The sequence below is a fragment of the Gossypium arboreum genome, chromosome 8, assembly GCF_025698485.1.
Source record: "Gossypium arboreum isolate Shixiya-1 chromosome 8, ASM2569848v2, whole genome shotgun sequence".
Classification (NCBI taxonomy): domain Eukaryota; kingdom Viridiplantae; phylum Streptophyta; class Magnoliopsida; order Malvales; family Malvaceae; genus Gossypium; species Gossypium arboreum.
Genome location: NC_069077.1, coordinates 14,433,836 through 14,505,924, shown reverse-complemented (window position 1 = coordinate 14,505,924; position 72,089 = coordinate 14,433,836). Strand labels below are relative to the sequence as shown.

The following is a 72,089-nucleotide window of genomic DNA, read 5'->3' as shown; positions in this document are numbered from 1 at the left end:
ACTCGACTTAAAGGGTGATATTTAGTTAGAGAGAAATTTTCTTCATATGTCTTCATGTTATTAAATTTATTTCCTTCAGCAAATTTATTGTTAATTTGTATTACTATTTAACTACGGCATTGTACTTTTTCCTTGTCATAAATCCCAAGGCTAAGCTGAGTTATTGTCAGTTAAAACTCAATCTCACAATCTAATCTTTAATATAACTTAACAAGACTTATATCATACAGTGCAATAACAAGGAAAATTTTCAAACCTGGAAAGTTTTGAATTTGACTGTTGCGTGATCTCTTCATAGTTACGAAGTTATTTGATGCAATGGCATTTGGTCCTCTAGCATTCATAGATCCTTGAATACGATTACATTTCTGCAGCAAAATAAATGCTACCATATTGAGTAGTCCAATGGGCAAAATATGTTCATGCCAAGATGTCACTAGTCGAGAAACCAATTGATACCTTAAGTGTCTGACGGCGTTCCACCCAATGGGATTTTGTTAAGTTGAATAATGCAAGTCTTTTCAATGTCTTACAATCTTCAACTTTCACCCCTGGTACAGATACACTAAAGACCCCTTCTTCAAGCAGTTGCTGAAAGTAACATAAGTTCTCCTTGAATTGAGGGCTTTCAAACATGCTTTCGAGGCTGCAGATACGAAGACAACTATCAGTGATTCCACATCATGTTTCAACTATCAGCCATCTCTTTAAGCAACTGATAGTCATTGCTGGTTTTTCCCTTTCTCTTTTCCTCAACTATTTATTTTCCGATGTGCATCAAATACTTTGAAATAAAAACTTAACTATTACAAGAAAATGCATTCCATTGCGCATAAAAGACAGACTAGAAAGATGTTACTTTCGACCTCTTGATAATAGAGTGAAAAAGATACCTATCGGGGAGGTTGGCAACGTCAAGTGGAGGCAGATACTGCAGTAACTGTTGCTGCTCCTCATTTGTTAAATATTTCACAAATTCCTCATAGTTGAGAATATCCTGCACGACACAAAAACATCAACAAATAGTGAAGAATGAACATGCTATGAATTGAATTGCTCATGGTAACTCTTTAACTTTTGCTAAATATGGAGGAATTATCTCAAAGATTTATGGAACATTCAGTCATTAAATGTATACAAAATTACAGGTATGATGATATAGCAGCTGTACAATTGAGTTCTAAATGCTTTTCCCTAGAAATTTGAAGAAAGAATACAGACACAAGGGAACTTACATTTAAATCTATGTTGCACAGTGGAGAATTATGACTTTCCATCAGTAGTGATTTTTCATGCTGAGATTTGTCCCTGTCAAATGTCAAAAAGGAAAATTAGTCAACATGATAGCATCATTCCCCAAGTTCTCCTCCCATTGCATAGCAGCCTATGAGCTTTATCTTAAGGCTCATGATTCATGAGTAATGATGACATTAGATACCGAAAGTTTTCCCTAAAAACGGAGACATTACTACTAGGAAGCTTTTGAGATTAATGTCATGCCTTACATAGAAGAAATGTACCTTCTCTTAACCTTTCTAAGCGGCATTGTCAAATTTCATAATATATTCAGTAAAAGCACATGGTCCACTCAATTCTATTTTCATAACTGGTAGATTCTGCTGCAACTTAAATGTTATTGTGAAATGATTTACCTATTAAGTTGTTCATGCTGCATGCCTTGCCCAGCAGAGTTCTTATCCCTTTCAATTCCATGACCTAAAAACTTGATGCCCTTGCTATCATTGTATGCAGGGAAGCTTGAAGAATATGAATAAGCCTCATTCCTTGAGTATTGTCTGTTTTCAACTGAGAGGGAACTAGCTTCTGATTCCTCTTCCCGAGCTATTGAGCTTGGATGTCTAATTAAAACACTTCCATGTCCAATCTCAACAGAAACCATGGGTGTCTCACTCTCAAGAAGCAAATCCTCCTCAGAAGATCCAGAGAAATATGAAGACTGTTGTTCATGTAAAATAGTATATAAATCTTTTGTAAGTTTCTCGACCGAAGATGGCTTTGGACGATTTACGCAGGTTCTTTTCTTAGACGGTACCATTGAGTCCCACACATTGGATTGGGCAGGGCCTGCAGAAAGATAAAAAGAAGACAACATGAGCATCAGTCTGGATCAAGTTAGTGATGAAGATATAATCTAAGGATGCAGATTAAAACATCAAGATTAACCACTAAAACAGAGAAAGGTAAAATCTGTATTACATTGTTAAACAGTTTCTGCTTACAGCTACAGTTAACTTTAGTAATGTCAAAGATATGATAAACCTTTCAGCCTCAGTGGCGCATTCAGAGAAACCATTGGAAAACCAGAGTACTTGTATTTTTAGGAATATCCAAAACCATTTTCCATAATTATTTTCAATTATGCCAAAGATGGTACTCATGAATCTCCAATGACTTCGTATGGATTGGGATATTTCATTGAACTTAGTATATGATCCGCTAGGTCTCTTTCCTTTTGAATTTTATTGACAAAACAAATGCAATATACTCTCATACGGTCAAAACAGTGATGAGGAACACTGATGGCATTGTGTCCAACCTGTCAAGTCACCAGCATCAGCACAGCCAAATTGGGCACAGCTTTCTGAATTAGATATGGCTGATCCAGAACTTGATCTATTACTCGTATCATCATCCACAAACTTACGGTTCCCCTGGTTGTAATCAGGGACAACAATTGCTTTATCATGATTTGATTTTCTTTTCAGCAGTTTTACTTCTTTGTTCTCATTTATAGATATGATCTTCAATCTGGAGGCCCTATGATCCTCATAATCTTCAGGTTCAACCCTGGCATGAAGTGGGGTATAATTTGTAAGTGTCCCTTTAGTCCTCCACCTTGATCCACATGCATTGCACAATACTGGCTTCTCGGGAGGTCCATTGCGCCAAAGAGGAGTGCCTATCACAATGCATTGTTATTAGTAAGTATAAGCTAATTGAGGACAAAGAAAGTTTATAACTGAGATATGTTTATATAAGAGTCATTAGCCAGATTTTATAGAGACTTAGGGTCAATAAGACAGACATTAGATAAGAACCAAATTCATTTGATAGACAACATTAGATGATTCTTCTTCAAATTATGGATAATACATTATCAAGGACAAACTTGAGTAAGAACCAAACGGAAGAGGGACTGGCACTTGTTCTCATAAGTTCCTTAATGTTGGAAGCAATTCCTAAAACAATCTAGGATCAATGCTCTTGCTTTCACCAAGGTAACAAGGATAAATGGAGCTTCCATTAACACCTCTACTTGACAGAAATTTAACATTCATTCAGTGACCATAAAAAATAGAATACAGCTGAAATGAGTTGAGTTGCAACTATTGGTGAAAGGTTTAAGAGGCAAACATTAGAATTTTCGATGGAGGTCGACTATTCTTATCATTGGATTTTAAACAATAGCTTATTAAGAAAATGAGCAAGAATCCATCAATAACTCAATGGAAGTGCATCCATATAGGAGTGAAAACAATGATGTTCGAAGAAAAAAATTCCTTTTAATTGAATCCAAGAGGACTGAGGTTTGACTTGAAATCCAGGCTTATAAACATGTATGGAGCAATGGGAAAGCAATGCCAATTTAATGTTGAATCTGCTACTGGTCAACAATCAACAACACAGACTCTGCAATTCCCTTGTATCCAATAGAATTCAATCTCACATTCCTTTATGAGATATGTTGGAACTTTGAACATGAGTCAAAGAAGACCAACCCCAAGAGATATAATGAAAAGAAGGAAGGAATGAGGTCGAAAGAAACAACTGAATTAAATAACAAACTCAAGTTTGAAGCTTTACATGGATTGAGAAAAAAAGGACACATGTTATTCTAAATTCATATGCAAAAAGACTAACACAAAGAACAGCATATATTCTAAAACTTATTATCTTTGTCCATGTAATCTGTTCATTTTCTGCATACAGTTATTCCCAAATTCCAATTATAGAATTATTTATCCAAGCATACAAAATCACACACCACAAACACTAATTTATAAGAGGGGGGGGGGAGGAAGGTTGAAAATTTACATATATCCAAGGACTCAATTTCTTTTTCTTTTTTTCTTCTATTTTTAGACTTAATATTCGAAAAGTTAATTGGAGAAACAAGAACTCACTTGTAACTCCACAGTGATAGCAAGGCCCTTGCTTGCCCATGTCTTTCTCTTTTGCTCAAGGGAAGAAAAACAAATTAAAAAGGATAAAAATCGAAAACAATTTAAGAAAAAAATAAGAAATTTCTATTATTGACAAAAACTCTGATTGGTTTCTTCAAGCTTTATATGACATATTAAACTGAGTGTTAAAGGCTTTTCTTCAAAAACCCAGAAATCTCTAGTTTAGTTTGCAGAACAAAACTGAAGTCATATAAATGAAAAAATACCCAGAAGTGTTCTATGTCCTTCTTATCAGTCTAATAAACATAAATTTAAAAAAAAAATCCAAAATTCAGGAAGAACTGAAGGATTATAGAAATGGGTATTTGAGCTTGGAATCTAAACAATCCAATGGAGAGGATAAAAAAAATAGAGAGAGAGCAAAAGGAAAGACTAAATGAGAGGAGGAATCTAATAAATGGCTGTGAAAAGAGGAAGGTGAAATGAGAAGAAAAGGCAAGGGAGAATAGTAATCTGTTTACATGACATTTCTCTTTGTAATTTTTATTATAAAATATTGTTTCAATTTCTTTTGCGTTATAAATTTATTGATAAATTATTGTGTGAAAAGATTAAAAAGAAAATTGTTCAAAGAAGGATAAGGAATTTTATATTTTTATTGCATATATACTGTTGACTAGACTTTTTCAGCTTTGTTTTGATGTCTATAAAATATAATTCCCACAAAAATAGAAATTTGAAAATAAATTATTATTAGAAAAAGAAGAAGAGGAAAATGAAATAAATTTTAGTTTGGGTTTTTTCCTACTAAGTAATATTTTATTTAAAGAAACTATTTAAAATTCTAGAAACAAATTAGATATACATTCCAAAATAAGTAATTAAAAATAAATATACATTACTTTATTTGTTAATTAATAATTTTGTTTTGTGTGTGATGAGATGATGTTGATTATTTTTGTTTAGTGGGTCTTTGTTCTTAAAAAGAATGAACCTAATTTCCACCGTCTCGCGTGATGATCTCTGTCACGATTCAATATGCGCCATCCGATTTAATTAAAAGCGTTGTCAAATTGGGTCCCACTTAATGAATTTCTCCCCCTTTTTTTTTTTTTTATTTATTAGGGCTTTAGGTAGATCTAATGGAGGCTCTCACTCCTTGTAAAAACATGGACTGCTACGGAATTATGTTCCAAATCTGAGGGCTGGGAATTGGCAAAAAGTCATCCCGGACGAACCATGACCTTAACAGTAATTTAATTTGGTTGAAAGTATTTTTATTTAAACATACATTATTGTTTTTTAATGTGCGTCATAATCATGTGCCCTACCTCTACATTACAAACTTGTTTGGATCTCATCTCATCAAAACCTTTGATTTGGTCACTTTTTCCCATACAAAATTGCTTCTCCTATTTTATTAATTAAATCACACAGTTCAGCAAAATGATGCCATGTTTTGACGCTCACCAAGCCATTAAGCTTCGAGGTAGAAGAGGCCGTCCAATTCGTGTTGATGTAATAATTTATTATTCTTTTTTAAATAAATGGGGGTCAGTCAATTAATTCATCTCTAAGTAATAAGGAGTATTAATTATATAAATTTAGAAAACTTATTGCTTAATACTAAAATTGTCCAAGTAGTATAAAAATCAATTTCAATAGATTTATAAGAACAAAGGAGAAAGGAAGGTCCCAAAAGAGTAATAATATAAAATAAGTGAAAATAGTATAGTCCTGGGTCATGAGGAACTATATGCTGTAACCGCTCATACTTGTAACATTTATTTTATTACTATTTTTAACTATTATCAAGTTAATATTTTGCTGTAAATTATCTCTTTTTAGGAAAAGAAAAAACATAATTATAGTGAGCATGTAACACGATTTTTATTCCAGAATTAGATAATAATAAATAACACAAATCTATTTGTAAAGAGCCTTTTAACCATATATGGGTATAAAATTTGAAGGAATAAATTATTTTATTTGATATTGTGATTATATTTAATTTCTTTTATTATTGTTATTAAATTTATATCACTTCATTAATAATATTAAATTCATTTAGACACTTCATAAAGAAATAATATTAATTTTATCGGATTTAATTTTCTATTCATTTTTACAAAGGAAAAACAAATCAGTATATGCACATTGATAAATCTGGTCCATCCCCAAATACAAGGTAATTTAGTATAAAATATTGTAAGATGAGCATTATATATAGTTTACCAAGAAAAAATTAATTTAATTTTACTAAATAATATTCGTTGAAAACAACATGAAATTTTCAATTAAATCAAAAAAAAATTTGTTTGAACATCATATATATTATAGCAATTTAAACTTACAAAAACAATATGACGTAGTACGATAGTAATCATCACGCGTAATCATTAATTATATTTAAAAAATAATTTAAGATAAACTTTTGTAAAAATATAGCAATAAATTTAGAATAAAAAGTTGTATATATTGTGTTAATATCTAAATAAAAGAATATTACAATTACAATTTGGTTTCAATATTTATATATACAATCTAAATGAAAATTATATAAATTTTAATAATTATAATAGTATGAGATAACATGATATCACCCATACATGTTGCTTAATTAATTTTATTTTCAATATATTATTATTCGTTATATTTTGTTGAATACAATCAATAATTTTTATATGTATAGTATTTTATTTTTACATCAATATTTGTCTTGTGATATTTAGCTTAAATAATATGCATGGATGTATTAAATATACATTAAAAATATAAAATTAAAATTAATTATAGTTCTATCGATAATTAGGTTAAATAAATTATAGGAAATACTAGAAAGCAAATTGAAACAAATATATCTACTAAAATTTTAAACTTGAAATATATTTTTAAAATTAACTTTTAATTTTGACAATATTAAAATTATTTTACAATAAAAATTTTTTATATAATTTTGTAATAGGAGAATAGGTATCTGGCTTGAACCCGTACAAGCAGTGTGACTGACAAGAACTTTAATCACCACTTTATAAAATAAAAATACAATATTTTTAATAACATTGATTAAAGTATATATATATATATATATATATATATATATTCAAATCATTAATTGATTTAAATAAAGAGTGATTATTTGGTAAACTAGCATTGCATATTTTTCAACTTCACAATCGAGTTATAAATTTGTCATATCTCTAATTTTTTATATATTTATTTTTAATTTTTACTATAATCTGTATACACTTATCATCACCCTTATCTTAGTTGTGAAATTTTAAAATTTCAATAGTGTACCAAATATTTTTCCTTAAATATTATAATAAACCAATTCTTATCATTGTAAATAGGATTATAATAATAGTAGTACAAAATTAGAGACAATTCCCATGTTCCATTACCCCAAAAATCTAGACTCTATTTTTGTTTTCTTTTTACATTTATTGCATTTAGATCTTTTATGAAAAGAAATTAGGAAGGTGAGGTATATGAGGCCAAAAACTATATAGTATATGGCTAGATACATCTAACCACCTAATGTATAGACTTTCTTTGTTTAAAACATATTAAACATTCAATAATTACACTCTATTAATGTCTTACAGGATAATGTAAGTTTAAATGTATTAAAGTATATTATTCTTATATTTAAATATTAGGAAAGGACTATAATTAGTTCAGGCATTGTGTCAAAAAACATATATGACTGGACTTATAATAAAATTATTAAAAAATTAATTCAAATAAATTCTATTTTAGAAAATAGAAATTCAATTCGATAATGCAATTTTCAATGGGGACACTGACCTTTGCTGTACCAATAAATATTAGTATTCGTTTTCACGAAATAGTTCTTTAGCACTTTTAAAGGGTCAAAATAAATAAGTAATTTTTATGAAATAAATTATTTTATTTGAAAAATAAAATCCACACCCAATGCTAATCCCAGTATTGAGAGTATTGTGAGTGGCGAGCATTAGGCCAAGCCAGCCATACGGCTATGTCACCCCACACCTCAGCTTGAACAGGCCAAAACCTTCCGTTGCAATATTCTCTTTTGCTTCATTAAATTTGTCATATTTTAATTTATAATGATATTTTTCAATTTTTACTTTTTATTGTTTAAAATTTATTATATATAATTTAAGAAATATGTTATTAAAAGTTATAATTAAATATTTTTAATCTTAAATGTTAAAAAATTATCGTAAAATAATTAAAAATCAATTCAACTCTTAATAAAAATCACACTTAACTTAGGTTTTAATTAAAAGTTAAGCTCTTAAAATTAATTTTTTTAAGTCATTAACGGTTGATTAAAGTGATGACATGACCGTTAACGTGAAAAATGATAATGTAGCGGATGATATGTTAGGAATTTAATTTACTTTTTAATTATTTTACAATGATTTTTAAATATTTTAAATAAAAATAGAAAAGAAAATATAAGAAATTTAAAAATTCTTAAAAATGCTAAAAGGTTCTAAACTTGTTGACAGATTCTGAAAATTATAAATAAATAAATAAATATATATATATATATATATAACATAAAAATTTCAGGCTGCACAAGAAAATTAAAAATATATATATAAAATATGAAAAATCTTTAAAAGAAACCCTTTTTTAGTAAAAAGCTAATTTTTAAAGAAATAAAAAAATCAATCACTACATTTTTAACTCACATTTTCCTAAATCTCTTTATACAACAATTTGCTTTTTTTTTTTTTGGTGAAACAACAATTTGCTCTTTCAACTATTCTTTATACAACAAATTACTGTTTCAATTATTGCATTAAAAAAACATAATTGTTTTAGTAGTACCGTAACCATGACCCAAGACCAAAACATGTTAAAGTTTTTTTCAAGTTTTATGTAAGAAAACAAATTAAAACATGTTTAAAAGAATTAGAGTCTTTCTTAATTCTTATCCTATTTAGAGTTTTATAACTTTTAATTAAAATGTTAAAAAGCCATTGTAAAATAAAAATTTTATTATATTATTAATCAAAAATTACATTCATATGTCACGTCAATTACCACACCACTTGTTACATTTTTACTTAATAGACTTTCAGTGGTTTTGGTAGAAATAATTCATTTTAATTATTTAATTAATTGCTAACTTTTAATTAAGATTTAATTTGAGTTTAATTTTAATTATAGACTTAATTATTATTGTTAATTATTTTACAATGGATATCTATTATGAATGTATTTCTTGATTGAAGTTTCTTACCTTGTCAAAGAAAGACGTGAAGTAATTTATATATATATATATATATATATATATTGAAAATTTAAGGCTTTTAAAATTTTTAAATAGTTTGAATTTTTTATATTTTAACATTTTTGAGTTTGATGATTTTTTATAAGGGATAAATTTTAAATTATATATAAATTTTAATTTCATGCGTAATTGTATACATGAATTTTAATATGGTGCAATTATACATGTAAAATTTTAATTATGATTCAAATGTATACTTCAAACTTTAATTTTGATTTAATCATGCACATTTAAAGAAATAAATACATCAATTTATTTTTATATTGGATAAATATAAGTATTTAAATATGCAATATACAAACATAAAATGATGTTATATCAATAATTGTGTTAATAATTTACAAGATTTGGATCAAATAAAAATTTCATGTATAAAATTACACAAAATCAAGTTCATGTATACAATTGCACATTAAACTATAATTCATGTACATTTTTGGGATTTATCTATTTTATAATTTAATGAATTTTTAATATTTTTCTAATTTGTTGAATTTTAAATAAATTTTTTATTTATAATGTATAACTTTTGATTATTTAATAAATTTGAAGTGTTTTTTAATGTTCTTTTTACTATTTCAATAAATTTTATTTCTTTATAAGTTTTTAATACTTTTTGGATTTTTGGTAATAATATTTTAATAATTTTACATTTTATACTTTTTAATACTTTACAATATATATATATATATATATATATATATATATATTTATTTTGCTAACTCAAGAGTATGTCATGTTAACAAAATAACAGCCAAGTCAATCTCATTAATAACCTCGTCAGCATAATAATCATCAAAATGATTTTCATAAGTCAAAAGGTTTAAATTTAATGATTCAATTAGGTGTATTATTAGCAAAAATACTTAATTGGTTTTAAAAAAAAAAAGAGTGTTAGAGGTTTTTTTAATAAAAAACCCTTAAGCCAAAATAAATATAATAAATATTATAAAAAAACATTACGTGGTAATTTTTGAAATTATTTGTAAAGTTAAAATATTCAGTAAGAGTGAATTAAAATACAATATAGATGTATTTGGATGAATACGAACAAGCAATTGAAAGTTCAAGGAAAGGAGAGGTTGGTTTGGGATGCAATCCAAACATGTCCTTATTATTAGTTTTAAGACAATATTTGTCAGTACTATAAAGTGGTATGTTTGTTTATGGTGATTAGGGAGCTCGGACAGCGTAGATAGGGTTTTATTTCTGGAAAGCTATTTTTGCATTTGGATGTACGTTAAACAACAAAACCTTTTATCTTTCTTTCTACTAACTTGTCCTTTTAATTAACTCTTGTGTCCCAATATTCTCTTCACTATTAGATTTTAGGTTAAATTTTTCTGTTACTCCCTATACTTTATAAATTTTATGGATTTACTTTAATTTGATCAATATTATCCCTGTACCTTTTGAACTGATCAATTTTAATTCTTATACTTTTCAAATTTTGAAATTTTAGTCTTGACTTAAACGATATTATTTAAGTTTGTTTGGTTAAATTTAATTACTAATCCTATATGCTAAGGAAGCTAGCAAAGGCCTTGACCCCTCCTAAAATATAAAAGCTCATTTTTGGCCCTTTAAGTTTTTACTAGATATTAACTTAGTAAAAGTTAAAGTTACACTTTGCCCCCTTAAAAATGGTAAAATTTTGATTGTCCTTTAAATATTATAAAGATATAAGTTGCTTCGGCATTTCAATTCTCAAAAAAATATATAACTTAATTCCGACCTCTCAGAAATATTTTCTAGATTTTTCCCTCCCTATACTATGCATACAGTTGTAGATTTAATCCATATTCTCTAATTGGATCATTCTGAGTCTATATACTTTTCGAATTTTGAAATTTCAATATTGACTCAAACAACAATCTTAATCTATCAACTGAATTTTTAGTAAGTAATATGTGAAAATAACAAGTGACATTACATTACACATATAATAATATATTTGTCACATTGGATTTTTGAAAATAAAAAAACTTAATGAATTTAACAATTATCTTTTGGTGAGGGCTAAAATTTAAAAATTAAAAAAGTATAAGAACTAAAATGACCAAATTAAAGTACAATGACTAAAATCATAACTTTTGTAAACTACAATGACTAATAGCAGAACTTAACCTAGATTTTATTAGTTGTATGAATTATAAATTACTCAATATAATGATTAGCGGTGTTGATTATTCAGTTTTAATCAAATTAATTAATTGACATTTAATTTGATTCAATTAAGCAATTATTCATAAAAAATCCATTCAATTAATAAAAGAGATTTTAAGAAATTTATCTGAATTAGTAAAATTTGATATTTAATAACACATTTTGTTTATTAATTAAGCTTAATCTTATTAAATTTTATGCTTTCTTTTTATTTGCGTTATACTTTTATATATATTTGATATGGGATACTTCTTAATTTCTTTTTTTCTTTTTGCTTATTTTGATATTTTGGTTGAATATATAAATTTATCTATTAAAAAAATTAAAATGTTATTGTTCTTATAAAACTAAAACCAACTAAAATTATATTTATATATGTATTATTTATTATTATAACAATTAAGTTACACAATGTGTTGGGGTTGACTATAGTGGTGGTTCATACCATGTGTGGTGCAAATGGTCACTAAGGATAGAAGTTTAGGATAACATTTTAGTAGAGTGATGGTTAATGGTTGATTTATTGTATTATGTGTCATTTGTTCTCTGTCTTCATATCCCTTTTAATCTTGACGAGGGGATAGTTATAGGAGAAGAAGAGTTTGGAATGGAACCCTCATTTCATGATTGTCTCTTTACTAGAGTTTAATTTAGTCCTAGGTAGTCGTATGGCCTAGATGTATCCCTAGTTAGGCTGGTGAGCTTGGAAATTCGGGAGTACTAATGAGTTTGGGAATGATGTGATGGTTGTTCTTGATGGCATCGTGGAGATGTTTTCTTCATGACGTGAGAATGCTAAGGCATGGGGTATAAAAATTGCCTCCAATCGAAGAGTAGTTTATAAATCAAGCTTTTTTGAGATTACATTTTTTGGGGGATGGCATGCCCTGTTTTAAGGAGAATGTGAAGTTTTTGTCATTTTGGACTACGCCAATTGTTATAAAAATTAAGTTATATAAAGTATTGGGGTCTATTATGGTGGTGATTCATATTGTGTGTGGTGAGGAAAATTACTAAATATAGAGGTTTAGGGCGATGTTTTAGTAAAGTGATGGTTAATGGTTGATTTCTTATATTTTGTGTTGTCTTTTTTTCTATTTTCATGTCCTTTTGATCTTTGAAAAGGGAATATTTATTGGAGAATGAAGATTTGGGATGTGTCTCTCATATCATGATTGTTTCGTTACTAAAGTTCAATTTATAAATAGGTTAGGATGGGGTTAATAAGTTTGAAAAGTTGGGAGTGGTAATACTCTTTCCATAGCACGAGGATGTTCAAGTGTGAGTATAACAATTATAATTATAATTATATATTTATTAAAAATTCTACCTCAAAGGCTTAGTAATATTCAATGCCATTACCTACTTTATTAAATAAAAAAACACGAAAAAGGCTAAAACAGTGATGGGGTAAATCAACATAAATCTATTGAACTAAGTAGAAAATGACTAAGGCAAGAATTTGGTATCCAACATTTTTGCACCATTTAATTACTGTCCAAGCTTACAAATTGATTGTTTCCTATCTGATTATATGTAAAATCTCAAGCGATCAAAACAATAGGCGTCTTTGTAACGAGGTAATTCCGGAACCAAGAAAAGCCAAAGGGTGACAAAACTAAAGCACTTCGATTTGGACTTTATTTCCTCACAACTTTTTTACTTTATGATAATACAAAGAAGAAGAAGGTTTATGATTGAATGTTGAATACATATATTTCTTTTACCAAAAAAACCCTTTGAAATGTGAACAAGAATGCGCAATTGAACCTTCAATCCACATGGTTTTTCATTGAATTTTGGTGTACGCAAGGGTATCTAAATTGAAGCAAAATAAGTAAAATAGTTGAATAAGTTAAAAGTGGTAAAAGACAACACTAATCCAACCACCCAATTAAGCCTAAATGAGTGTGATTACAAGTCAAGAAAGAGAAGGTTTGGTTTATGATTCCAAAGCAAAAGGTGAGTAAAAAAGAGCAACCAAACATAGGAGAGGTGGGCTCTGATCAGGATTGCAATTGATAACATTGAATTACTATGGGACCAAAGAATAAGTTAGGACTCAATATCTTTTTTTTTCCTCCTAAAGATATCCCTATATTTGGCTTTTAAGATCGTTTGTCTTTATTTATTTATTTATTTATGAAATTGGAGAACTCGTGGATTTCATAATCATAGACATAGAAGAAATTAGAGAGTGTTAAAAAATAAAAGGTAAATTATAATGTCGGTAAACTATTAGTTTCGTGGTTTAATTTTAAAAAATTCATAATTGAATTATTTTAATATTTTTATTTAAGTTATTGAGCTATTCGGAAGTTTTTATTTAAGTTATTGGGCTGCTAATTTTTTTTATTTTTTAAGTCTGGCTAGTGAGCTCTAAGCGACAATTTGATGATCGGTATGATAGATCAATATCCATCGATCAGTCAAAAACATACTTTAGATCCAAGTCGATCTGACGGTCAATGTCAGAGATTAGAGAAGAAATTTGATTAGATTTTGGATCATATATTCGTGACGTTCAAAGCTGTTTTATGAAGAAAAAAAATAAATAGTAGGAGAGAATGAGAAGGAACGCTTTCTATTGGTCCAAACGGTGTAAATAATGAAGGTCATATAATAATGATCTTAACAGTCCGATAACTTAAATAAAATTTTTTAAATATTTTAATAATTATTTTATAAAATTTTAAAATTAAACAATCAAAACATAAATTTATTAATAATTTAATAATTGATTTTTTCTTTATTTGATGTGAATTGAGTGAGTGCATGCTTTGTTAGGACTGACATGTGTCTCACAAGTTAAAAAGTTCCAAAAAAATGTATGGAATAACAAAGATGATGCACTAATGAAGTAATTAGGCATGTTTCGGGGGCTTACCCCAATTGTGGTGGAAGGCAACTCTTATTTTTTTATCATTTAAACTATGAAAATGAAAGCAATTTTTAATTATTTTTTGTGGGGTTCATAGTGCTACAAAACAAAGACATTAGAAATCAGATTACAAAAGTAAAATTGCCAAACCAGAAATCCTTCCTTCCTTCCAAAGGAAGATAAGTGGATGGATTCCCTCTGGATAATGGCATTATCTTGCTGCTGTTACTCCTTTTTGACTTACAGAGGGTTGGTTATCCAAGTAAAATCTATGGGCGATCATCAAATGCCTATTTTAACAACCAAGGCTGGGCCGCTAACCTTTACTCATAAGTTAAAATTTGTTAAATTCTAATATTAGTTTCTATAATTTAATTTCATCAATTTTAATCATTGTGTTTGTTCGAATTTTAAAATTTTTGTCTTGACTCAAACATTACAATTCAATTCATTTGGTTAAATTCAATTATTATTCCTACACTATATTTACAGTTGTAAATTTAGTCCATATTCTCCAATTGAATCATTCTAAGTTTCTATACTTTTCGAATTTTAAAATTTCGGACTTGACGAAAACAACAATAATGAATCTATTAATTAAATTTTTAGCAAGTAATATGTGAAAATAACAACCTAACAAGGCATTACACTTGTTATACCCTAATTGTTCAGACCGAGCAATAAGCCCACAAACAATGTAGACAAACTCCTTGAAAAAGACTCTCTCAGCCAACAACTAAGCGAGCCCCCACTCAATAATTGCATACTAGACTCCTATCACAACATCCCATCCAAGGTAACATAGGGCAAATCATAGTGCCACTCTACCTATGCCTATACCATTAGACTATTGGGTCACTTGATTTTGACCTGCCAATAACTTGCCACATGGCACTTAAAGATACAAAATGAGGGTATATAAAGCCTAGAGTGGCCATATAGTGGGGACTATAACATCCCGCCCGACACACCCCTCGTGTCCGAACATGCTTAGGACACAGAGTGACCCCTGTGTAAGAATGGGATTGGAAAACAATTAAGTATGGAAATCTTCTAAAACTCTCGCGAGTCTCTAAGTATTTTGACGGGCGGAGTGGTATTCGCCCAAGCATCCCTATGGTGTAAAGTCGTGTGCTCAAGATGAAGAGAGTTATGCGTCATACTAGCCCAACTTGCTAAAGGAGTATAAGAATGGGCCAATTAGTATCATACAGGTTAAGTTACAAGGTAAGTTGGTTGGGAACCAACCAAACGAGAATCAAAATAGTCAAGGAGAAGGGAAGTACTCGATTAGTTTTCTTGGAAGTTGTAAATATTTGATAAGACAAGTCAGTGGTGATGTGACTTTCACCAAGTCCCAATGAAGGCATGAGTTTTTTTTATAGGCCTTCAAATCTGAATAGGGGGAGCTCTCTTCTTTTCTTTTCTTCTTTTAGATATCTAAATTTGAAACTAAGAGAGAACGAAAGTATCCTCTTATGCTGGGTTTGAAACCCTGAATCTCACCAAAAATTTCTCCATGTCAAGGTAAGTTCTACAGCTAGAAGTATATCTATATGAGCAAGCAATAATGTAAGGCCCTATTTTTGGAAGGGGCTATTTGGGTTTGAAATAAAGGTAAAAGGATCTTTAAACAGACTTTTAATAATGGCCTTCTCTTTTATAAGCAGTGGTTGTTGCAATACATAAGAATATCTTAAATCTATGTCATAAGCCACAGTTCAAAGATGATCAGGTGAGTACTTCGGACTCCTTATGAGCACTTTGAGTGTTTCTATTTATCTGTTGCATGTATGCTTATATGTTTATTTCATCTATGATAAATGGCCTTCTGTGCAATAGAAATGTGAATGATGCATGTGTAATATGCTAATCTCTGTGAAAGATCAAAGCTTGAATGGGCTCAAATGTGATACCTAAGTAACAATACGCCTCTGAAATGGAAAGAAAGTATGAAAATAACAAATGAGTCTGAAAGCATGTTTGTGTACGCCATAAGTAAATCTCTGCATGAAAAAGTTTACGTATGATGGTACAAGTTACGTGATAAGTGCATATGTGTGGTTGAAGTCTGTTACAGTAAGTCTGTTAAGTATGAGTCTACATAATGAGTTTGCTTGTATGTGAGTCCGTCGGGACAATAAACATGAATTCTAATATGGAAGTCCATGGCTATGGCAAGAAGACAATATAGTGTAAGACCTAATTTGGGATTATGGCATCATATAGGGATACGAAGACCACATAGCGTAAGACTTAGTCTAGGATTATGACATCATGTGGGGAAAAAGATAAATGATGGTTGGGCGAGTACTAGTCGATGAGGGGCAAACCTCAAGACATTGAGTTTAGGCAAATCCCTATCGCCGAAAACGTCATTTATCAAAATGTGGAAGCTTTTGTGGTTGTTCTCTGACAAGTGGAAGCCTTTTTAGCCTTCTCTATTATGTGGAGCCTTAATGGTCGACTCTATGAATGCGCCTTCTTGGTGAAGTATGTTAAAGTGGATGCCTGTGGCTGAATACGTTATTTAGGAGCCTTTGTGGCTAAATTTGGATGCCTTTGTGGCTATCTTGCTCATAGATGCCTTCATGGCTATCTAGTGTTTATAACCATCTCTGTGGCCATCTATTTCAAAGGGAAAATTCTCAGGAGTTGTTGTCAACGAAGTACACCTTCATGGCGCAGTTTGTAGAATAGACCTCGAGATAACATTTTGAAGAAAATGCCGATTAGGCGGACTCTGAGGAAGAAAAGTTGGGATGTGAATACAAGTAAAAAAGGGGATAGTCTCACTAAGTTCTATTGAACTTACCCCTTTGTGTTTTATGTTTCAGGTATGAAGGATGCTATGATGGATGACATCAGGGCTGCGCCGGAAAAAGGGCGCAGTAGGGCACTTATGTATATAGAGCGGAATTGTGCGGGCATGATCGAAGTTTAGGAGTCACTAAATTAACCTAAGGAAACTATTGTGCGAGTCCTCGTTGTATGCATAGAATTGGTTAACCACATAAAAGTAGTTATCGTCTTAGCCCCGAGCAATATAAAAAGTCATGTCAAATGGTTTTATTTGTATATAAGTAATTCTCTTGTAAGACTCCACCAATTGTAAGGCGTGATATGCATTCTTAAGTTATGTTATACTTAGACTTAAGTCAATTTGTATTAAATAAAAGAAAAGATACAATTCGGTATAAAATGTATTAGTAAATGTCAAATGGTACAACTTTGAAATTTTAGTAGTAACACCCAAGATTTGGATCCGGTCCATCGGGTTGGGTTGAGGGCATTACAGGGATTCTGTCTCTTTCTCTGATAATCGACTACTACTTTCTTGCTCTTTTCTCATCTTTCTTCTTCACCATCTCCTACCACCTCAGTCGGCGGCTTTTTGCCTTGTATCAACGACGTGAACCATATACCTTCACCATTAGACTTGATCATGAATCAAGCCGAGATTGGGGTGGGCCAATGTAGACTTTTAGGCTTGCTTTCTAGGTTTGGGCTTAGCCCGATCTAAAAAACAGGCTTAAAATTTTGTCCAAGCCTGACCCATATTAAAAATGCTAAACCCGAGCTCGACCCAATTTAACCTTAATAACCTTTTTTTATTTTTTTATAAAAAAATAAAAAAAATAAAATACATAAAATACAGTAAAAAATTAAAATAATTTTTTCCCAACAAATTGAAAATACAAAAAAAAGGCATGTGATTCGGGCCGGGCGAGGTCGGGCTCAACCCAAAGAAATTTTGCTTGAGTCCAAATTCATTTAGAAAATGGTCCTTATTTTTTCCAAGCCCATTTTTGTGCCTATATTTTTACCCAAACCCTCACACTTTTTAGGCGGACATTCAGGCCTAGGTGGGTGACTTGACCCATGATCAGGTCTACTTACCACCTTTTCCGCCTGAAAAATGAGCCTAAAATTTCATCCAAGGCCAACCATATAAAAAATGATAAATCCAAGCTCGATTTGACTCTATCGTAATAATTTTTTTAGATTATTTTTTATATAAAAACAAATTTTAAAAATATAATACATCAAATGCACTAAAAATATTAAAATAATTGTTTCCTAACAAATTGAAAATACAAAAAAAGCATAGGCATGCGATTCTGGCCAACCTTGGGCTAAAAACATTCTACTCGAGGCTTAGCTCATTTTTTATATTTTGTTCAAGCCTAGTTTTTGGGCCTATATTTTTACCCAAACCCTCTCACTTTTCGGACAAGCCTTTGGGACTGAGCGAGTGACTTGACTCATGATCAGGTATACTCACCACCTTCTTCACCCTACCCAACCTACGCTTCAACCTTCCCAACTATTTGTTGGAATTCTCCAACTCCTTATCCTTCAACAAAAACTTTTCCTTCTCCCGAGTAGCTAATTACTCCTTTTATTCTTTCTCGTTCCCTTTATAATGAACTAGTTTCCAGTTGTATCGAAAAAAGAGGTTTTGAGACCCCATTTTTGTAAATCGAGTACGTAAATATATAATAAAGATATTTATGGGTTATCATACTAATGAATTGAAATTTGATTAAGTGATTTAACCAAAATTATGAGAAATTATGGCTAAGAGACTAAATTGTAAAAGTTTAATCACTATAGATTTGTACTTAGGAAATGACTTGGGGACTTAAATAGCAATTAACCAAAGGATTAAAATTGAAAATAAACCTAATTAAAATGGATGTTAGTGGATGACTATGTAATATGTCATTATTTTAGTTAATTAGAGGATTATGTTTAATTAATCATAATTAAATTAATTAATCAAGTTTAATTAACAACTAAACTAAGTATATATATGTTGTGTTAGTGGAAAAAGATGATAAATATCATCTTCTTCAACCCTTTTTGCATCGTCTACCACTGAAGAACCCTTGAAAACCTAGCTTTAACTTTTGGCCAACATTACAAGTAAGTCCCTAGCCATTTTTACAATTTAGTCCTTTCATATACAAAGTTTTTGAAAGTTTATATTGTTGATAATTGCATGAAATTGGTGTGAAATTATTAGAAATTAAGCTTAGTATATAAAAGGACTAAATTGTAAAGATTAATTGTTAGTTTCGTACACTAGGTACCAAATTGATAAAATAAAAAAATTGTCATAAATTATTGGTAGGAATATAAAATAGAGGGACCCTAATGAATTTTTATGAAAAATAATATTAATTCAAAGCCCTTAATTGAAAGTTATGCTTGTCTCGGTTTTAAGGACTAAATTGAATAAATTGCAAAATATGTGAAATTTGGTATTTGATTCTGATTTGGCTTGAATTTTATAATTTGATGCATTTTATGATTATTTGTAGCTAAAAACAACATCAAATCCTTGAGAGGGAAAGGAAAATCGAAAATCGTTGACGAGTGACGCGCGAAATCTCGGTTTGTACATGTATGATTTAAGGCCATTTTAATTATTTTCATTTTCATGTTATCTACATATGGGAATGTGAAGTTGAGTTTGTAGTGATAAATTGAACTATTGAATTGAGTTGAGTATGAATTGCCAAAATAGAGGACTAAAGTGAATAGAATGTGAAATAGTATGAATTGTTTGAAATATGTTATGAGTTATATGTGTCAGAGATTGTGAGATTATACAAAGTTTCGACATCTATTATTTCTAATTGTGATCCAAGGTTTACATCGAGATTTTGGAGTAAACTTCACGAGGCTTTGGGCACCAAACTCAATTTCAGTACGGCGCTTTATCCTCAGACAGATAGGCAATCGGAATGAGTAAAACAAATTCTGGAAGATATGCTGCGATGTTGTATACTTGAGTCTGAAGGTAGCTGGGAAAAGTATTTGCCATTAGCTGAATTCGCTTATAACAACAGTTATCAGTCCAGTATAAAAATGGCACCGTTTGAAGCTTTATACATAAGAAAATGTAAAACACCATTGTATTACTCTGAATTGAGTGAACCAAAAATGATGGGAGTTGATTTGATTCGAGAAACTGAAGACAATGTTTGAATTATTTGAGATTGTTTGAAAGCTGCATTTAATTGTCAGAAATCATACGCTAACTTGAAAAGAAAAGATATAGAATTTTCTGTTGGTGATTGAGTATTTCTAAAAGTTTTTCCATGGAAGAAAGTGTTATGTTTTGGCAGAAAAAGAAAGCTAAGTCCGAGATTTATTGGAATGTACAAGATTGTTGAAAGAATCGGCCCTGTAGCCTACAGATTAGCTTTTCCCTCTTAACTTGAGAAAATTCATAATGTATTCCACATTTCAATGTTGAGATGGTACGGATCTGATCCTTCACATGTGATTCCTCATAGTGAGATTGAATTGCAGCGAGATTTGACATACTCCGAGGAACTAGTGAAAATTTTGGCTTGGGAAGTTAAAGAACTGCAGAATAAATAGGTACCGTTAGTAACAGAAGAAGCTACCTGGGAAACTGGGGAATCGATGAAACTACAGTATTCAAATCTATTCTCAGGTAACAATTTCGAGGACAAAATTTCCTAAAGGGGGGAGAGTTGTAATAACCTATTTTTTAGTGGTGACGGAACAGTGGCTCTGGGACCACAAATTTCTATTATGTCGACTCATAAATGTTATTTTTAGAATATTTATATAGTCATTAGGGTCGTATTAAAATTTGGTTAAGAAATTTTAACGTTTAGATAGTTAATTAAAGAAAATGGACTAACTTGTAATAAGTGAAAAACTTGTTAATTATTACATTTTGGTGATTTAATGGCTTAACTAATAAACGTGGGAGGAACAATAAGGTAATTAAACCTTATTGATAAATAGTGGATGGTCTAGTGTAGTTTTAATGAAATTTTAATTGATTTTAAAGGGTAAAAAGGTAATTAATAAACAATTAAACATAAACAAAACATGAAATAGTCTCCATCTTCTTTAATTTTCTTGTTGAAAACTGAATGGCCATGTTATTTCAAGCTTGAAGAATTGGCTAGTTTCAAGCATTGCATGTGAGTGATTTCTATACCCGTTTCTTGTAATTTTTATTTTTTTGAGATCGTTGCAACTAGGTCCAGTTATCCCGTACCTTTATTTTTGAATCTGTTAAAAATTTTAGAAGTTGCCATTGATGAATCTAGAATTTTTTTTTATGATAATTATGTATTTGAAGCTTTGATTGTGTTATTTGGTGATTTTATGAAGTGATTTTTGTTAGATTTTGATTTAGGGATTAAATTGTGGAAATATTAAAATTTTAGGGTTTGATAGTGAATTTGATGTTTAATAGGGACTTTTTAAGGGCCTAGTATATTTGGAAAAAAATGTTGACTTGAGAAAAATGGTTAATTTGATGATTTTCGGGTTAAAGGACTAAATTGTAAAAATTATAAAAGTTAGGGGTAATTGTGTAAATTTAAAAATAAAATGGTATATAATGTAAGCTAATAATTGAGTAATTTTACATTTTATATCAATACCCTATTTGTGGAAAAGAAAAAATCACGGATTAGACCTTAAACTTCTGCAACTATTACAATTAAGACTAGGTAAGTTCATACAGTTTAAAATTTAGCTTCTATATGAAATGTTGGATGATATAAAATGATATAGTAGATATACTTGCTTATAAATGATGTAAGGTTGTTTGAGAAATATTATTGAATTTCAATATTTCGATCGGATTGAAAGCGTGATATAGTACAATCGAGATATGGTGTGTATTGGGGGATTGAAGTGGAGACTATTCTAGAGTATATATATATATATATATATATATATATATATATATATATGTTTTCTTGAGTAGACCAAGGTTCAAAATTTGTTGCGAACTCTCGTATTATACTTCTTATTTTGGTGTGATTCGGTTGGATTATCTTTTCGGAGCCATTTGTGTGTTATTGGGTGGACTGGCTCGTATGAGCATCTAATGTGTATCAGTTGGACTAGCTCTCATAAGCATCTGGTGTGTTTTAGTTGGAATATCGATGTATCATATCCGTACATCATTTATCAGATTGTAAATCTCAAAAAGCTAATTTGTTTAGTAATTTTGATGGTTTTGTCATGTATTTGAGTTCTGAATCGAATTTTACAATTCACCGGTTGAGATTGTAGATTACGGGGAACATATATGGTTGTATTATTATTATTTGGCTTGTTGTACTTATTTCGATAAGATTTATCATTTTAGTACATCGAACTTACTAAGCTTCAATTAGCTTACTTGTGTTATTTTTTGTTCTTGTAGATACTTTGAAGGTTGGACGGTCGGATCGGCGTTCGAGTCACACTGTCCACTTTTTTTCGGTAGTTTTTGAAATGTTAACTCTGGATTATATGGCATGTAGTAGGCTTGTATGTCATTACTATTTTTTTGGTATGTAAAATCTTAAAATATGATTTTAAGTGCAAATAGTCAACTTATATGATATATATGAATGAGGTATGATGTTTAAATGCAAGCTTAAAGTAAGCATGTTTGGCATATTGGTTGAATGTTGGATGTTGTGATTTAAAGTGCTTTGAATGATAGTTCATTTTGTATATAATTGTGTGTATTTGTGGTACCAATGAGGGTACATTGGTTAGGCACTTAGGATGGTTGATTTAGCATGTTTTTAGCTTGTTTAATGTCACTTTGAATAGGTCTTTTGGCTGGTAAATGGATTACTTAAAGTCCAAGTAAGCTTGAATTGGTAAACTTGTTGTTTAAGGTTCATTTTGGGTCCACACGGCCTAGGACACGGGCATGTGACACAGCTGTGTGAGACACACGGCCTGGTGACACAGCAGTGTGTCATTTGATGAATTATTTAATATGCAAGTCAGTGAGTTACAAGGCCTAACACACAGCCTGACACACGAGCGTGTGACACGGCCGTGTGACCCTACTTAGAGAGTTACACAAGTGGGAACACGGGCTTGGACACGGTTGTGTGTCCCTAGTTCGATTGTTACACGGCTGAGAAATGAACATGTGTCTCAGCCATGTGACCCCTATTTTGTAGATTTTGTATATTTTTCCTAACCTGATTCAAATTGGTCTCAAATTGTTTCTAGGTTATTTTTAGGGTCTTGAGGGCTCGATTCAAGGTTCATATGCATGTGTATAAATAGTTTATGATGTGATTATAATACTGAATGTTATAGGGTTCAAATGTTCTGAATGTTAGTAATACTCCGTAACTCTAATCCGACAACGAAGACGGGTTAGGGGTGTTACAGTATGGGATTATGGGCTTACGCGCTAGGATGCACTTCGTGTGCCAATATGTGTTTCGTGTGCCAGTATGCACTTACTTTCCAGTTAACTCTATTTCAATTTATCTGGTGATGCACTTTGATACCAGTTTGGTGTGTTAGTTGGACGATTCGAGCATGCGTCTGAGTCTGAATCATGTTAATAGGGGTTACAAATCACAAATTAGTAAATAATCTAGATACGTAAATATTTAATATCATTAAGCGAAACTTGTAGCTATGTGAATTTAAATGATGAATATTTATAGTTATATGGTGATTGTAACACCCTTTACCTGAGACTGTCGCCGGAGTCGAGCACGAGGTATTACTAGACTTATCTTACTTGCTCGAGGCATAATTTTTTTTTACTTTTAAAATTTAATTCGCTCCCATTCATCAAATAAATCTCTAAAAAGGGCCTTTGAGGCCCTAAAACGTGAAATTGGAACGGTTCGGGACCAAACCGGGAACATTAAAAATTTTCTAATTACTTACACAAATCAAAACAATTTATTTCACTATTCATAATAAAACTGTCCATCTGCATAATAGTCACTTAATTAATTATAACTCGAGTTAAGGAACTTGAAATTTAAATCCGTAAATTTTTCCTGAAACTAGACTCATATATCTTCTTACCATAATTTTTCCAAAATTTTTGGTTTGGCCATTTAGTACAGTTTATTCATTAAATGTTCCCCTATTTTGCAGTTCAGCAGACCTGACCTCTCTTCACTGAAAATTGATTATCTCATTATACAGAATTCGGATAATGTTTCTGTTTATTTCTAATGAAAATAAACTCACTAAGGAATCTATAAATATAAACTATGACTTATAATTATTTTTGTAAAATTTCTAGTGATTTTCCAAATTTGGAACAGGGGATCACGAAGTCACTCTGAACCAGTCTTACAAAAATTTAAATATCTCAGAATATAGACTTCCTTTGCTTTCTATGTTTCCTTCTTATGAAAATAGACTCAATAAGCTTTAATTCTGTATATCATTCACTATTTAGTTCCATTTATAAAAATTTTAGTGATTTTTCAAAACCACATCACTGCTGTTATTTCCTAACTATTCTATGGCCAACTCTTACTCCATAATTTCTTTGCATCAAACCTCATTTAGGCATACATAATACCAAAACATGTAGCTATATCATAAGCTAATCATTACCAAGTATTCACATTCCATTCTTTAATCATATCATAAGGACATACACACAAAATAGCCAAGTCCCTATACATGCCATAACTTAAAGTATTTCTAGTCACAAAATACCGAGATAGCTTGTTGATAGTGTGAGGTGATCTCCGACATCCTTACGATTTTCTGAGTTGGCTTTACGATACTATAAAAAAGAGAGAAAAGAAAGGGAGTAAGCATAAAGCTTAGTAAGTTTGCATGTAAATAAATAACAACATTCTAAATGAATTATCAAGATAACCTGAACCTTTAGAACATGGACTTATCTTACCTTCCCTTTGGTACACTCTTTAAATTTTCCATTGAACCACTTGGAATACTAAAGATACACGGGTACCTTTCCTTTTTAAACTTACCATTGCCATGTCTTGACATGGTCTTACGTGGTTTCATTGCCTTATGAACTCACCATTGCCATGCCTTGGCATGGTCATGCATGGGATCTTTGCCTTATCATAGTTTATCAATGCCATGTCTTGACATGGTCTTACATGTTTTCCTTGTCTTGTAAAACTTACCAATGCCATGCCTTGGCATGGTCTTACTTGGTATCCTTAAACACTAATGTCATGACATTTGTATCCTACACATTCCTAAGGTTCAACCGAGACTTTTAAGTATCATTTCTCTGTCTATTCTTGCTTGAATCATCAAAGAATAAATTTACAAAATAAATATATAGATGCTGAAAAATAACATCAATAATTATAAATAATAAAACATTGCATTTATTTACCGTAAACTTACTTCAATACAAAATACGAGCAAATATTTTGATTTAGTCCTCAACTTTTTTCTTTCCTCGGTCTAACCCTGAATTTTGTTCTTCTTGATCTATAATAGAAAATTTAAATTATTTAATATTCACATTTATCAAAATTTCCTTAACTCTAACTTTGGAAAAATTAAGATTTTGCCCCTAAATTTTTACATATTTACACTTTTTCCCCAAGTCTCAAAATGAAACTTTATCCATAATTATTATGTTTTATGACATGCTGATCATTTATTTACCTATGGCAACATCAAATTCCCACTCTAACATGTACTTATGACTATTAGGTATTTTTACCGATTATGTCGTTTTACTCTTTTTCGCTTAAAATCGCTTAGCTCAAGTCGTTTAACATAATTTCAAGCTTCATATTCTACCATAAAACATCAAAATAAATACATTTCACCTATGGGTATTTTTCCAAATATGAACCCTAGGTTAAATTATTGCTAGAATAAGCTAAATCAAGTTACAAGGACTTCAAAAACGTAAAGAACATTAAAAATGGGACTTGGAATCACTTACTATAAAGCTTGGAAGCTTGAAAAAACCCAAGCTATGAAGAACCCTTGAAATTTCGGCCTAATGAAGAAGATGGGAACATTTTGCCATCTTTTTCCCTTTTTTAATCTTTTAATTATCAAATGACTTAAATACCCTTCATTAAAACTTTAGTTATTTTTATCTATGTATGTCCATTTTTGTCCATGAAAACCTAATGGTATAATTACCATTTAAGGACCTCTACTTCAATTATACTATTCAATTTAATCCTTTAGCATCTAAAACTCATATTTATCAACTTTTGCAATTAAGCCCTAGTAGGTAAATTAAGCATGCTATCTATAAAATTTTCCATCGATACTCTAACACATGCATCTAATCACTCGGTAAATTATAAAAATTAATCAAAACAAACTTTTCTATCTTATATTCGTGGTTTCGCAACCACTATTCCATTTAGGCCCTATTTTGGGATGTTACAGTGATTTAGCTGAAAACGAGCCCTAGGGGCCAAAATGAATACGAATGAGTTGTTAGACTCCAAATTCGATCCAAATGTTATAAAGACTAATTCCAAATATATGGATGTCTTGGTACACGAATGATATGATTCTACTAGCATATTGTATAATGCACAAATGAGTGTTTGATCATGGAATGGTATAAAATTAGTATGAATTGAATCAGTGCTAATGGGTAAATAAGTTTAAGCTAGTTATGTATGATGAAATGTTGGTAGGGTTGTGTTGGACTTGATATAAGTTTGTTACATATGTAAGTTGATGGTTAAAAATTGCTTGTCACCTTGTCATGAGTTGCTTGATTATTGTATGCATATAAGCATGTTTTCTCTTGAAATGTATTGTTAATGTTTGTTATCTATACCTTGAATCATAAATGCACCACTAAACCCTATTGCTCATTGTACAGTTTTTTTCTCTGTCCGTAGGTTTAGGTACTTCTTGAAGCCCTAGGAATTAGAGCCACCATCCAGATATCTGTTTTTGACTCAAAAAAGTTTGTATAGCTCATCTCATTTTGGTCAAATGGCATGTGCCTAACTTTTATTTATCTCAAATGTTTCAATGGTCATTTTGGAGAATCATATTGTAAATGGTTGAAATGGTTGGTAATTATGTATGAAAGTGTAACATCCCCACTTTAAAAGAAGTATTAGAATATTTATGGTAGAAATCCTGGAATAAGTGATCTATAAATAAATAGTAGTATAAGAAATTATGGTCGTTTTTAGAGGAAATTGTCAAATAGTAAAACATAGAGAATTATTAGTAAGAGCATGTGGTTAAGTTAAAAATTCGATATCGAGTTCAGTGACTAAATTGAATAAGTTGGAAAAGTATAGGAACTAAAGTGCAAGTATTCCATTTTTATTTTGATGGAAAGGCCTTGATGACAATTTTACCATTACTTAAAAAATTAATGGCTTCATGATCGCTTTTACATGATATTTTTGTTAAATAATAATATTTTATTAATTCATCTTTCTCATCTTTCTTTCTTTTTACAAAAACTAAGGGCAGAAGGCAGAAAAATTTTCTTTCATTATTTTCCATCAAATTCAAGCATAAGGTATGATTTTTCTTCAAATTTTTTATAGATTTTGAATATTTGAAGCTTGTTTTACATATATGTGCCAATAGTTTTTTTATTTTATCAAGTATATTGAAAGTTGTCATTAAAGGACATTGATGGAAGCTTAGAAAACTAAAGTGAAGTATGTATATTTTTGGATGGGAAATGATTAGAAGATGAATTCTAACAATGATTAGAGGATGAATTCTAACAATGATTAGAAGATGAATTCTAACTTATTAGAAGTGTGAAAAAGAAATAAAAATAGATGGAAAGTCTACTTGGTACACTTTGTAACAACCCGATTTTAGCTAAATCGGAACAGTGATTTTGGAACCACAAATCTGATGCCAAAAAATTATTTTAATATTATTTTATGTGTTTACAGCATGATTGTGTGTATGTGTGAAAATTTCGTGAGCTAATTTTATTGTTTAATAGCTCAATTTGAGGAAAATGATTAAATCGCGTAAAATGCAAAAGTTGCATTCTACTTGTTAAAGGTGCCAAATAGCTTTGGATTTTAAATAAGATGGTCTTAAATGGTAATTAGACCATTTTAAAGGTTAATGGATCTTAATGGACATCCATTATATGTTTATAATAAAGGTTATAATAGTAAAATGGTTAATTAAGTTATAATTTAATTAAAACAAAGCCAAAATTTCATTTTCATTCATCTTTGGCAACTGAATTTTAGAGAATAAAGAAAGAGTTGAAGCTTTTTAGGGTTCATCACCTTGCTAGCTTGATTAAGGTATTGTTCTAGCTCAGTTTTTTATGATTTCTATGTTTTTGTAATCGTTGCAGCTCAATCTAGCTAGCCCGTACCTTTAATTTTGAAGCTGTTAAAGATTTTGAGAGTTTCCATTATTGAATCCATGTGTTCTTTGAGGTTTGATGATGGTTTATGAAAGCTTGGTGATAGATTTTCATGTTTTGTAAAGTGATTTTTGATGAAAATGTAAATTAGGGGCTAAATTAAGAAATGTTGAAAATGCGTGGTTGAAATGTGAAATAAATGAAATTTTGGGCTATTAGGGACCTATATGAAATTTGGATAGGCTTGGATTTAATGAAATTTCATGAATTTTGTGTATTTGTGAAATATGGACTAATTGTAAAAATATAGAACTTTAAGGGCTAAACGTAAAAATGCCCAATTATGTGTTTGTGGATTGAATTGAATGATTTGATGAATAAATGAGTTAATTTTGAATGTATATAGATCAAGAACGAAAGAAATTGGATTTAGATCGGGGAAAATCAAAGGTTATTGAATAGTCGATCCAGTCCGTTTATTCCAAATACAATGTAAGTTCATATGCAAATAAATGTATTTAAATTGAATTATATATGTTTAATTTTTATTGAACTACTACGAATGTTGAATGATCAAATACAAGCAAGAATCGGTAGGGTTACAATATCTGAAAGTCTCGTACAAACCTTAGGAATTGTATATGATACAAATGTCATGACATTAAGATCAACGAGATGTGTTTATGTGTAAAAACATGTCTGGGACATTGCCATCATTATGTGATTACGTGCAAGACCATGTCTGGGACATTGGCATCCTTATTTGATTTCGTGTAAGTCTATAGCTGGGCTATCGGCATCGATATGTGATAACATGTAAGACCATATCTGGGATATGACATTGTACGAGCTATATGTAATTTCTGAGTATCCTTAACAATTCCAAAAGGTTCAATGGGCAAGGTCAAGTCGAGAAAGAATGTGTGAATGAGTTAAGTGACTCAGGTACATATAAGATTCATACAAGTATTGAAAAGGGAAGTATTTGATGAATTCACATGTGATATTGAATATGTATACATTGGGAAAGGTTTGTGAACTTATATGCGCTTATTCATAGTTTGCCTATTTGATGGAAATGATGTTGATTCATGTGGTAATTTTATTTGTATATGACTTACTAAGCTATTAAAGCGTACTTTGTGTGTTCTTTTCCTGTTTTATAGATAATCGAAACTAGTTCGGACTAGGGGATCATCAGAAACACCATCACACTATCGATCAACTTGTTGGTATTTTTGGTGCTTTGTAATTATGGTATATGGCATGTATAGGCTAGTGATATGATGATGTATTTTGAGATGTGATATTAGTCATGAGATTTGGCTCATAAATGATGTAAATGTTGGTGTGTATTTGGTTATTTGGGTTGGCTTATTATATGAGTTTGGTAAGTGAAACATGATTTATATAAATGACCTTGTGTTTTGGCATGTTTGTCAGGGATATTGTAATGATTAATTGGTATGATTTTAGGTTTAAAATAGATGATAAGATGGTGAGAAAAATGCATAGAGAAGATAGGTGAAATTGTTGGTAATGACATATTGTTTTAGTATGTTTTGGATTATGATTTAAGTAGTGAAAGGGATGGATTTTAAATGGCATGATTTTTATATGAAATAACATGTTTTGGTTTCCTATAAATGTATTGAAATTGTATGAAATGTTGTGGTTTAGGTATGCTTGAAGTAGGTGAGAAACATGGCTTAAATCAAGCCTAATTTCGCCCCACGCGGTTGAGCACATGGGCGTATGGCTCAACTGTGTGCCTGCTGTAACTTAGTTAAACAAGTCAGTGAGTTACACGGCTTAGACACACGGGCGTGTCTACTGGCCATGTGTGACATGGGCTGGCACATGGGCGCGTGGCCGGCCGTGTGACCCAAGTTAATATACCCTCCATATTTTACACGGTCATGGCACACGGGTGTGTCTCCGTTCATGTGATGCAAGTCAGTATGTATTCCCTGTTTCCACAAGGCTTGTGACACAAGCGTGTCTGGTGGCTGTGTGAGGTACACGGCCTATTCACACAGGCATGTGATACCTATATGCATGAGAATTTTATAAGTTTTCCCAAAGTTTTCAAATGTTATCGGTTTCGTCCCGAACCTCTTCCAAGCATGTTTTAAGGTCTCGTAGAGCCTTATGAGGGACAATGTGAATATGTTAGATTGATGTTTATGTATTAATGGATTCTTGGATGAAAAACGTATGTTGTATGTTGTGATTTGATCAGTAATGCCTCGTAACCCTATTCTGGCGACGGGTATGGGTTAGGGGTGTTACACACTTGGCCATGGTGAAGGGGAAGTAGAGAACCTTGGCTACTTTATGTAATATTGGTGCTAAATGATAGCTTGTAAAGCAATGAGTATTCTGGTGAAGATGGAATTGAAAACTAAAAATCGAGTCTAAACGTATGCGAATTTCGGACTAGGAAATTTAAGTTGTCAACTTGATTAACCATGCATATTTAAGTTTGTTATTATTATTTTTAGTATTATAATGAATAAATGACATTGTTTCATATTGAATTGCTCCTATTATAGCTAAAAACGAAATGAGTATCTTGAAGGAGAAAGGCAAAGAAAATGAGTAAAACAATTGAAATTTCGGTTTGTGCTAATATCTTATTTTCATTACATAATGCTTTAGAATATTTAGTTTACTATGACTAGTTATATTTATTTTATTTTATGAGTTTTGGATGAGTTCAAATGATTTAGTTAATATTTATAAAATTTTGTTTCGAGATGAAGACTATGTTTTTCAAATGATTAAATTAGCAAATTCATGGTTATGATTAGGATATGAGTATTATGATTTTAGATGATTGAGTTTTATGATTTGGATTTGAGTATTATGATTTTAGATTCGGTAGGTCACCCCTGCAGCATCCGAAGAATCAAAGATCAACTCAAACAATGTTGGTGAAAAGTTTACTTTATAGTTGATATAAATGGCATGTACCTAGCCTTGTATATATATAATACTATGTTGCAAACTGAATTTAAATATTTTTGTTATGTTTTATTTGCTAGTACTTTATAACTAATGTTTTGATGAAATAATAAAGCCTAGAAATCTAGTTTATTGGTATGTTTTGAGAAATCGAAGTGTTGAGAATTGATTTGGGAGAAGATTTGAATGTGGATATATTGTGAAATCTAAATTTTGCAGGGGTTTTACGTAAAATAAGCAAAAATACTGTCAAAATTTTTATAAAATAATTTTACCACTATGTTTCCATTTCGAAAAAAAGTAAGATGGAAAAGTAAGTTGCTTCAGCAACAATATGTGGCATTTTATATTCGGATCCAACAATTGGGTTGAGTTTAAGGTGCCACAGAAAGTGGTATTTATGTTTTGGTATATGTTGCTTAACAGGTTGAAATTAAGGTAAATGACCAATTGAAGCCTTAAGGGTATACATATTTGCATTATAGGCTAGTTGAACAATGTATAAAATCATACTGTGTATAGAACAGTGGTCACGTCGCAATGTAGGTTCCTCAACGTTGTAACGAGTGCTGGAAAGAGAGTTACATCGCAATGACAAACTCTCAACGTTGTGGCGAGCCAAGACAGCATGTTGCGCCACGATGAGCAAACCCCACTAAGTCGCGACGTCAACTCAAAACTTTAAAAACTTTATGATTTGGTCCTAGTCCGACCTCGGGTTGGTAAAAGAGCTTTCATAACCTCAATTGAGACCCAAAAATGATTCAATATTGATTTATACACATTGATACTTGTGTTCAATTGTTTTAATATTCTTAGAATAAAATTTAAATGATTGTAGTTAATCCAGAAACGAGTGTGACACCTTGTAACTCGGATCTGACAATTGAGTCAAGTATCAGGGTGTTACATTCTTCCTTCTCCTTCAGAAAGGTCACCAACTTTTGAATCTGAGAAACATCTTTGAAATATCTCCTCTTGAATTCTTTCTTCTGTTTCAGCCACTCGACTTTTAGAGCCTTGAGAAATCTCTTAGACTCCTCTAGTAACTCCACCAACGTGGAGGCAAACAATTCACTCATTATTTTGGAGGCCATACCTTCGACCCTTTAAAGAGTAGTGTAACACCCTTATCCTGTAACTATCGTCGGAATAGGAAAAGGGAGTCACCGGACAGACAGAGCATTTCAGAGAAACACAGATTCGCAGATATCATATAATATCAATACATAAATATTCATCCACAATTCATCCATTAAGATGGTCTACGAGACATAAAATATACATTTAGGGAAGGTCGGAACTAAACCGAACCCATTCAGAAATTTCAGAACTTAAACAATATTTTCAAAACTGACCAAGTCACACGCCCGTATGACTAGGCCATGTGACTCACACGGGCATAAGACACACCTATATGGTCCAACTGTGCCAAAAATAGGTCCTATACTGACTTTTTAACACGGCCAACAGACACGGACGTGTGCCATGACCGTGTAAAATTTAGCTAGCTACTGACTTTCTCACACGGCCACAAGGCACGCTCGTGTTCCCTGGCCGTGTGGCACAATGCAGGCTTGGTTTAAGCCAATTTGCCACCCCATATGGTTCCAATCCTACAAACATTAATATGTAACAAGTATACCAAAATTTCCAACCAATTCAATGCTCAAATATGACCAAAACACATTAGAACATAGCACATTTCAAAACATGCATCAAAACTATGCACAAAACTTAACATTTGCTAGCCAATTGACATGGCATAACATATATACAATTCAAAACTTAATACATAGACATTCTAGCCTATACATGCCATACTTAGCAATATATACACTTTCAAAGTACCAAAAAGAGCTTGATAGTGTGGTGACAATCCTCGACTATCCCGAGCCTTCAGTAGCTACGATAACTGTAAAATAGACAGAAATCACACAGAGTAAGCTATGAAGAGCTTAGTAAGTCAAATACAAATTCCTAACTATTATAGCATAAAAATAATAGTAAATGGCCAGATTTCACAACCGTCTCATAGAATATTTCCTTACTTCATAGAAACATAGTCTTTTCTATTCAGAAATCTAGTACGATACAAACGTACCTGTATGAATTATATATTTCATATCTCATACTTTATCATCGGACAATCCAGAAACAGAATAGATATTCACAGACAAGTACAATGCCGATGTCCCAGACGTGGTCTTACATGTAATTCAGTATCGATGCCTCTGTCCCAAATAGGGTCTTATACGAAAACAGATACGATGCCGATGCTCCAGACATGGTCTTACACATAAATTTCAAATTGATACCTGTGTCCCAGACACGGTCTTACACGATAATTCAGATCAATACCAACATTCTTTTATCAGGCTCTCAAGGCCGTCCAATGCAGATAACAGTTTATAAACACAAAATTTAATCAACTTAACACATAAGTGTAGTTTGACTTACCTCGTACGGATTTCAGACGAAAATGAGTCGACTATTCGACTACCTTGGACTTCCCTCGATCTAAGTCTGATTTTTGTTCTTGATATAATACAATATATATTCAACCATTTAATCATTCATTTCACTCAATTTAATCCATATACACATATTTAGTGCACTTTACATTTTAGCCCTTACATTTTCACACTTTGACAATTTAGTCCATTTTTCACAAAATCACCAATATGCCAAATTCACCAAGACTATAACTTGGCCAAATATACATGGCTTCCATATAAGCCCATACGACATGTTTAATTCACAAATTAGTCCTTCAAAACCTCATTTTCATAAATTAGCCCAAATAGTTCATTTCATCAAAAATTCAAGAACAAAACACATAACCCATCTAACAAGCCTTCATAATTCATCCAAAAACATCACAAAACTCATGATATCAACAATGGCATTTCATGAAATCTTTAACAGAAACAGAAATTCAGACATGGGCTTTGAAGAACACGAAGTAACGATCACAGAAACGTAAAAATTATCAAAAACGGACGAAAACACATACCTTAATTGAGCTTTAATCTAGCCGAACCCTAAATGCTTATATTTCTTTTCTTTCTCTTTGAATTTCGGCAAGAAAAAAGTGAAAATAGCCATTTGCATGCTTTGTTTTATTATAATAAACATTATATCCATCTTTTACCATTTTGCCTATGGCATATATCATTGAATTTTTACCAACTAATGTTCATAATTGTCCATGCATTATTACAATGGTCCAATTGCATCATAAGTACCTCTCATTTATAAAGCCAAGTCAAATAAGCACTTTAACAATTAGCATGCAACTTTTGCATTTTACGCGATTAAGTCCTTTCTCGTAATTAAACACAGAAACAGACAAATTAAATCACAGAAATTTCGCAGGTATAAATTCATATTTCACAGACACAGAAAATAATTTTAAAATATTTTTCAGACTCAGATTTGTGGTCCCAAAACCACTATTTTGACTAGGGTCGAAACCGGACTGTTACAAGTAATTTGTAACTTTTTTTTTCAAACTGCAGGTTCTGCAATTCTTAGCCCATCAAGCACTGGGCCTCGTACACCTGTGATATGTTCGTCCCTAACACCATAAAGCTGAGATGGTGAATCTTACAAGCATTGCAAACAGCGGTGCTCACTCGATAAGAAGGCTCGAAAGAAGATGCACATATAAATAAAATAATGGAATATAAGAAAGCTTACAACAAAGAATGACCACAAACCTAGACTGGAAATAGAGGCAAACATACTGCACAAAATGGGTTGAGGTGGTGTAGAGGAAAAGTCTCAGTCACTACAACAATTCTAGAAGCTGTGCCAAACATGACCTCAGTTGAATCACTCCTAATATAAGCATTAAAAGGAGTGGCAGGTGGAACTAAAACAAATAGAGTAGAGACAACAACAGTCTCCCCTGCATTAGAAATAGAATGAGGAGGAAGACCCTTATGTTGATGCTACTTCGAGAATGAACACTCATCATCTTTTATCAAATTTGTTTCTTTTTCAAGCCCTCTTCTTGAGCAATCTAGGACATTTTTTGGCACGTCCTAGCATTCATGCTTTTGAGTAGTTCCTGCTCCACTTCAGCTTCATCATTCTTAGATGTGATAACCATTGTACCTATACACACAAAAGCAAAGTAGTGAGTTTTTATAAAAACAAAACAAAACGAAAAAAAAACTCATAAAGGGCAAAACAATGTTACAAGGTACAAGATTCATAGGGTGATCCCTTGTGAACTTATAAAACCACTCTTACGTCTTGTTGACATGCCTTTAAAAGGCCAGTACATTTACAACTATGTCTAAAGGTATGTCCAAAGAACCTTCCTCCTTATCCGGAGAGAACTTTATAATGAAAGCCTCATTGCATTTCATAACCTCACATTCAACAACTTTTTTTCTAAATTTAAAAGCATCCTCTAAATCTTATGCACTAATAGGAATGTAGGTGTTAGTATCCTCAAAGTCACTAGCAAAAAATGCTTCAACTGCTCCCGACTCCCTTCTAAATTCCCATCAAGGTTTACCACCTCTCAAGAATGATTTTCTACTCTTCTAACCTCACACCTCGAGGTGTCTTTAGTATCACCAACCCCCTCAACTTTTTCACCCATTGCAGCATCATCCCTCCTCTTCCACTCCAACCTTAGAGTACAAGTATTCACTCTGTTTCTTGGTGCTCTACCTATGATTAAGGCAATGCCCATATGTCATTATGTACTGCCAAGGCTCAAGAGTAACCTAGAAAGATCCAAGCCACTTCATTTTTTCCACAATATGGCCAAGCCTCTATATGTAGCAAAATCCCCTAAGCCCAATTTTGTAACTCCCTAGGAAGTCACTTTCCTTAAAATCGTTCAAGCTAATACCCCTCAAGCAGTGTTTCCATACATTTTGAATAGTGATCACCCTCATTATATTTAATAAGCTTTCCTTTTGAAGATTGTTAAACTATTTTGTACTGAAGGGATCTTTCAACTTGGGTTTGAACAGTCTTAGACCGTTTAGAGGCAATGTTTAGGTGGTAGGAAAAGTAAAATCCTCTAAAAAATTATGCTCTACCAGGGTGTACTTTGTCCAATCTAAACCGAGATTGCTACATTTGCCTAACATCAAGTTCTCAATCTCCCTTCTTTGATGTTTGGTGAAACACAACATCTCGAGGTGTAAATTTTGGTTCAAGGATGTCAAGCTAAATAGATTCTGAAAAACACCTAAGTAGGGGTTCTCATCCCTTTAATGACACAAAATCAAGAATCCTATCAAGATATACCACGAAGCTCCGACAAGTTGTCTGGAGCCACCTTATACTAATTCAACACTTCGTAGATGAAATCATATGAGGGTAAGTGGAAGACAACCTCTAAATGTATAATGGTAGATAGAACCCTACTTTCCTTTCACCTTGCTTTGACCCACTAATGGTTCTCAACTCGTGCTTACCACGAGAAATATTGAACTTGACCTCATAGTTGTTTAATTACAACCCTTGATACTACAAAATGCTGTATCTGGTTCATTTTAGTGGTGTACTCAAAGGACCCACTCATGCATACTACCCTTTTTGCCATCCTCGTTGTCAGTCTTTCGATACTCATCACACCAAACTACTCCCTTTTCATCCCTTTGCCATTTTCAACCCAAGAAAGCAAAAAAGAAAATATAAAAACCAAAGTAAAGTGATCTAACTTACCAAACACTAAAACAAACATCGTCACAAACTACAATAAACAAGAAAAGAGTAGAAGAAAGTAAAGAAGCTCTAAATTTTTTTCCTAACTTTAGTGAAAAAAAAACCCCAAAGCTTAGAGATATATACACCCTTTGGGCTAGAGGAAGCTTCTAATAGCCTGTAGGCACGGTCTCCAATCACTAATAATGGTAGTACACCTAACATTTTTGAAATCTAAACGTTAGGAAATTATTAGCATAGTTTGCCAACAATGCGCTATAACACACAACCATTAATGCGTGTATGTGAATGTGTGAGGCTTGGTGAAATGCTAGCCCAACATGTGTTTTACGCACAAAGGTTTGTCGTTCCAAATTCTAAGTGTTTTGTACAAATCGCAGAGCCCTTATCCTCGAACACCACACCCCTACCTATAATAAAGAACTTGATCACGTTTCGAAGAAGGCTAGTGTATAACCTCCCTCTCGATTAGGAGAAAATTGTTATACTATTACCGTTCAGACCAAGCAATAAGCTCACAAACGGTACAGACAACTCCTCAGAAGAATCCCCTGGACAAATACCTCGAGAAAGACTCCTCAGGTAAACAATTAAGCAAGCTCCACTCAATAATCGTCATACTAGGCTCTTGGCAGAATGTCTCATTTGAGGTGACACAAAGCAAATCATAGCAACACTTTACCGAGGCCTATACCATCAAACCACTTTGCCACTTGACTCAAACTTGACAATAATAGCTCACCACGTGGCACTTATGAATATAGGACTAGGGGTATATAAAGCCCAATATAACTAGATAGTGGGGACTCTCTCTCTCTCTATCTAATCACCAACTCCTACTTTTTCACCCATTTCTTTTTTTCCTTCTTCACCATCTTCGAGTACCTTACCTAACTACTCTCCACCTTGTATCAACAGGGTGAACCACATATCCTTACCACCTTCTCCACCCTATCAAACAAACTCATAAACAGCACATATGATAATATGTTTGTCACATCAAATTTTCGAAATAACAAAACTTAACATAATGAATTTAATATTTATCATTTTATGAAAATTTAAAATTTAAAATTTGGAAAGTACAATGACTAAAATTAATTAAATTAAAGTACAAATATTAAATCTACAACTTTCATAAAATACAGAGAATAATAATAAATTTTAATATAAGTTAAACTATAGCATCAACCAAATATAATGTTATTCTATATATTGTGTTAGAATTTGCATCTACTGATAAAAAGTCTTTCCTATTCCTTGTATTTATATTGTAAAATTGAAATTTTGTCTATTTTAATAGTTGATATAGTGCAAGATAAAATTTTAATTTTATAAATAGTGTTAAAATGTTGACATATAGCTTCTTCTTTTTAACCTTAATTTTCTCACCCTACAACTCTACCAATTAAATTAAAAGTTTTCATTAATAATGTAATAAATAATTTTTCTAAACATAAGCCTTTTCCCTTTTGTCAACCTATTGATGTTGCTGTCACTTGTTAGTTCAAGGCAGTCATAGGGTTTGGTTTCTCAAGACTTAAAGCAGCCTCGGTTCCTCTAAATCCTAATGCCTCATAAGATGGTGGTCACTTTCTATAGCCAGGAAAAAGAATGTAGTGATTTTTATCCTTTGTCACTATCCACAATGCTAACCATTCGAGAAGATTTGTGTTGTGAAGATAATCCGTGCCTAGTCCCACATCAATTCCAAACCATATATTGGCATTCCCAGAACTGATGCCTCCTATATGTTTCGTTTGCACTATTGCAAAAGGTGCAGTTGGGGGTCGGAATGTCTTGCAACATTTGCTTTTGTTGAAAGGCAGAGTGTATTGATTTTGGCTAGCAAGAATTCAAGGCTGAAAGGAATAATAAGGGTCCATAGGTTCCTCCACGACTGATTGCTCATTCTTTGGTGAGAAGAATAATTAGAATCCTGTTGAGGAGAGCTATTAAACTTCCACACCATAGTGTCTTTTATGTGCTTGGAGAAGGGGGGCCATGAAGCAATGTCCTTCTAAGTGGAATATAGTGACTGTTAAATGGTGCTGAAAAGAATGTTTTCTTCGTTGATGTTAATAAACAGGTTTTATTGTCTAATTCCTAATTCAATTTGTATTATTGCTGTTATAGTTATTTAAAAAGTTGAGTTTGAATACACTTAAATTCGTAATATCTTTTAGTTTAATTAGTCTAAAATTTAGGAGAGTTTAAAGTTAATTTAAGAAATATATAAAATAATAATAATAGCCATGGACATTAATCCCTTAAAATTCGACATTTTTATTAAACATTTTCTTTAAAAAATTTCAATTAGATTTCCCAAAAATATGAAAAATTCTCAATAAATTTTTTATATCTCCTAAAATTTGTTAAAAACTTTAAATAAATCCCCAAAATTTAAAGCCATGAACTCTAATGTCCATCAACGATTTAGGCGATTCGAAATATGTCGTTCTTAACCTTTATAGCATAGGTCTTTTCCATGGAGAATGCTTTGCCGAATCTATGAATCTCCTGATTCATTCTTTGTTGGCTAGGAGTCCACTTTATGACACCGTTTCTTTCCTTGAGTATCCGAGATGAGCCAACTCCCCTGTTTAATCAATCTCCATGCTTGTATTGGAAGTAAGACCTGATTAAAACATTCAAATTTCCTTAGATCAAGAACACCTTCATCCTTTGGTGCACAGGCACAGGCTTATTCCTCCCTTTAAAGCAAGCTATTCTTCCAGAATATGATTCCAAAAAAAAATTGTAAATCTTATGAATAAGTTCACAAATCTCCTTGGGGACCTTTAGGCAAAAGAAGTGGAAGATTCGAAAATTAAAAACTGCTTTAATGAGGGTAAGCCTTCCCCCTGTTGAGTGTTTAATTTTCCATTGAAGGACACAAATCCACTCTGAGGTAGGCACTTGGTTTTTGTGAGATTTTAACTTGAAAAATTCTCTGAAACATAAGCTTCAATTTAGGGTGACAACTTCTCTCGATGAACTAGAACTTTTTCCTTAATTGATTTGGAGCTCCCTCGGAATGAATTTTGACCATGTATACGGCACACTAATCTATTTATATTTAGAAAGACAAAACTGTCATCTGGAGCATCAGATGATCAATGGCTATACTTTTTTGTCAATTTGATGCCTTTTCACTCGTTCTGGAAGAACATTGAGAGAATGTTTTGACATAAACAATAAGATGGGAGACAACAGGTAACCTTGCCTGTGACTTTCGGGTTGAAATGAGCAATAAGCTTTCCATTAACAAGGACTTTAAAGCTTGTAGCAAATACAGTATGTCATAACCCAATGTCTAATGTTAACCGTAACATGAGCTTTGCTCATTTATATCAATTTTGAGGGACCTTGGGACACCACAGAAAACCCAAAAATGTCACCATACCAAAAAAGCAAAGAAAATTTCTGTAATGATTTCATTAGCAAATGGTTTTTGCCAAAATGATCAGATAGTGGGTTATTTAGCCATCAACAAACCTTCCTATCCTTGTTTGTGAAGGGCTACTAACCCAGCCAGCAATCAACCCACAAAGACCAGGACTTGTCTCATTACACACGCCTGCAATGTGCCACACTCATGGCCCCCTTGCTCTAACATTCAAAGGCACACTTATATACCATCATGTACAGCAAAACCTGGAGAAGAAATACAGGTATTTCTAACACACTCGAGTTTTAAACATGAATCACTGTCACCAAAGTAATACAATATGATAACAATTAAATCAGATAGCTCTTTCAGCAAAGTTGTGACACAGGATCTCCAAGACATAGCATTTTCGCAAGGATTCAGATTCAGAAACTACAGCAGTGCAAATAAAATTACAGAAATTAATGAGCAGTGTGGCAGCAAGTACAGTTTAAACTTCTCTCATTGACTTAGAAAACTAGGGAAAAAGAACAAGGTGAATCTAATCTCCGCTTGCACAGCCCTTGCATCCACAATGGACACATTCAATAACCTTTTCCTCCCTTAAATGCTTGGGCACTCGGCAGACACAAGTTGTAGCAAAGTTGTGATCCCGTGGCTGCATACATCTCAAACAGCACAAACGTTCGTAACCCGGCTGCCATAAATAAAACAAGAAACCATAAACATATACTACTACAAGATTGAATTGAAATTCCAGAAAGATGGAGTGCAAGAGAGAGAAGGAAAAAGAGAATATTGAAGTGTGAGGTGTGGTGTCTGCGATATGAATGTATGTCAACCTATGTAACCAGACAAAAAGTTGACAAATTCTCAAATTTTGAATTGAAAAAACAGCCCTTAATACAAAAGGAGTAAATAATCAAACACCATGAGATACAATTAAATGGTTTGCCTAATGTCCGTAGCCACATTAACAATATACTATACCATCCAACATTAATCTATATAACTAACAAATGTTTCAAACATGCAAGTCTCATATAAGTAAAAATCAGATTGGAGGAATACTCAAATGCAAGTGAAATAAGATGTGCAAGGAGCATGCTAACCTTCTTCCATTTAGCAATAAGGTTGCGGTCAGCATAGCCTTGATCCAAGCAGAACTCATACAATTCCTTTGATATTTCCTTCCTCCGATGGTATAGGTCAAAAATGTAGCGGCTCTTCTGATGTGCAATTTTGAAAATAGGCCACAAGGTCTCACATTTTCGCTTACCATCGTGAGGATCATTCTCAGCTGTCCAAAGAGTTGATAATTAGTTAATTACTTCACCATATTATGACAATGACAAAGATAATACTAAATAAATAAAGTAAAGTATTGAATGTTTAAGTTTGATGCAGAAGAACCCACCTTCTCTCATCTTTGCTTGTAGTTCACGGAGGGTAGGCTCAATCAATTCCCAACCTTCCGGATATTTTACACGGTTTGTCTTCACCTTCGGCATTGTTCTACCTGTCATTGATGCCCATCACAAAATTACTACCATATAAATTTTTCTACTAATTTCATCATGCCAAGAAATCAAACCTCTTACTAATAACTTACCAATCACGACTTATTTATTAGTTCTTTAGCTTCTATACAAGGAGCTAAAAGGAGGTTTAGGTAAAAGCAGAGATTCCCCAAATTAAAAGAAAAAAACTATATTCCTTTTGGAATTAGGGCAGAACCTTTGTTCGCATAACCCTATCTTTTCTATATAACTTTTTTTTTTAATTTTCGGGTTACTAATACGATTGAAAGAACGGGGGGTGAAAGGGTTTCAAACAGCGGTGTGAACAAATTTCACCTCAATAGCGGCGCCAGCGATAACGGTCTGTGCTATTTCCGCTAAACCAAGGCATAACTCAAAATCTGGTGACTCAAGTAGAAACCTTGAAGGTTAAATTTAGGGTTTTGAAAAATTACCTTATACAATTTCCCGATATCGTCTGTACGAAACTTGAAGGCAAGAGAGGGCTCGGGTCAGGGACTGGTGGTGGTGGAGGAGAGGGATCAAAAGAAAGGAGAAAGATGAGAGTCGCTCGGGAAATTTTAAAGGAAAATTTAAGATGATATATATTTTATATGGAGAGATATTAAGAATTTAAATAAAACTTGTATATAAAAGGGTTATTGTAATTTTGGGCCTTCTTTCGTCACTCAGATTTAGAGTTCTCCATAGGAATCAGGTTGGAGTCCAACCTAATAAAAACTCATTTTTTAGGTTTGTGCTTGACTTAACCTGAAAATAGATTTAAAATTTTATTTAAGTTCGACTTAAATAAAAATGTTAAAAATTAAATCCGATTTGTTCATATTAAAATTTTTATATTAATTTTTATATAAAAATAAATTTAAAAATATAATACATCAAATACACTAAAATATTAAAATAAATGTTTTCTAATAAATAGAAAGAAAATAAAAAATATTCATAACTAACATTGAGATAAGTACAACTCAACAACCAAATAATTCTAATATAGTAGCAAAATGAATAATAAAATAGGAGTTATATAATATTCAAACAATAATAACAAAATAGTAACAATATAATAGTGAAATGATAGCAAAACAATAAAAAATTGTAAAAACAAAAAAGCAACAATAATTTTTTTTTGCAAATTCGGGCCGGGCCACGCTCGAGCTAAAAAATAACCCCAAGCGCAGCCCGTTTAAAGTGTTTTTTTTTGTTCAAACTTATTTTTTAAGCCTATATTTTTGCTAAAATCCTCCCACTTTTGTACCTTTATACTAACTCCGTTAGTTTTTGTTGACGTGACATTGATGGTTAATTTGATGGTGACATGTGACAATTTCTTAATATGACACATGACAAACATAAGTTAATTTTTTTAAAAAAAACTTTAAAAATATATAAATTAATTTTAAAAAATATTTTTTCACATCAAGAATAAACGTGGATAAATGATTGTCCGAATTAGATTGATATTTTAGTAAGTTTATATATTTTTAATTTATACAAAATATAAGTTTTAGGTTATTATTATTTTAAAAATTATAAAAATATAAATTTATAAAAATAATAAAAGCATTTAATATTTTGAAAAATGTATAAAAAGTTGCAATATAATATATATAAATTTAAAATTTATAAATATATAGAAATATATAAATATAAATTTATAAAAATATATGAAAGTATTAAAATCACATCTATATTGAATATGAACACCGATTGTCTAGATGCATTTGAATTTGGACAATCATTTGTCTAGGTCCATTATTTGATTTAAAAAATATACTTTTTATTAATTTATATATTAAAAATTTATATAATTTTAATTTCAAAATAATAATAACCTAATATTTTATAATAAAAATTAAGAACATATAAACTTACTAAAATGCACCTAGAATGAATACAATGAATGAATGTCTAGATTCAGATGTAGTTGGACAATGCTTAGTCCAGTTCATTCTTGATTTGAAAAAAAAATATTTTTTATTCATTTATATTATAATTTTTTTTAATTTATATTTTTCACGTTTCATATTGATAGGCTGACATATATTATCATTGGATTGGCCATCAATGTCATGTCAGCACAAACTAACGATATTAGTGTGAAGGTACCAACTTAGATAACAAAATACAAGTTTAAATATCAAATAGGTAATAAAAAAAAAACAATTTAGGTATCAACCAAATTGGGATACAGTGTGGAAGCTCAACACTCCCCCCCCCCAAAAAAAAAAAATCAAATCTTTCATATGGAGAGCATGTTATAATTCGCCAGCCTCTAACAAAAATTTGGTTCAAACACATCAAAAAGGGAAGGGTCGCTCGTAATGTGGGTGGTATGTGAATCTAAATCTTAGAACACATCGTTTTCTTTTGTCCAATTGCTTAAGCGACTTGGAGAGCTTCAACTTTTAGTATAACCCATCTCTAATGGGATTTATTTCATTTTTTAAATGGTGGATGAGATTTAATATCGAGGTTCTGAATTTCAGTGAGATTTTGCGAATGGCCCTCATTGCTTGGTTATTTTAACATCCCAAATTCATATTTAATTTTTATGACCCTTATTAATCAAGTAAGGACTCAAGATGGATACATGAATCATCCAACCATCACATCAATATATCTAACACCTAGTGCCTCATTGGAATGTCTGAAGTATAAATTGTGCTCCACACCTTATTGGAATAACCTAAGTAAAGTGTGCTCCGCACCTTATCAAACATCTGAAGTATGAATTACGCTCCACGCCTCATCGGTATAAACCGAAGTATAATCTCGTACACTAATTTTATAACATGCCAACTATACCTGACTCTGCTCGAGGCAGTTAATAGGGTAACCAATGAATCAACTTATACATGTTCATGATCACATATCATAGTTTCACACAATACTCATTTCAAATCAATTCTCAACATCCATATCATTATACAGAAACTGAATCATGAGATAGGTAGAATGTTTACCTCAAATAAACCAATTTGTAACATATCATGTATATATGTCTATTGAACTTAAATCATAAAAATACAGATTGTATTTCATTACTCGTCTACAACTCTCGCCTTTCTTTTCTCTCGAGACAGTCCAGCGTCGTTTTTAACTACGTTTGATAATTTAATTATAAAAACAACATTGGTTTCCACTCATTCACATGAAAACACATAATCAAGCATACTTTGCATTTTATTCATTTTAGTCCCTACATACAAATACTAATAATTTTTTATATTTAACATCAGATCAAAATCCGATTTCACATCATTTCATTAAGGACCTATGCTTTTTATCTATAGCATAACTTCATGACAGCTTTCAATTTAGTCCCTAATGTAATAAAATCTTCTAACAAACTTAACTTTATTTCTAACTTAATCATTATCATAATCCAAGCTTACTAACTAACAATCTCTTCAAATTCAAGCTTAAATTCATCAATTTCACTTTAAGGGGCAACTTGCTAAGTATCTAATAATTAAAGAAATTAACATATGAATTAGCTAAATCAGGCTCCTATGATTCAAAATCTATAAAAATCTTAAAGAAAAGTGCTTAATTACTTTGGTAATTTGGATCAATTTGAAAAAGAGAAAAGCCAGTTCTTCTTTTCAACCATGGACAAAAAACTTTGAGAGAAAGATGTTCCTTTCATCTTTTCCCACTAATATTTGATTTTTATACACTTAATTAATGTGTCTTTACTTTAATTAATTTAGTTTATTATTTATTAATCATATTTACTTAATGATTAATCTTATTTAATTAAAGGTAAGTGGATGATCATTAAAGTCCATTGATGGGTAGTGTGTTTACCTGCGGTTCGTGTAAAAACAACAATGGCGATGAAATTAGATACCGTACCGATATTGTAGCGTGAGAAAAAAACTAGGCTAAACGCATTACATTGCATCGCATTGCACAACCCATCCAAACCAACACTAACTCAATATAAAATCATTGTTAAATAACCTTTTGGTCCTTTGGATAATTGCTAACTAGGTTGCCAAGCATTTTCTAAATTAAAATTCAATAGCAATTAAACTTTTACAATTTAGCCCCTGAGCTTTAATTAACTATTCTCTTGATTAAATTACTTTACCGATCTTTAATATATTATCATACCAAGCCCATAAATCTTCCAATTTTATCCTTATAGATTCGGTTTATAAGAATGAAGTTCCAAAGCCGTATTTTTCAATTGGAAAATTTGAAAATCTAGGAACAACTGGGTCTTTTGTGGTTCAATCGACAACCCCATTCGTATGTGAAATGCAACACTTGAGACTTCGCAAAATTCATCAAAACCAAGAGAATTCCTTTGAAGGGAATATTGAAAACAAGCACGGAATTAGTTTCAAATTGGAACCCCTTCTTCCAACACAATAAAGATAAATTATGAATTTGTGATGCCTCTAGGGGCGAAGCTAGAAATGTTTGTAAGGGACCAAGATATTTCTATAAAGTTGACATATTCAAACTAGGTTTGGCTCATACTTTGAATAGGCTATTTTTAAACTTAGGTCAGTATTGGCCACAAAAATTAACGTTTAGAAAAAAAATAAGTTAAATGTTTAATTTCTATTAAATATTGCGTTATTTAAGTTTAAATACTACTTTATATTTAGTTATTGTAATTATTAACATTATTTTATACTATAATCATATTTAGATACTATTTTGTATTAGTTTACCAAATTAAACTAAAAATGTTACCAAAGTTATTATAAAAATTAAGAATTCTATAAAAGAAAACAAAACTAAAAAACTATTGAGAACTCTGCGGGGCTAGACATAAATTATTACATTTTAAAAATTAATTATAAGATTAAAATAAAAATTTAAGAAAGCACAAAGGATTATTTTGAATTTTTTCAAAATTTGGAAGAGGTTGGTGTCCCTACTAGCCCCCTAATCCACCCCTGATTACCTCTTTTATTGACAAATCTAAGTCTTCTGGTTTGACGGCGATTGCTAAAAATAGTAATGGTGACATCTTAATCAAATCAACATACAAACAAGTTCACCTAACACATTTGTGATTGAAACATTTACGATTAAGAGCCCCTTTGGATGGGCGTTTATCTCTAGTGTAATGCGTTTAGCTTTTTTTTTCTCTTACGCTACAGTATCACTATAGTATCTAATCTCACCGTTACCGTTATTTTTACACTAACTGCAGATAAACACACCGTCAATCCAAGGGGCCCTAAGTTAGGTTTTGACCTCATCAACTGCAATGCGTGGCAAAATGTGATCCTCGAGTTGGATTGCTCAAAAGCCATTAGCTTAATTCATAGGAAGCTCGATATGACCTAGTTTGTTTACATGATTATTGATGACATCTTGTCGTGCACTTTTAATATAGAATCTATATGTTTTAGACTTTTTCTTCAAATTAGAAATCATGTTGCAAACTAGGTAAAGAGCATAATGAAAGGCTCTTATAATTTATGCCCCTGAATTGAGAAATCTATTGTAATCTAATCCCCTATTTATGAATGAAGTTATATTTCAAAAAGAGACCCAATCTTTTACTACTTTCATGGATCAAATTATAAAATTTATGTAAATATTTCTTTTTCATTCAAAGTATATGATAGAACCAGATTATGAAAAATGAGTAAAATTATTGAAGTTGTAATTTGTTTAGTTTTTATTTTCTATACAACTAAAACTAAAAAAATAATTTATTTTCTATGAACATTTTAACTTTTAATAAATTTTAATTTAATGACTATAACTTAAATAATATGTTTTAAATTTGTAGTTTTCACATCTATAAACACATGGTCAATTACTAATTTTCTACAAATAAAAATAAGGTAGGAGATTAAATATAGATATAATTTCTCATTTAAATTAAATATATTATGTAATACATTTTTCCATCAATTCTCAAAGGTTTTGGTCTCCAACTTCATCCTTAAGCTCAAAACAACCTCATTCCTTTAAGAACTTTATTACAACCAGGAAGAGGTGTCCTTTTCTTGAACCCAAGACTCTTGGCAGCACGCACATTGCCTTTGACGCCACCCGATATGGTGAGGACCATCTTGGTTTTCCTCCACCTTCCAGTGGGATCATTGCAATCCTGCCTGGAACTCCTGACCAGGATGACGTCGCAATCTGATTCCTTATAATCGCCTGGCACTTCGATTTCATAGTTTCCCTTCTTATCAGTGACTATGTGTTTGCTCCGATAGGTATAGGATTTGTTGATACGGTTCCTGCATTCCAATTTCACTACAGCTCTTGCCAATTATAAATAGCACGCATATATCAATTCTTTTTTCATAAACAAAAAAGAGAATAACATTGTTGAAAAAGGAAATAGTAATTTGATTATATACCACCAATGCCTTGACTGAGCGTGGTTCAAATTCAACACGACAAGTGTCACAATAAACATGACCTACGACAATAAATGGCATTCCGAAGGCATTGGCAAAGTTCAAGAAGGTTGAAACACAAAATGCAACAAAGAGCAGGGCGATTATAGGAATGTTTGCCATTTCCTCGTTTATTTTATTTGTTCAATACTGCACTATCTTAGGTTATCGAATCTCATAAAAATGCCTAGATTATATAGGGAAGAATTGAGATATGAGGGATATTCATGTTTTCTAATTTTAAGGGTTTGGTTTGGTGAGGGAGAGGGTGATTCATTCTTCATTGACTTGTAAAAACTATATAAAGTAAACCAACTAATTATCTAAAAAAGACTAAAAAATAGTTATCTAAGAAAAGGAAAAAAAAATACTAACAATAATGAGAATTTTTCTACTAAAATTAATCCTTTTCATAAATATTTAATCCAAGGAATAAGTGATTGTAATTTGTATTTATGAAATATGTTTAAAAATAAAAATTATTTGATAACATTTTAATTTTTTCTTACTATTGAAAATTTGAAAATAAAAATTTTAATATTTAATATTTAATATTTTAGATGTGAATGTTAATCATTTTAAATTTTCACTTAAACAAAATTTTGAGAGAAGAAAATATTTTAGGAAGAGATAAAGTATTGAACGAAAGAAATAGGTAGATAATCACTTAATGTTAAGAATGTTAAATTGATTTTATTTTTAAAAATATATTTTAAATTATCTCTTTTTCAAAGAAAGTTAAATATTCAAATTATCATAGTTAATTTTTACTTAAAACTAGGTTTGGCTCGTACTTTGTAATGCACCAAAATCGGCCTAGAAATTTTGGCCGAATTTTAGAGATCACATTGATTATCGAAGTGATAGTAGAAAAATTTTAGTTTAACAAACCGAAAAACATTGTTGTATTTAAGTTATGAAAAATTCTCAATTATAAAATCATAATATTTCAAAAGAAAATATAGTCCCAATGACACTTACATGCGTAAAACACAAAATTCCGTACCACAATTTTCAAAACAGTACTTACAATTCAAGGTGTTTAATTATAAGCTCAAAAATTATTAAAATACTACTAAAACCTATTTTTAACCGTGACTGTCCGAGAACTCCGCATATCAAGTCCAGCATTAGAGTTCGAAAATGTACCTACAAGGGGAAACACTAAAGGGTGAGTTACACGAGCTTAGTATGAGTTCAAAACGTATCTAACAACGAAATTACTGATCAGAAACTAAATAGTAGTTCGATAATGAAAAGTACTTACAAAGATACACAGAAACAAAAAGCAAACTCAGAACCAACATCCCAAAAATACACAACAGTCAAAGCACACCAAATCACACATAGAATACTCAACAGATAAACCCATCAATGGGTCGATACAATAATACTTATCATCACAATCTAAAATGTCACTACGCTAACACCTCAATGCGCGCAGAATCAGTCATAAATGTTATGATGAACAGACAGATTACAGACAAGTAGCTTACATCCAGATGCATATGAATGCAGTTAAGTATTAAAAACCTGCACATCTAGCCAAAACACCTCTCCGTCCCCCGATCACACCCCAAAAGAGCTGTTTAAGCTCATCTAACCAAATACACCGCTTAGGATCTCGAAAGGCCCATCCCACCCTACACACTATGTATGTGGATTAAGCTACTCAAATAATAATACGCAGCAAGGCTGGCTTATATGCAGTACAGTGCATTGTAGTAAACCGCTGTACAAGCAAGTTGTAGTTTAAACTACCAGATCAAATAATAGTACGCAGCAAAGCTGACGTACGTGTGGTACAGTACGATAAACCGCTGTACTGATAAGTTGCAATTAAACTGCCAGATCATATCAGAATCAATATTCCTTCTCTTCACAACCAACCCAAAAATTACTTTATGCTAGTGCACGTATGCCTACAACCTCACAGAAACAATGAACACATCAATAAATAGTCAGACAGAAACAGGCATGCACACACTCAGCTAACCAGGTTCAGAATCAGATATCTCGCACAACAGTCACAAATAACACATAAGATGAAGCCTAGATCAGAGTCTTACTACCCTCACTAAAGCATAGTCAAGGGTCGGAACACATAGACACAATTTTAGATAAAAAAAACATACACCAAACTAAAATTGGTGGCTTAGGGCCACATAGCTATATGCTCTAGCCTTGTGAAAAACCTTAGGTCGTGTGGGGGGTCAACACACCCGTATAGAAGGAGGCACACAGCCATATAGCTGAGGCATATGCCCATGTGAGCTAGGGACATAGTCGTGAGAATAGGCTGTGTAACTCTCTGTCCATTTGTATTAAAACACACGCCTATGTGGGATCCCTAAATCCCAAAATTGGCCTCACGACCATGTGGTATCAAATTGCATAACCCTAATTCTCAAACACACACGTCCGTGTAAGGAAGGGACACGATCATGTGTAAGTCGATTAAAATCCCCAAATCAGCCTCACGACAGTGTGGCCAGGTCATGTGGTACCCAAATTAGCCTGAAAACCCTAAATTCCAATTGCACAAGATCGTGTGAACCGCCCGTGGGGGTGTACACGCCCATGTGGCTACCCATGTGGTCACGAAACCACACTAAAAATGACTGAAAGTCTCGTTTACTGATCACTAAAATGACCCTTAATCAAAGTATTTTAGAAACATAACATAACAGAACAAACCAAATTTCATGCAATTAACATCGATTCGAGCCTCAATTGCTCAATTACCAAATCACCCTAAAGGTTGTCAAAATCCACAACAATTCAGTACTGAGTTACACAGTTTAGAACACACACATTATGTCAAATTTCACAAAATCAACTTAGTATTTCGATAACGAAAAGAAGAGTTCAAAACCCATACCTTAATTCACGATCAAAATGCCAAAAATGATCGACGCCTCAAACCTGCCAATTCCGATTCACACCTAACGACTTAGCAAATAATTTCGCTAACGAAAATGCTTAGAGACTCGAAACAAAAGATCAAGGCACCAGAAAACAAACAACAAAACAAAATTGGGAAAAGATATAAAATGAAAATAATAACAAAAACTGAAGAAGAAACAGAGAAATGTGGGAACATGTAAAACAAATTGGGGTGCCCTCCTTTTTTTTTTCTCTCTCCCACTACTAAAATAAAAATAAACTAGAAATAAAATAATAAACAAAATCTTTAATACTTAAAAAAAATACTAAAGAAAAATTGTTTCCCCAGAATGTACACAAGAGGACTCAAACCAAGGACCCAAAGACAAACTAACAAACAACCAACCACCAAACCAGCAGGCCCATTCTGAAACTAAAACGCGAAAGCACACAAAATTGGTCGAGCTACACGAAGACCCTAATTACAAATCGCAAAACTTCTAACCCCAAAATCTGGGGAGTTACATACTTTGAATAGGTTATTTTTAAATTTGGGTTAGTATTGGCCACCCAAATTAACATTTAGAAAATAAATAAGTTAAATGCTTAATTTGTATCAAATATTGCAGTTTTATAAGTTCAAATACTACTTTATTTTTAGATATTGTAATTATTAACATTATTTTATACCAAAAGCATATTTAGATACTACTTTGTATTAGTTTATCAAATTAAACTAAGACAAGTTGAGCTGAATTTCAATTTCTTCTGTTGAAATAACGTAAGACGGATCCAATCGATACCTTCTTAGCATTGACACATGAAAAATGTCGTGCATTTTCTGTAATTCAGTAGGCAAAGCTAACCGATACACAACTGGTCCTACCGTTTCAGTGATCTCATACGGTCCAATAAAATGAGGACTCAGCTTCCCTTTTCTGCCAAATCGCAGAACTTTCTCTTGGGATGACACTTTTAGAAACACCTTTTCACCAACAGCAACTCAATATCTCTACATTTCAAGTCTGCGTACGATTTCTGTCTATCAAAATCTATTTTCAATCTATCTCGAATATCTTAACAATGTCTTCCTTTTCTTGAATCAATTCCGGCCCAACAACTTTTCTTTCATACAATTTCATCTAACAAATAGGTGTTAAACACCTACGACCATATAAGGCTTCATACTAAACCATTTGAATACTCGATTGGAAACTGTTGTTGTATACGAATTTGGCCAAAGGTAAATAACGTTCCCAACCTGATTAAAAATCGATTACACAAGTGCGAAGCGTATCTTCCAAAATCTGAATAACACATTTAGATTGTCCGTCTATCTACGGGTGAAACGCTGTGCTGAAATTGAGTCTCGTACCAAGAGATTCATACAACTGTGTCCAAAATCTTGAAGTGAATCATAGATCTCAATCAGAGATAATCGACATAGAAACACTGTGCAATCTCACAATTTCCTGAATGTACACTTCATCATGTTTTTAAAGTGATCAATCACAATAAAATGAGCCAATTTCGTAAGTCAATCAACAATCACTCAAACAACAGTTTTCTTACTCGGAGATAATGGTAATCCCGATATCTATCATAATGCGTTCCCATTTCCACTCAGGAATAGAAATGGGTTGAAGTAATCCTATGGGAACCAGATGTTCTGCCTTAACTCGTTGACAAGTTAAGTATTTAGCTACGAACTCAACTATATCTCTTTTCATTCCTGGACATCAATACACTTCTCGCAAGTCGCGATACATTTTCGTTCCTCCAGGATGAAAAGTAAAATGACTATCATGAGCTTCGCAAAGTATCAACTTTTTTAATTCTGCAACATTTGGAATACAGATTTGATTTTGAAATCTTAAACAATCACAATCATCAATACTAAAACTTTCTAGTGCGCCATTTTGAACCATGTCTCTTTTCTTTGCTAACTTGACATCATCTAACTATGCTATATTAATCTGATCAAGCAACACCCGGTTAACCTTCAACTCGGCCAACAAGCTTCCATCATCATTGATACTAAGTTGAGCAAACATAACTAGCAACTGAATGGTTGTTTTCCTGTTCATCGCGTCAGCTACGACGTTAGCTTTATCGAGATAGTAATCAATAACAGAATCTTAAACTTTTAGAAGCTCGACCCAATGTCGTTGTCTTAAATTCAAATCCTTTTGTGTTAGGAGGCATTTAAGACTCTTGTGATCAGTATAGATGTGACATTTTTCAACGTACAGATAGTGGCTCCAGATCTTAAAAGCAAAGACCACCATAACTAACTCTAAGTTGTGCGTCTGATAGTTACTGCTCATGCATTTTTAGTTGACGAGACACATATGCAATCACTTTTCTGTCTTGCATCAGGACACAATCGAGGCCACTCAATGAGGCATAACGGTAGATCAAAAAATCTTTTCCAAATTCAGGTAGAGTTAAAATCGGCACCTCAGTCAACATCTGTTTTAATTTCTCAAAACTTTCTTGACATTCATTGCTTCAAATGAATTGAATACTTTTATGCAACAGCTTTGTCATCGACAAAGCTATCTTGGAAAATCCATTTATGAATCTTCTGTAATAACTAGCAAAACCAAGAAAATTGTGAACCTCTGACACATTTCCTAGTGCTTTCCATTGAACAATGGCTTCAATATTTTTCGAGCCAACACTAACTCCATCTGTCTAGATAACATGTCCCAAAAACACAACTTCTGGTAACCAGAATTCACACTTGCTAAGTTTTTCATATAATTATTTCTTTCGTAACACTTGCAAAATAATTCTGAGGTGTTGCTTATGCTCGGATTCAAATTTCAAATAGATCAAGATGTCATCAATGAAAACTACCATAAATTGATCCAAATATAGTTGGAAAATACGATTCATGAGATCCATGAATGCCACTGGAGTATTAGTCAGCCCAAAAGGCATCACCAAAAATTCATAGTGGCCATAACGCGTACAAAATGTCATCTTAGGTACGTCACTATCTTTTACTTTCAACTGATAGTAACCAAATCTCAAATCGATCTTACAGAAGACAGAAGCTCCCTTTTGTTGATCAAACAAGTCATCGATACCAGGTAGGGGGTATCAATTATTAATCGTCAACTTATTCAATTTTCAATAGTCTATACAGAGTCGCATCGAGCAATATTTCATTTTAAAAAATAATATTGGAGCTCTCGAAGGCGATATACTAGGACGTATAAAGCAGCGATCCAGCAAATCTTGCAATTGCAACTTCAATTCTTTCAGCTCTGTGGGTGCTATACGATAAGGGGACATTGACACCGAAGTCATACTAAGAAACACTTCAATTTTAAATTCAACATCTCAATCTGGTGGTAATCCCGATAATTCCTCAGGAAACATATCGAATAATTCACAAACGGTACGAATCTTACTGCTCTGACTATCATCAGAATTCGAGTTGATAACATAGTCTAGAAAAGCTTTACAGCCCTAATTGAGAAGTTTATTACCTCGAATTTTCAAAATGATACGAGTTGACCCACTCGTTCGAACACTATTCACTTCAATTATGTTACCATCTTCACTCTGAACCACAAATTTCTTTTTACGACATTCTAGAATCACCCCGTTCTCAATAAGCCAATCTATTCCTAAAATTAAATCAGAGTCGTCAAATGGCATTATCAAGAAATCAACAGGGAAGGTTATATTTTGTATTTCCAATGGACATCGCCTACATACCTGATCCACTATTATGGACTGTCCCAAAGGACTTGACACAACTATAGATACTTTAAACATCTTAGCTATTAAACTTCCTGATTCAACTAATTCAGCATTAACATATGAGTGTAAAGATCCCGGGTTTATCAAAGCATAAACAGGTTTTGAATGTAATAAAAAGATATCTGCCACAACATCGGTAGCATAATCATTCTCACGTGTCCATACAACATAAGCTCGTGTTGGCGCTCTGGCCTCTGCCTGGTGAGTAACAATATCGCTTCCTTTTCTAGTACCACCTCTAGCAAAAGAACCACTGGGACTTGTTCCACGGCCCTTAGATGCAGACACAGACCTTTGAGAAGAAACAGGAGTAGCATTTTCATTCTTTGAACACTCTCAAGCAAAATGCTTTATAGATCCACAGCGAAAACAAGCCTAAGTTAGCTTCCAACATTCACCACGGTGCTTCTTCTCACAATGTTCACAATTTGGAATAATAGTATCCCTGGACAGACCTAGTACACTACCCGTAGACACAGTCAGTTGTCAATCACGGTTTCTATCAGATCTATTAGACTTAAAATTTGATTTCCAACCACCGCAAAATTCCTTGAACCGTTTTGGTTGTGGGTGCGAGTTAGCAACTTAAAACCGCTTTCCAAAAGTGTGAGTAACCTCAGCCTTTTTATCAAGTCCAATGCTTGTTCCACCATCTTTTCTCGTTCAACTAGACAGGCAAACTTTGTAACCCGATGCGATACCAATTGTACCCAAAGTTTATCACGTAGCCCACGTCGAAATCACCTACAACTTTCAATGTTAGATGGTACAAATTCAGTAGCATACTTACTAAGTCATACGAACTCTCGTTCATAATCGGTCATTGACATCTCGCCTTTAATAGCAAAAACTCATGCCTTCTATCTTCTATGTATAATTTTCTAACATATTTCATTTGAAATTAATTTTGAAAGAATTCCTAATCGGCCTATTCAATAGATGCGTGGCGTGTTACTTACCGCCACCAGGTGTACACTTCTCTTTGCAGTAGAGAAATAGTACAAATTAAAATTTTGTACGAGTTGCATTCAAGTTGTTCTAAAACGCGTTTAGTGGATTCAATCCAAACTCTGCTGTTGAGGGATCAACCCCTTCTAACCCCAAAAATTCAGTCTCACCATATCTCCGCAGTTCTTTTATCGAAGCTCGTCGAATGGTAGATGCAGACGCTATAGTAGTAGTTCCCACAACCTGTTGAATTTTATTGGCAATAGCTCTAAGTAAATGTGAATCACATGCTCCATCATTATCATTTAGCTCAACATTAGGTCGTTGAGCACCGATTGGGTTAACATTAAGAGTTACTGACTCTGTTTCCTCACAATCATCACTAAAGTAGACCTCTTGTTCCACTTCATTATCTTATTCATTTTCCATCTTTTAATTATAAAACAAAAACAATTATCATCAGCATCCAAATCCCGACTCAACTCGACTCTACTATGGCGTGTACCTCTAGACCTAATTCTGAACTAGATTTAGTTTCAGAATCAGCTAAACCTGTAGCTCTAATACCACTAAATGTAACACTCCTACCTCCTCTCCGTCGTCAGATTAGAGTCACGAGCATTACTAACGAATCAAACAATTAATTTAATCATAATCAACATATAAACTAACTAATAACATTATAATATGCAGGGGTAGGTCACGACAATCTAATACTTTCATTCTAGATTCTTATACATTTGAATAATAAATTATGCTATGCATTTCTAAACTGGGTCTTCCATTGTCTACACTCTCATCACTATTTATACATTGCTAAACTTCGTCTTCCATTGTCTATACTCTTATCACTATTTATACATTGCTAAACTTAGTCTTCCACTATCTACACTCTTATCACTATTTATCCATGCTAGAATGTCAAATTTTGGATATATACAAGACTATTCCAATTATTAGCATCAGAGTATTAGCCCATACTCTATCTACGATTATCTTTTTAATTTCTCTTCGATGATGTTATTGGAATGTACTTAATTTTGGTTTGCTAGTCCACCCCAATTCAGAGTAAAAGTTACTTTTACAACTCTTATTGCGAATCTACGGGACCCTAAAAGTAGTTTAAAAATAGGCAGGACTAATTTGAAATAATTCTGGAAGTTTAGGAAATAATTAAAATAATTTTGATTTCAGGGGTCACACACCCGTGTGATCAGGCCATGTCCCTCACACGGCTGAGACACTCGCCAGTGTCTCAGGGTGTGTAACTCTCTGACTTGGGTCACAGGCCCATGTGTGTTGCCCGTATGTGACACACACCCGTGTGGACAGGCCATATGCACTCAAAAGTACCTTAAAACTCAAGTTTACCATTTCTTACTTATTTGGGCACTAAGCAACTCAATTACCAATCATTTAACCTATTCAAAACACGATTAAACATGCCCAAAATACACCAAATTCATCACCTAATATGCCTAACCAATGTACCCTCATTGGTACCACATTTTATATGTTCAAATACATCAACAACACATCAAACATTCAAGACTTTCATTCATAACACATTTACCATATTTGAATTAACTTTCAACTTCTAAAGTTACCAAATATGAAGCTAAGCACATACCAAGCATTATGGTAAGCTACCAAACTTTAAACTATCACATACCAAAATATAAACTAGGCTAACATACCAACATAGCCTCAACCACAACCATATACACAGTTAACCATCATTTCACTAGAAACTAAGTTAACAACATCTTATAAACAATATAAACAAAAGACTAGGTACATGCCATTACAAAATGAAATATCACCACACTGAGCTCGAGATTTGTGATTTGATGTTGAGTCGGCAATAATTCGAACAGTACCTAGCCTGCGCACTGAAATCAAAATCGTACGCTGAGTAAAGCTCAGTGGTATTTCTATCAATGGAATGATTCATATCTACTAAGATTTTCACATGTTCAAAAATATAAGTATATATCAATGGCATTTCATTTCACATTTGACTACATCATCTCATGCAATGGCATGATTCATATCTTTGATCAATACTTGAATTCATCCAAGTTTCACATCTCAATTGATTATTTCATATCTCATTTCTCATCTTTGCCATTTCAGTATCAATCACCTAAATTATTATTTTACTTTCCCCTATTAACACAACACAGAATCAGACAGATACACGGATCCAACCAACACACCAATTGGTACCCAGTGCCTCATTGGATTAAACCGAAGTAATAACTGTGCTCAACGTTATATAAAATGACACCCAGTGTCTCACTGAACCCAACGCTATATAAAATTGGCACACAGTGCCACATCAAACTCGAGGTCGAAGTAATCCCTGAACTCTTCTTACGCTATGGCATGCCATCTATATCCGAATCAGCCTAATACAGTCAATAGGGATTCATTTCACTTTTTAATACAACCAATGTTTCAATTTCATGAATATATATCATCACGTATAAGCATATATTCAATTTGATAATAATCAATTTTTTCTCAATACACATATATTCATAATCAATATATTTCATAATATACAAAATCAATCCATTTCATTTCAGTTATGAATTTAATTCAACTCCCAAGTATCAAAGCACTCACCTCAAATGGTTACCATATTCAAAAAATTATCTATGCAATAATCTATTATTTAATTTGGATTATAAAAACACAAATCATGATTTCTGAGCTATTCGACATCGATTTTATCCTTCCCCTTTTTACTCGAAGATTCCGGTACGACGTTAGCTATGGAATAAAACAATTAAATCACATTAAAATTACACATTTCAACTTCACATTAAATTTTAATTTTCACACAATATTTTGCTTATTTTTCAATTTAGTCCCTAAATCAAAACTAGTTTTAACCTTCACTTTTAAATTCATATTTTTATACTAATTTCACTCTAGACAGCATTTAGCTTCTTCTTTTCCAATTCAACCCCTTAATTTCAATTTTTTCACAATTTAGTCCCTATTGTTCAAAATCAACAATTAATTTCAAATTTTAGTCCTTTTCTATTTCTAACTTAAAATCTATCTATTTAATCCCTAATATTATTATTATTGGTTGTTTTAATGTAATAGCAATGAAAGAAGAAAATTTTTGTTGTTTTAATGCACTATTATTATTATTATTATTATTATTATTATTATTATTATTATTATTATTATTATTATTATTATTATTATTACTACTTATATACATTAAGTTAACATATTATAATATATATATTATATATACATATCATAAATATTATTTCATTATGACCGTCCACTTCAATTGAAACAAAGGTACAATTATTTCATTAGTCCCTTTAATTTATTTCAAACTATAATTCAACTTTTAACTCTTACGCGATTTAGTCCCTGTACCATAATAACTCTTAATTTCACAAAATTCACTAATCCAAAAATTAATTAGCTACCCAAATAACTTCATAAATATTTAATTAAATATTTACAAGTCTGATTTATGTAAATGGAGTCCTAAAAATAAGTTTTTCGACACCTCCGACTATCGGGTCATTATATACTCACTTTTGTGCACTTGGTCCGAACGAATATAGTAAACTTGCTTTATGTTCCAATGCCAATGAAATTTTGGATAAATTGAAGGTCGCTCATGAGGCTATTGATTAAGTCAAGAAATCAAAAGTGGGAATTCTCGCACTCAACTATGAAACATTCAAGATGAAACCCGAAGAAGACATCAAGGCTTTGTTGGATCGATTTACAAATATCATCAATGGGCTCAAATCATGTGGGAAGACTTATCCCAATAAAGAAGTTGTGAGAAAAATGCTTCGAAGCTTGCCTAAGGCATGGGAAGCTAAAGTGACCGCCATAGAAGAAACAAAGAACTTGAAAGCACTCTCTTTAGACGAGCTTATTGGTTCATTACTTACTCATGAGATTAGAATTAAATAAGGGATTGAAGAAGAAAAGATAGAGAAGAAGAATGTTGGTATTGCCTTCAAGTCCACAATAGAAATAGAAAATTCAAATAAAGATGTGGGCAAGGATGAAGCATGAAGAGATGGCTATGTTTGTAAGAAGATTCTAGAGGTTTATGAGGTCTGACAAAGGAAAACAATTCCAAAAGAAGGAATGACTCAAAATTGACTCAACCAAGGAGAAAGGTTCTATCAATTTTTATGAGTGGAAAAAATCGGGACACATCAAGTTTGATTGTCCTTAATGGAAGAAAAAGGGATCTAGCAAACAAAAACACAATTCCAATATTGCCACTGGAGTGATAAGGATTCATCTGACGAAGAAAATCAAGAAGTATCCAACTTATGTCTCATGGCCATAAATGATTCTGAGGTAACTTCTAACTCATCTATTTCAAATTCTTATTCTTTTGATGAGTTGTAAAATGCCTATGATGAACTACGTTTGGAATTTGAAGTCATGAATTCAAAACATAAGAAAAATATTTCAAAATTGAAAAATGAAAATGACTTGCTTTCCCAAACCAAACATGAATTTGAAGAGAAAATAAACAAAAATGCAAGAAATTATTAATGATTTTGAGAAAAAGAATTTAAAATTGCATAATTTACTCTCTAAAGTTCATGATGATCATGAAAAACAACATTTCTAAAGTGAAAAGGCTCACTCTAACAAAGTTTTTGAAAAAAAGAGAAAATTCAAAAGAAATTGTAAAAAATAATTTTAATTTCTATAAATATAGATGTCACCAAAATTCTTTACAAAAGAAAAATTATTAAAAAGTATATGGGTCCCTAAAGGACTCATAACTTCTCAAAATAGGAACTTGATTTCAAAATGGATGCCTAAATGGACTTGTAGCGACGTAAAAATTTTGGTTTGGGGTCGCTAATTGTGGCGATTTATCGAAAAGGTTTGAAAACGGGAATTTGATTTTTGAAATAAGAAGGAGTCGCCACCGATCCATTTTATAGGTGTGATCGGACACCTATTAGATTTATTTGTTATTTTTTTCAAAAGGAAGGCCGAATTTAGGTCTACGTTAAAATCCAGAGAAAAATTAGGGCTCGGGAATCGGTTACGTGCAAGGAAGGTATTAGCACCCTCGCGACACCCAAAATTGGTATCTTTTAAACATGTGTTGTCTTGATTTTCAAAAATACGAGTTCAATTTAAATTCTAATCGTGATCCGCTTTAAAAGACGAGAACTTTCAATTTTTGATTTTTGAGAAGGATATTTCATTTTAACATGAGCCGACAAATTCCATCCAACATAGCGATGGAATTCGATGACTTAATATTAAATCGGTACATTGCCTTGATTGTTGAAATTAATTAAAAAATAGGAATCTAATTTTTGAGGTAATGTAAAATAGAATTGATATGGAATATAAATAAATGGCAGAGCTAGGTACATATTAAAGCAGATAATCAATGTGACAATAATATTAAAACATAATAATAGTGCATGCAAAATTAAATGTAATGATAATATCAAATCTGAAAAAACAATGAATATACACACATAAAAATGATATTAAGAACATGTACGTCAAAATACATATATATATATATATATATATAATTAGTAATAATGTTAGAAATATATTTGAAATATTCTGAAATGATAAAAAATATAACAATTAATGTTAAAATATATACATAATAATAGATATTGAAGGATGTATGTACATGATAAAGAAAATATATACTGTGAAAATATATATAAAAGATAGCAAAGAAATATGTACATGGAATAATATGTATATAAAAAAATATAACTAATAATATTGAAAGAATATATACGTACATAATATATAACAATGAACATATACCATACATATTAAAAATGCTAATAACATAAACAATATTAATAACACTACACAAATATACGCATGGGACAATATCAAATACATACATGGAAATATATAAGCAATATATAATTAATAATATCAAAATATACACATAGTAATATATATAAAAGATATATGTATATATATTTAATATAATATTAAAATATAATAATACAACATAAAAAAACACATGATACATATAAAGTATAGTATTAAGAACACATATATATAATGTATGAAGAATATACATAATACTAAAATATTTAGGCAATATATACGTATTAAAAAACTAGTAATAATATTACCTAGGTATATACAAATATATCAAGTATATATACGTATTATAAATATATAAATATATAACAAAGCATAAACTAATAATAATAATAATAATAATAATAATAATAATAATAATAATAATAATAATAATAATAATAATAATAATAATAATAATAATAATAATAATAATAATAATGATAACATTGGAATATAAAAGAAACAAACATAACATTAATAAAATATTAAAATAAAGTGAAATAAAAATATTAAATATGAAAATATATATATGTATACACGTACATAATAAAAATATATACTAATACATAATAATAATAATAATAATAATAATAATAATAATAATAATAGTAATACTAATAATACTAATAATATAAAATAACAAGGATATTTAATAAAGATATAAAAATAAACAAAAAAGGACTAAAATTAAATTAAAAACAAAGTTGTGGGGCCAATTTGAAATGAAAACAAAGAAAAGGGACTTAATTATGCAGCATGAAACGTTGAGGGACCAAACAGTAATATTCCACTCCTCTAAACGCGGTAGCATCAACAGACTAATTTGATAACCTCAAAAATCATGGGGCGAATTGAAAACCATAAAAAACTTAATTGCGAAGCATCAGAAAAGCGGAAGGACTGCACGCATAAATATCCCATTCAAACGAAAACACGCGGATCCTCTAGCTAGTCGGGTCGGATAGGTCGGGCATGGTGAAACGACGTCATTTTGGGGCTTAAGTATAGCCCCCAAAACGACGTCGTTTTGGAGGGCTATAAATAGGCTTAATTTCAGAAAAAAAATCATTTGTGAGGGCAAAAGAAAAAAAAAAGAAAAAGAGGAAGAGAGAAGAGGGAGAGAGGGGGGCTGGGCGGAGGGTCGATCACCGGATGGCTCTGGGAGGCTCGATCTTATGAAGACAGCCACTGCATAGTACTGCAGTGGCGAAAATTCAAGAGGTAAGTTTTTCTCTTTTTTTATATTTTTTATTATTTTTTATATATATGTATTTATATATAAATGCTGAAAAGTATGAAGAAAAAGAAAAAAATGATTCGAAAAGTTGAAAATCACCTTGGTTTCATAATTCTAATATTTCGTTTTTGGTTCTCTGATGTTGAGTATTCGGGTCACTGTTTGTACAAGTATTGAATTCTAACTTAAATATTTTCCTTGAGCATTTGAATAAACATCAAAACGTAAACAAGAAAGAGGAAAAAAAGAGAACCCCCCTAAAGTATTTTTTTCCGTTTTTATAACCATTTTCCCCTATTAATCTATTACCCCTGTCCTTTTGTGTGTTTCTTGCAGGGCATGGGCAAACGGTGGAGGTAACAGAGGCTGGTATGGTGGTGGCAGAGAGTGGGTGAACGGTGGGTGGGGTAGGTTCGGCGCCAGTAGGTTTAGGGGTATGGGTGGCTAGGGTTTGGTATGTTGGGTCTTGGGTAGTTGGGTTGAGGGTAACTGGGTTAGTTAGTTGGGTTTGGGGTTAAGTGGGCTTGTGGGATATAAGTAGGTTTGTAAAAAATGTAAATGGGTTTAGGGGTATTGGGTTCAAAATTGGCCTGTACAGCTGCCCCTCTTTGCTCATTGTCATGCAACGGGAATAGAGCAAAGACACAAAGAAAGGCCAATTTTGTTCAATCTTGCCGAGTCTTGACTTCATTAGCGCTCTTCTTGTTCAGGTAGTCTCCTTCCAGTCTACCATATCTTGTAGCTTTGGTCCATTGTATCTTCTGATGTATGCCTTGTAGCTTCAATCTACTTCAATGTAGCTTCAAGGACATGAGATTTGTGACTTCGATCTACTTCTCTTGTAACTTTAGAAAGATTAGATATACATCTTCAATCGGCTCTTCTATCGCTTCAGTGAGATAGGGTTTATGGTTTTCTCTTTTGTAACTTTGGAAAAGCAAGATCTAAAATCCTTGATCAGTTCCACTGCAACTCCAGGGGAACGAGACTTGCAACTTTGACCTGCTTCACTGCAACTTCAGGGAGGCCAAATCTGGAGTCTTTCATCAGCTTCAATCTTTATTCTTACTTGGCATGTGATCTTGAGTTCAACTCGTTTCTTGCAATACGAATTGACTCTTTAAAAATAGACATTAAAGATAGAAATTGAGAATAGCTCGGCACGTAAGCCAAAGCTTAACTCACCTCTCGCAATATGAGATAGCTTTTTGAAACTTAAAAGCAGATTTTGAAAAACAGAAATTAAAGGGCTCAACTCACCTCTCGCAATATGAGTTGATTTTTGAAAAACATGAATTTAAAAGGCTCAACTCACCTCTCGCAATATGAGTTGATTTTTTTGAAAAACATAAATTGAAAGGGCTCAACTCACCTCTCGCAATATGAGTTGATTTTTAAAAGGTAGAAATTGAAAAAAACAAAAATTGAAATTACCTCAGCATGTCCTGAAGCTCAACTCATCTCTCGCAATATGAGTTGATTTTTTTGAAACTTGATTTGAAAAGTAGATTTTGAAAAATAGAAATTAAAAGACTCAACTCACCTCTCGCAATATGAGTTGATTTTTGAAAAACAGAAACTGAAAACAGAAATTGAAAATACCTCAGCGTGCCCCGAGGCTCAACTCACCTCTCGCAATATGAGTTGATTTTTTTGAAAACATGAATTGAGAAAATAGAAATTGCAATTACCTCAACGTGTCATGAGGCTCAACTCACCTCTCGCAATATGAGTTGACTTTTTGAAAGGTAGAATTTTGAAAAACAAAAATTGAAATTACCTCAGCGTGTCGTGAGGCTCAACTCACCTCTCGCAATATGAGTTGATTTCTGAGAACAGAAAAAATACCAAAACCTGTCATTTGGTAGAACTCAGGTGTCTTTTCCTTTGATTCAGTACAGCTATCATCACATCTTCTTGCTATACTGGAGTGCCTGTATATGTCATGCATGATGTTATCATGATATGCACATGTGTCTTAAATGCCTTTATGCCTACATGATTATGCTATGCGCCTTAGGCATGTTTGTCGTATGTCCTTTTTGTTATGATTTTTGATGATCTGCTTTCATTGCTTTAACTCTTGACTTTCTCTTCTGGCCCTGTACCCGTCCCCAAGTTTCACAAGTAACCTGTGTTTCTCAAATATCACTCTTTTTCCCCTGTTGAATTTTGTTCTTGCTTTGAGGCTCTTGTACTTATCAAATTCTCATCCAGGTGATACTCAACATTTCTTCTATTTAGAGTATGTCATTTCACTATTTATCATGTAAATGAACCACATAATGAGATGCATGAAAATGGTCAAGTAGGGAAAAAAGGATATCTCACATTTATTCGTTTCAAATGTAGCAAACAAATAAAGTTAACCAATGATAGTAAAAGAGTGTCATAAAGAGAAAAGGGATTGCATTCAACGAATACAAATGCTCTAGATATTCAATGCATGAACTCTTCCACGTTCCTCAATCAAGAATCTTTTCGAACATGGCCTCTTGCGTAGGAGATTTCGAACTTTCAGAAATGCTTCAAATACTGTAGTCTCACTATTTGACCCACCGTTCAAAACGCCTTGCTTTTTACCAGTGCTTGCTTCATTAGAACACCCTTTCAGGTTTTCATCCTAATCTTTTATGTTAATCAAGACGCCCTTTTCGGGTTTTCACCTTGATCACTTTTTTTTAAGGCGTCATCACTCATTGCCCATCAGGGCTCTATTACTAACGTAGTACGCTGCCCTATTGCTCGATTGGTATTTCGACCCAAAATAATCGCTTTTTGCTCAACCAGCTTGCCCCACTGTAACTTCAGGGTCCATTCTACTGTAATTTGGGGACACAAGGTTGGCACTATCTTTAAACCATTCCACTGCAATTCTTGGCTATAGGATCTGTATCCTACTGTAGCTCAAAAGTGTATGATCTGTAACTTGTTCCATCGACTGATATTTTTTGACAAAAAATTCGAGGAGATAAACTCAATTTGAGCTCAAATATTTCTAACCCTTACACTTGGTGAGCTCTTAAACAACCCACTGGTTTCAGGTTCCTGTACTATTTAGAAGCTTTCAGAGTAATATGCGAAACTCCTTTTACAAAAGTATGATTAGTCCATTAATAATTATTTCAATGCGAAATGCTTGAAGAGGATTATACTAATGGACAAGAAGACGATTGACTAAGAGCATAACTCGAAACAAACAAGTTAAACAATGGGAGAAAATGCAAGTTTATTGGAAGCTCATTTTGAAAAGAATAAGATAATCAAAGATAAATTTAGAAATGGGTAAAATGGAAAGCTAAGTGCCCCAAATATCGCAGCCTGAGCTTCTCTGTACAAATTTCTTCGAGACCATTTTGAGTTCAACATGTGTTTAGGGGATTCAGAGTACTTTGTCGATGCCCCAAGACGTAGCATACTTCTTCACTGTCAATTCAAATATAGGAAGACTACCATATGCCCCGCCTTTGTACAAAATTTGAGCCGCCTTTTTCAGGTTTTCAGCTCAAAACCCCTTTGGTCTCAAGGTGCCCTTTGAGGGTTTTCACCTTGACCTCTCCATTTTCTTTTCTTTCTTTCTCTTTTTTTTTTTTTTTTGAATGAGTGAATGAAGGTCACAAAGCGCCCTTTGCGGGTTTTCACCTTGGCCTCTCCTTTTAAGTATCTTTGGACTGAATCTGAATTTAGGATTGGATCAGTGTTCTTCCAAGGAAAGCCTCCTTTACCTCATAAAGTTCTTAAGCATTCATTTTCCTTTGAAATCCTTTTGTATAGAAAGGGTCTTCTGCAATACCAAGTTTCTACTATGAAATTCCTTTGGGTGAACCATTTCCGACATAACTCAGCATCATACACGTTTGATGTTCAAACCCTTTTCTGCAGTCAAGTTTACTGAAGACATTTTATTTCATCTAATTCTTGATTCAATCAAAGCTTGGAGAAAAAGAATCTTAATTTCCATGGACAGAACCACCTCTAATGCCCTAGTGAAGGTCCTGGTCAACTTTAATAAGCACTAAAAGTAAAAGGTAGCTTCTTATGCCAATATTTACAAGTCTTGGTCACCTTCCATAACTTTTCTTTATTTTTGTATTTTTCTTTTGGCAGCCTTTGTTGCATTGCGATATGACATTGTACAGTTACACACTAAAACATGATTCTTTTTGGCATTTAATCTCTCTTTTTGTTTTTTTTTTGTTTTTTTTATTTTTTTTTATTTTTTTCTTTTCATGACTGTCGACTTTATGATATTGGTATATGAAACCTTCTTAGTGAAGCAATTGACGGCCACGACGATGATGCCGACTAGAAGCTTTTGACGAGATCATCCCCAGAACATCTATGCCCCACGTATTGAAAAGTTTGTGAAAAGATGGAAGAAGCACGTGAGTCTTGACGACATAACTGATGCTATTCCCTTCCCATGGTGGACCAACAACATCCGATCCTCATTGATTAGCCTGGCTGTTGCAGAACCATTTTCATGTATTCTTTAGACACCCTTATGGACCTCTTTCAAGATGTTCCTAAGTGCGTCTTACTATGATCGTACGAAAACATCCTTGAATTCTTGGAAATGACTCAATAGTCTTGTCTTATTTCTACGGTGAGCTAGGTTTCGATCTTTATCTCTTTCCCAAGCTCACAATGTCAGCTGACCCTTTGTAAGTTAGGGTTTGTCTTTCATCTCATTCTGTCATCTTTCACGAATCAGAAGTAGACACAATTTTTGTCATCTTCGAAGTCCTGAGATCCCTCCAGACACATATCTTGCTCCCAAGGGAGTTAGTAACAGCGTCACTCGTGACATTGATATCTGAGGACCTACTGTGGGTATGAAGGTAAATTCTAGAGAATAAATGATTCCAATGATGATTATTTGTATAGGATGATCATGATTGTAAAATAAAAAATGAAAGTTCAAATAATAAAAGAATCTATAAATAGAAGAAAATTTACTCAAAAAGATGCATTTCATTGAAATAAAAATCTTGGACCGAAACCTATTTCTCAAAAGAAATCTTATCACCTCTAGGTCTTAAGGTAATAAGTATGTTTTGAATATTACTCTAGATTAGCTTTAAAAGTACATGGATCTCTTCTACTGTCCCATTGTTCAAAACACTCCCAAGTATGTGAAGTTCGGAGGTGGGTGATATCGAGATTGTGGTTAAGTTGGGTACGAATTAGAAGTATGATGGCTTCCTGTTTCCACCACATGGGTTTCTGGCTCTTTTTCTTCATGGGTGCTGCCCTTTTGAGCTCTCGAGGCCTTCCATCCTTTCATTCTTGATGGCATTTTCTATAAGTTCCCCAGATATTACAATGTCCGCAAAGTCTTTCGTAGCACTTCTTACCAACTTATCGTAAAATGGCGCTTTCAAAGTGTTGATGAAGAGAACCACTATTTCAGTTTTGGTTAAAGGGGGTTCTACTTGTGCCGAGATGTCCTTCCATCTCTGCGCGTACTGCTTAAAAGTTTCTGTCGGCTTCTTTTCCATCATCTGCAGAGTCAACCGATCAGGCACCATGTCAGACATATACTTGTACGGTTCACAAAATGCTGATGCTAAATCTTTCCATGATCGGATCCTTTCTCTACTAAGTTGATTATACCATCGAAGAGCCGATCCGACCAAGCTGTCTTGGAAACAGTGTATTAGCAACTTATCTTTATTCACGTGACTCGTTATTTTTCGGTAAAACATGACAAGATGCATTCTTGGACATCTCGTTCAGTCGTATTTTTCAAAATCAAGTGCTTTAAACTTTGAAGGCAGAACTAGATCAGGCACCAGACTGAGCTCCTTGGCACTTAATGCAGAGAAGACTTCAGTGCCTTTGATTGCCTTGAGCCTTTCTTCAAAACTCCTATACTTGCCCCAAACATCATGATCGTCTAATTTCAACTTGGCTATCTTTACTAGGTCATCCCAATCTGGAATATTGGGATCAATGGGATTAACTCTGAGGTTTGATACAGATATACCTTGCCCTAAATGAGTAAGTGGTACAGGTCATTGCTCCAAGCCTACAGGCTCCTTTTGAGGACATCCTCTTTGCGTTACATAAACGTGAGGAGGGGTGAACCTTGGGGGATAAAACGGATCATGATCATGATTAACTCTTGACTGAGGTTCCATAACATCAAGACTCTGCATAAGTCCCTTCCCTTTAACAAAAGCTGACATCATATCCATCATTTTGGCCATTTGATCCCTTTGCTTGAGTGATTCCTCTCGAGACCTTACCATCAGATCTCTTGTTTCCTGCTGTGATTTAGCCAACTGTTCTTGCAATTCTCTTTGGGCCTTTTTCATTCTTTCAATTCTCTCATTGAATTCAGCCTCCATAGTTCTAGCTCTTATCCGCGTCTTATACGAATGGCGTGATTTCAGACTCGTAGCGTCACAACTGTAGATCATACGGTTTCAGCCTCAGTGAATGATTAAGGGACATGTATATGCAATGAATGGATGAATGAATAAATGGAAAATGAATGTCAGTCATGAATGAATATGCAAAAATTTGGTGTTAATTTCAAGATAGCCCCTATTTAGGCATTTCCTTAATCAAAAGAGTCTATTACACAACATTCTGGTCACTCGTATAATTGACTCCTCCATCAGAAACCCGTTTTTGGCAACCAATCTCTAATCAACACCTTCCTAACAAGATGCCTATAATGCATGATGTAAAATACGAATAAAAACAAACAAACTTGGTTAGCACAACACATATGAACAGAGAAAAACTGTAGACAATCTGACAAATTAAGCTACTTAGTCCAATGGATTCGATTCCCTTGCATAGAAAGCGTAAATGTAAAAGAAACAGAAGGTAAGATGTGTTTTTCCCATGTACTTATTTCGGTGACTAGTAAACGGACGGAGGTTCGGCACGACTCTAGTTGGATGGCTCGTATGGTTCACTATATGCGGTTTTGGTTCTAGATAGGTACTCGAATTGTCTGTACTGTCATCTACTAAGATTAGTACAGAGCCTCGGTCATCGCCCATCATAGGCTTACGAGATCAATTCGAGGGATTACATTTACTTATGCCTATGCGGAGGGACGAGTTAACTCACGAAAGCATAAGTCATATGTAACCGAAAGTATTCACTAGCTTTGTCGGAGAAACGAGTTAACTCTCACGGCTAAGCGTTTACTTTCACTTAACGGGACGGAGCCGGATCTGAGCTCATGTTATGCAACAAAAATGCATGTGCACGGTGTGTGGGGAGAAACTTGCAAACCTTTTCTCTTTATTTAAAACTAAAAACTAGAATCGTAAAAACTTAGAGCTGAAAAACGGATGATAAACAAGTTAGGAAAATATTTACAACACGACACAAATGATTCTTCGAAATTTAAAATTTTAAGGATCACGACTAAATATGTTTTTGAACAAGGAATTTTTGCAAATTTTAACAACACATGCTTAACTCGACTCGACTCTCAAAAAGGGTCCCCAGTGGAGTCGCAGTTGTAGCGACGTAAAAATTTTGGTTTGGGGTCGCTAATTGTGGCGATTTATCGAAAAGGTTTGAAAATGGGAATTTGATTTTTGAAATTAGAAGGAGTCACCACCGATCCATTTTATAGGTGTGATCGGACACCTATTAGATTTATTTGTTTTTTTTTTCAAAAGGAAGGCCGAGTTTAGGTCTACGTTAAAATCCAGAGAAAAATTAGGGCTCGGGAATCGGTTATGTGCAAGGAAGGTATTAGCACCCTCGCGACGCCTAAAATTGGTATCTTTTAAACATGTGTTGTCTTGATTTTCAAAAATATGAGTTCAATTTAAATTCTAATCGTGAGCCGATTTAAAAGACGAGAACTTTCAATTTTTGATTTTTGAGAAGGATATTCCGTTTTAACATGAGCCGACAAATTCCATCCAACATAGCGATGAAATTCGATGACTTAATATTAAATCGGTACATTGCCTTGATTATTGAAATTAATTAGAAAACAGGAATCTAATTTTTGAGGTAATGTAAAACAGAATTGATATGGAATATAAATAAATGGCAGAGCTAGGTACATATTGAAGCAGATAATCAATGTGACAATAATATTAAAACATAATAATAGTGCATGCAAAATTAAATGTAATGATAATATCAAATACTGAAAAAACAATGAATATACACACATAAAAATGATATTAAGAACATGTACGTCAAAATACATATATATATATATATAATTAGTAATAATGTTAGAAATATATTTGAAATATTCTGAAATGATAAAAAATATAATAATTAATGTTAAAATATATACATAATAATAGATATTGAAGGATGTATGTACATGATAAAGAAAATATATACGTGAAAATATATATAAAAGATAGCAAAGAAATATGTACATGGAATAATATATATATAAAAAATATAACTAATAATATTGAAAGTATATATACATACATAATATATAACAATGAACATATACCATACATATTAAAATGCTAATAACATAAACAATATTAATAACACTACACAAATATACGCATGGGATAATATCAAATACATACATGAAAATATATAAGCAATATATAACTAATAATATCAAAATATACACATAGTAATATATATAAAAGATATATGTATATATATAACATAATATTAAAATATAATAATACAACATAAAATAAATACATGATACATATAAAGTATAGTATTAAGAACACATATATATAATATATGAAGAATATACATAATACTAAAATATTTAGGTAATATATACATATTAAAAAAACTAGAAATAAT

At 32.3% G+C, this 72,089-nt stretch overlaps 3 protein-coding genes across 5 annotated transcripts in view; all 3 read right to left on the bottom strand.

Annotated features, from left to right (window-relative positions):
- LOC108467492 (GATA transcription factor 26-like) overlaps window positions 1-4,725 on the bottom strand; it is a 5,515-nt gene extending 790 nt beyond the window's left edge. Inside the window, exons 1-7 of the mRNA XM_017768118.2 lie at window positions 4,146-4,725; window positions 2,558-2,920; window positions 1,653-2,085; window positions 1,236-1,308; window positions 894-997; window positions 460-646; window positions 257-368 (exon numbers count right to left, since the gene is read on the bottom strand). Of these exons, the coding sequence (XP_017623607.1) occupies window positions 257-368; window positions 460-646; window positions 894-997; window positions 1,236-1,308; window positions 1,653-2,085; window positions 2,558-2,920; window positions 4,146-4,185 (1,312 nt within the window). The 5' untranslated portion in view covers window positions 4,186-4,725. The remainder of the gene's footprint in view (window positions 1-256; window positions 369-459; window positions 647-893; window positions 998-1,235; window positions 1,309-1,652; window positions 2,086-2,557; window positions 2,921-4,145) is intronic.
- A 36,215-nt stretch (window positions 4,726-40,940) lies between these two features.
- Window positions 40,941-42,934, bottom strand: LOC108467909 (protein BUD31 homolog 2). Its single transcript, XM_017768728.2, has 4 exons — window positions 42,632-42,934; window positions 42,074-42,175; window positions 41,769-41,956; window positions 40,941-41,353 (listed from the first exon to the last, which is right to left on the bottom strand). Exons 2-4 carry the CDS (start codon window positions 42,165-42,167, stop codon window positions 41,198-41,200), a joined length of 438 nt encoding a protein of 145 aa, XP_017624217.1. The 5' UTR covers window positions 42,168-42,175; window positions 42,632-42,934; the 3' UTR covers window positions 40,941-41,197.
- A 5,097-nt stretch (window positions 42,935-48,031) lies between these two features.
- Window positions 48,032-48,791, bottom strand: LOC128296351 (pollen allergen Sal k 5.0101-like). 3 transcript variants are annotated; one of them, XM_053031521.1, is made up of 2 exons: window positions 48,545-48,780; window positions 48,032-48,421 (listed from the first exon to the last, which is right to left on the bottom strand). In XM_053031521.1, exons 1-2 carry the CDS (start codon window positions 48,601-48,603, stop codon window positions 48,124-48,126), a joined length of 357 nt encoding a protein of 118 aa, XP_052887481.1. In that variant the 5' UTR covers window positions 48,604-48,780; the 3' UTR covers window positions 48,032-48,123. The 3 variants fall into 3 exon arrangements, 1 of the variants encoding a protein (XP_052887481.1); XR_008286934.1 differs by having other exon boundaries at window positions 48,358-48,445; window positions 48,545-48,791; XR_008286935.1 differs by having other exon boundaries at window positions 48,358-48,437; window positions 48,545-48,791.
- Window positions 48,792-72,089: the final 23,298 nt, after the last annotated feature.

Coding starts and splice junctions, on each gene's coding strand:
- LOC108467909 (XM_017768728.2), bottom strand. CDS start 42,167: ATGCCGAAGGTGAAGACAAACCGTGTAAAATATCCGGAAGGTTGGGAA. Junction 41,957..42,073: donor ACAAGCAAAGATGAGAGAAG/GTGGGTTCTTCT, acceptor CTCTTTGGACAG/CTGAGAATGATCCTCACGAT. Junction 41,354..41,768: donor TTATTGCTAAATGGAAGAAG/GTTAGCATGCTC, acceptor TATTTATGGCAG/CCGGGTTACGAACGTTTGTG.
- LOC128296351 (XM_053031521.1), bottom strand. CDS start 48,603: ATGTTTATTGTGACACTTGTCGTGTTGAATTTGAACCACGCTCAGTCA. Junction 48,422..48,544: donor GCTCAGTCAAGGCATTGGTG/GTATATAATCAA, acceptor ATTGGAATGCAG/GAACCGTATCAACAAATCCT.